Source organism: Ixodes scapularis, unplaced genomic scaffold, assembly GCF_016920785.2.
Source record: "Ixodes scapularis isolate PalLabHiFi unplaced genomic scaffold, ASM1692078v2 PGA_scaffold13__105_contigs__length_92229423, whole genome shotgun sequence".
NCBI lineage: Eukaryota > Metazoa > Arthropoda > Arachnida > Ixodida > Ixodidae > Ixodes > Ixodes scapularis.
Genome location: NW_024609839.1, coordinates 65,350,887 through 65,422,975, shown reverse-complemented (window position 1 = coordinate 65,422,975; position 72,089 = coordinate 65,350,887). Strand labels below are relative to the sequence as shown.

Here is a 72,089-nt window from a genome sequence, read left to right as displayed (position 1 = left end):
CATGCAGCGAGCTGCTTTGAGGCTATTTGTAAAGATCCAAGATGGAGGTTGAACGAAAGAGACGTTTGGCCGCGTTGGCTTTGGCGTTGAATATTGAGGACGAGGACGACTTAAATGAACCGAAAAAGGCATGGGGATATCTTTAGATGATTATTTGGGTAGTCGTCGCGACTATTGTCCCACGGAGCGGGGAATTGCTCCATCAGCGCGATGAAGTAAAGAGTTGCATCGTCGCACAACAAAAGGTTCGTCTTCTTCGTCTTCCACAGTTGGCGCCAAAAGAAAACGACTTTGGATTTGGATTCCAATCCAAACAACAAAAGTCAGCTTGTTGCCAGACTTAGCGCTTCAATTATACTAAAAACGCCGCGGTCCGCCGCCAAGGTCCGGACGAGAAAAGTCGCTTGGCATTTCTCACATCGCGGGCCGCGGACCGCCGGCGGACCTCAAAAACCGGTGACGTAAGATCACGTGATGCGCGGCCCGCGGACCAAAAGAGCAATTTGGTCCGTCGTGTGGATACACCTTTATCAGACAATGTCAGCCCTGGAAGGCAGATATCTCCAAAGACGAAGAAGCGCGGGAGTGCCATGGCTGTGGGTGGCCTAGGTGTCCTAGGCCACTACAAGCAGCGACTACGGCCATGATCCTCGAAGACGCCTCGGACCTGGACTGCTTCGTGGAGATCGAGCTGCAGACGTCGTGGGAAGCTGACCAGGTCCGGCCCAGGTCCCCGCCGGAGAGCCCCTGGGTCAGCAAGGTCCGGGGCGCCCTGCGCACCTTCATCGCCTCCTTGGGAACCATCTGGAGGCGACTGGCCGTTACCAGGAAGGTGCGCTTGCTTATATACTAGAGTGCCTAGATCGGAGAGCGTTTCCAACTGTTAGATCGGAGAGCGTTTCCAACTGTTAGATCGGGTTCACGTGGTTAACGGGCCGCGTTCGTGATACAAGCTACGAGGAGGCTACAGCGTGGACAGCGTCGATGTTCTTCTGCAAGTGTCTCCAGCGTTTGTCCAACTTCCCTGTCCGCCATCCTCCACGCCATGCGGCAATGCAGCATGCGCATGAGCAACTGATCTGCGCAGTAGGTGCCCGCCATTAAAAAGAAATTACTCCGCCGAAGAGCTGGAGTCGTTCCTTTGACAGCAGCACAACAAGGCTATCAAGGCGAATTTTTTTTTTCGTGCCCGAAAATGAACATTCGTCGTTGCAAACTCAAAGAATGCGGTTTTCTGTGAATTTCTTCCTTTTTTTATTCTTTCTATTTTCAACTATGCTACGAGGATAATCCTGTGCTTTTCGCCGACACCCCTGACAGACGGTCCCTTTCTAGATGCGTCGATCCCGATGTCCCCGCTGTGGCCCGCCCGTCCCAGAGCACTGCCAGGTGGACATGAAGGCCTGGAACTCGCACCTGGAGAGGATCGGCTCCAGAGGAGTTGTCCGCATGGACCTCTTCTCCAGCCCCAGCAGAGACTTGGTACGCGCGTTCTAAGAGGTCTGGCTAAATATCTCAGAGACGACAAGGCCCCATGGGCGTACCAACCGGAAGGACAAGCGCTTGCCCCCCCCCCCCAGTTCTCAGAGTGGGGGGGGGGGGCAGTTTTGCCCCCCCCCCCCCCCCCCCCCCCCGAAACAGCCACCACTGGGCGGGGCAAACACTGGCCGGCGGCGCCCAAGGGATGCCAAGGGCTCCGCCCCCCCGGCTCGGGGGGAGAGGGGTCTGGTTTGCCCCCGCCCCCACTCAAAAACAAGCTGGTACGCCACCGCAAGGCCCGTGCATGAAGTCATCGCTAATGGATCTCCGACCAGCACAACTCAAATATTAGGCAACGTCGCAAGAGCTTGCAGCCATATAGGCGAGTCTGAACCGGGTAATATATAGGTCAGGACGTGTATACCCCGCTCTCTACAGTTAGAATGTCGATCGAATGAGTCCTTTAAATGATGTCGAAATTTATAGTTTGAATTCATGATGATTGACATATTAAACGAACCTGAAGAAGGACATGGAAATCAACATTATGCGCGAGAGATTTCCTTCACATGTTCCGCCATTAAGTGACCGGTTCGTCCGCTCAGAGCCCTTTAGGTTAATGTTTTTAAACGAGTAAACTTTGCTGACATACACGATAAATATGGCCTGACACACCCGATCAGGCCTTCACCTGCGTCTGCGGTCGCCACAAGTTCTCTATTTGGCACAGTCCGAAATATCGGACCTCAGCTTCGTATTCCAATCATTGTTAGCATCACAGCCCTCTCAAGAAACCGACAGGTACGCCGAAGAAGCGTAAAAAAATGTTCGAGTCCATAATCAACGCAATAAATGTTTTCCTTCATAAAAAAAAAAAGACACGGAACGGTTATTAACATGGTACGGTGACGTCACTTGTAAGCCACGTATAGATTCTGGTATCTGTCACTAGCGCCGTATATGACGGAACTTGGGCAAGTTGCCTTCCAGTCTTGTGTTCCACAAACCGCTACAAACTAGCCAGTGCTTGTCTTTTTTTTTTCTTCCTTTTTTATATTGCTTGTCCGCAGGAACCCGCACAGGAGCATTCATGTGCACTGGAAAGTCCACCTGGCATTGCAGCGACACAGCACCGGATTCTTCAAGACCTGTACATGACATCACAGGCCAGCTCCAAATTGTCTCGTACGCCAACTAACTCCTGAAACCGCAAAAAAAAAAAAAGAAAAGAAAAAAAAAAAACGAATTTTCAACGGCGTGAATAGCCTTATCCATTGCAGCACAAGGCGCAAGAACATTCGCCGAGATGGTATGCTCCGCGGCGCTGTGAATTCCCTCTTCACTACGTACCTGGATATAAACTCGACATCCTGGGTAAATTTCCAGAAAGTAAAAAACATGGACTGTTGACGATGCCTTGCGATATACGCTAATGTTCAGATTATAATATATTTATTAGTTAATATATTCTTATGTTGGTTCTGTCGAAAATCAAGTGTGAATAAAGCCGTTCGTTTGTGGTGTGATACCATGTGGTCACGGACAGCCTAAGACCCGCTTCAGACGGGGCAATTTCTCCTAGTACCTTCATTTGGGATCTAGAGAAAGCTAGGGAGCGACTGGCCAGCAACAAGGACCGCTTCAGATGGGGCAATTCCTCGCAGCAACTTTATTTAGAACCTAAAAAAAGCTAGGGGAGAAAAACACGTCCTAGTTACCACACGTGCGTAGGACTTTTGTTTTTTTGTGAACATTATACGTTCTTGCCATACGGTCATATTTGACGATATATGGCTATACAATAACTGGGAAAGTAAGGCTATATATAACCTAATTATATCTACGGCCATTTATGGCCTTATGTATACCCAATTTTTTATATGGCCAGGCATTTCTTTAAGGACAGTTTCTGTGTATCTTGCACTGGAGACGTCTCTAAACTATAACGTTTACACCATAAAAAAAGCAATTTTTTTTTTGGTTAAGAACTACGCTTTGCTCAGCAGTCTCTGCCGATATGTAGCGCTACCGGTCCGGACCACATGGCAAAGTTTCAGACCAAACCGTTATCTTCTACACAAGCTAGTGATTTTCTGAAATTTTCATAGGGAAAATGGAGCTCGTGTTTTGGCAGTTGATGCTTTTCATCCCCGTGTATTTGCAGGCCCTTCCTCAGCTACCATTTTCCCAAAGAATCTCTGAAAATCGCTCATAATTTTGGATAAAATAATTAGCTCTGAAACTTTGGCATATGGTTTGGACCCGCTAGTAGTGCTAGATTTGGGCCGAGACTGAGCTGCGAGAAGCGTAACTTAATTAATATAAAAAGTAGGAAAAAGGAGCTGGATTTGGGGGGGGGGGGGGGGGAGGGGTCTCCCGCAGTAGAGGCTTAACGCCTCGATCGACTGGTTCGGCTTTGTCCTCTGCAACGCACATGCTTCATCAAACATTGCTTCCTTGGAAGCGTTTTTTCGCTCGGAAGTATCAATTTAATTAGCATAAATAATTTAAGAAAAATTCTGAGGACACCTAAGCGCCTCTTATGAGTTGTGAATGCGAAAGCATGAATGTCGTTCTTCCATTCCCTTAGTTCGTCTGCGGTGTGGTGGCGTGGACGGCCACGTTTCTCTACTGCCGAGGTTGCGGCCGCCAACGATACAGATGCCCCAGGCGCCGCAATGTTCCTCGGCGTCGAAGAGTAGAAGCGGCCGCAGCACACCCCCCCCCCCCCCCCCCCCCCCCCCCTCTTACCTCTAGCAACGCCTGCCACGAGGGGCGGCGGCCGAGCGCGCACTCTCGTGAGGCGGCCGCCAATAGCTATCTAGGAGCCGTTTTACTCAGCCAGTGGGGAATGGGCATTTCTTTCTCGTTTTTGCGGTTACAGACGCCGCCAGCTGCGCTCCATGGGATAGTTAATGCTTCCGCAGTATTAAGGTGTTTACGGCCTTGGCACAATAGACTACTTCCATAAATCTGTCACCGCGCGCGTTGCGTTCTGGGAACCTGTGGGCCAGGAGTGGAGCGCGTATGGATATTTTGCTTCCCACCGATTCCCGCAATGCACAACGTGGCATTACGCCGCGATGAGGCGCTTCGAGTTTTGGAATAAGTCTATCACCGATTTTAGCGAACGCAGAACAGACGAAGACCAGCCTGTTAATGCAATTAATACAAAGGTGCAGTGCGAGATTAATCTTCGGGGAAGGGGAACAAGGGGAACAAAGGACAAACAGAAGTTGTGTTCCCCTTCTCCAGGGATTATTATCATCAAGACCAGCAACCTGTTTACAAAACAGGTTCGTGTTTGCCCTTCTCTCCTCTCCTCTCCCCCTCCCCCCCCCCCCCTCCCCTAGGTGTGGGCACTGCATTTGCCCAGAAACTGGATTGGCAGAAGTGCGTCTGATGTGCCGTGCAGACAGCAGTGCCACCACAGCGGTGCGTGCCGTCGCAGTCGCGTGTTGACGTCCATTGAAACAAACACCAGTTTCGCTTTTTTAGGTGTGCATTTATCCAGGAAACAAATGTGTTTTGGATGCTTTTTAACTTCATGGTTTCATCGCCTATCACCTCACCTCACGATGCTGTCCAGACTGATAACTGTTGTGTAGATAAGCGCCCGTGCGTGCGCTTCCAGACCAGAAAAAGTCAAGCTTGTATCTCTTTTCCGTCGTTCACACTTCGACGGGCAAAGCGCTGACAATGGGCGGATTAGAGCTCGCGCGAGTACTCGTTTCCTGTTGCTAGAGCCGGCGGCGGAGCACGGAAACCTTATTTCTTTCTACAACCACCACACCCGTTAAAGTTGCGTATATAATCGTGCATTTGCATTATTAAGACTCCGGTCCCAGGGCGGCCATCTAAAACTGTTTTCACTTTATCGGGGAAAAAAAAGTAAGAGCGATTACTTGAAAGGAACATTTATTTGGTTCGTATTTAAAACATTAAAATAAAAAATCTCAACTTTTCTTGCGAAGAAGTGGGACAACATATGTTCAGAAGTCGAATTTTGCCTAAACTTGGAAGATTCGACGAACCAGTCGGTGCACAAGTCGGCAGTCACGTACTGTTTTTACCTCGCACACAAGATGCAGTTCTCGTCGCAGGCATATGATGACAAAAGTATAGACACGTGCCTCCAGCATAATCGAAGCACGTTTTGCATCTCACATTTATACGTGTGCTTCGAACACGTGGACAGCTTTTCCACGCCCAGTGCGACACGACTGCTATACAAGCAAGACACGCACCTCAGACAATAGGGAGTTTTACGGAACCGTTTCTGCACATCCGATAAGGTACGGCATGGGCCCTTAGGTACGAACTGGGCATGCGCTACCACAGAAGACCCGCGCATGCGCAGTGCATACCGGAGGGCCCATCCTACCATATCGGATGTGCTAAAACGGTTCCCTAAAACTCCCTAATGTCTGTAGACTGCTTCCTTTTAACGGTGGGATCGCGGATTCAGGTTTTGCAAAGACGCGATACCTCTATAGGGAGTATTCACTGGACGCAATAGTTGTGGGTGCTATTTAAAGCGCATGCTCAGAACGAGCCCACATTAATAGGCTGCTAAGACCGGCAATCTTGATGGTGTGGAATGCACGCTGAAAAAGAACTGTGGAAGCTCGCCGTCAGCACGCGCTCAGCAGTCGCGCACACAGCTATGGCCGCCAGTGAACACTCCCCATAGTTATACGTATCGGTCTTTCACCTTGTTAGTGGGTTGCGTCGAGGTTACGGCGCTGACGGCGTCTGTATGGGGGCCGCCAGTAAACAATAAACAAGGCACTCGTAAACCCCGGCCGGTATCGCGAATGCTCGTAAAGCGTCCCGCACTCGTTTCCTATAGACGCGCCAGTAAACCTTCCCGGAGCGGCTTCTCCGCAGACATCTCCGAGACAGAATCGCTAGACTGCCGATGAAGAGTAGAGGAAGATCCCCTACCCGGTACGAGCGTGTTGTCGTCGTGCGAGGGTGAATACCGCGCTTCTCGCTGTCAAGGTCCTGCGATAAGCTGCTTGGATACTGAATAGTCACAGAGACAACACTGGGCCTGGTAATTCCGGAGCAACTTATCATCGTTCCAGACTCAACGAAATCGAGGTTTTAGCCCATAAGAAGGCCGAAGAACGTTCTTAAAGGGACCATGAAATGATTTTTCAACTCCTTCCTCCTTAGCTTTCCTCTTCGACTCAAAAACGAAATGAGAAATCACGTGGTCGTTACGGGCTCGGGCACCGGTGCGATGACTCCAGGGATTCCAACGTGTTTTAGACCACCGCGGAACTTGTCATTCACGAGTGATGACAAGTGCCGTCGTGGCACTCATTGGCCACGTACGCGAATCAAAATATTCATTGACGGATTGATTGTTGACGCGCGCGCGTATACGTCCGAGTGACGCGGTGCTCCGTGTCCCACGCATCAGCTGGGTTCGGCTGACGCGCTTTGTGTACCGTGGCTGTATCGTGAAAAGGCGGAGAGCTTTTGAAGGAATGGAAGTTTCACAATTTCGCAACGAAAAGCAGGCTTTCGAATTTCCAACTTATTTCTTTTAGAGTCGCTGGATCCAGAGCCGTATAGCATCTGCGCAGTATCGCGTGACCTGCTTTCGTGACGCCACGACAGCACGTCACGCGATACTGAGCAAGCCAGAAGGTCTGCGGTCCCGCCACAATCTGCCCCAAAGCGCACCAAATATTAGGTAAATAAAACACAACGAAAAAACAGCATGTTTTTGGGTTTGCAGAGAGCAGGTGTCGTACAATGGCGCGGCAGAAACATTTACAGACGGAATGATCAGTTGGTGGACTGGCCGTCAGTTCAAAGGGTAAGGAGCGCCATAGTTCAACTGCCCGCACCAGGAAAGAGCCTCAGTGCCGTAACGCGCGGGCCAACAGGGGCTGTAGGGCTCCTGTACGGCTATGCGCACTGCCCGCAAAAGGCAGAGAGTTACCCTCAAACTGGAGGATGAGGGCCAGCAGACACAGCGAGGCTACCTTGTAACGGATGGAGCGCGGGCTTTAGTTGACCGCACGGAGCAGTTGAGTGGTGTCAATCTCCAGAAAAGAAGGGATCGGCGACGACGGCGAGCACTGGCGAGCAGCATATACCATGTGCTGCTTGTCGCTGAGCACACCCAAGAGAAGCTGCTGACTGTACTTGAGCAGGTGAGGGAGCACTAACGCAGTGAAAAGGTGCTGCAGAGTTTGTGGGCCCATTCCCCTGGACACCCGGAGTACAAATCCGAGCATCTTTCGAGATTTAGAAAGAACAGTACTGATGTGGGATGTAAAGCGCAGCTGGCTGTCCAGGAAGGATCACGCCAAGCAGTTTAGTTGCTACAACCCGGCTAAGGGGAGCTCCCGCAAGGACGACAGCAACTGGAGTAGGTGAGGGCCGAGAGTGGTGAGCAAGCATTGAGGTACACTTGGCTGCAGTCGGAGGCAGGCGGCTTCAGTGCGAACACATGAGGACATGGTTGAGGTCCTCCTGCAGCTGAGAGTAGTCAACGCTGAAACGGGAGGCGGATCTAATCAAGGCATAGTCATCGGCGTATAGCAGAGGCGCCGCCGCAAGGTTGGCTGTTATGTCGTTGATAAAGATGTTAAGTAAGGTTGACCCTAACACACTGCCTTGCGGTATGTCCGAGGAAACATCCGGCCAGGTGGAGCAAGCCTTGTGGTAGATAACTCGTTGGAGGCGGCCGCTTAAGAGGGCGGACATTCAGTCGAAACAGCTTCCTGTAATCTTGAAAAGGTGGACCTTCCAAAGCCATGGTATGGTCCACCTTATTCAAGGCCTGCTTGAAAACCAACTCAACAACCTTACATGGTATTCGAGCATCCAGAGTATTCGAGCTCAGTGTATAGGGACAGCAGTTGCGAAGGCCAGCTCACAACTGCGGTTTTTGCGAACCGTAACTCCTCAGAGTCCAAATGATCAAGAATTTTGTTATTGAGTATGTGTTCTATTGTGTGACAGATGATCGATGTGGATAATATAGGTCTGCATGAGGACAGTGCAGACGGTGATGCACCATTGCCCTTGTGGATGGGAGCGACGTGTCTCATTCTCCATTGGAGTGGGACCGAGCCAGAGGAAAGGAAACTTCCGAAAGTCCTCGTAAGGACAGGACAAATCCGCATGGAGTAGGCACTTATGAGTGTCGGTTGAAGCCCATGAAGTCCAGAACTCTGTGCGGGCTTGATTCGGTGCAATGCCTCCATGGTGTCATCTTCCATTATGGTCGGTGTGGCCGATTTCGCGTAAAATTCGGAATACATTTGAAGTCTAACGTTTCCAAGAGATATACATATGTGAAATCAGCCATATTATGCGACAAAAAACAATGTAAAGGTGACCATGGTTCAGGGCTAAAAGCTAGTAAGATAAGCACACATTCCTGTTTACCTCAGTTTCGCTTCACATGAATTTAGATAATTTCGAAAAAGAACACACACACACACACAAAATACTTCTTCATTTTAAGCTTCGTCGTACGTCGAGCTCCCCCTACAGATTGCAACGACTGGCTTTCCAAGTGATTTGCGGGAAAGTGGACGCTTCAGGTTTCTTAGAGTGATCGGGACAATACAACAATTTCGGTGATGACAATCGAGGCATGTCGATAAAAAATAATCGATTTCTTTCATCGTGAGCGAAGTGAATTGGGCAAAGTCTGCAGAAGGTGTTCGGACCCGAAGACGTCAGCGTCCTCGCCTTATCGAGATACGGCGGTCTCGTGTCGGAGGGGAGGGACGCGCCGATAGCCATCTTTCGCCACGCCGAGGGCAAACAAACGATAGCCGCCGAACAACGACAAGTAGCGTCGCGATGGCCAATCGGTCACGTCACGTCCCCCGGCTTTCGCTTCGAGAAATTCGTTCGGAACTGGCGACGTGCCCGCCGCGCCGTATATGGCCATCGCGGGTCCGTGCGTTGAAGGCGTCGGTTGGTCGCTCACTGCCTGAGAAAAACCTAAGTATGGTTTATTATGGTCACAGTACTCGCTTCATGGTTCTTCGGTGTTCTTAGCGGCTACCAGCAGTACCACCTACAAGAAAAGGCCAGCGAATCACGACATCAATAGTGGATCTACGCAGGGGCGCCTAGCTTGCGTGAGCATCGCCGCCAGCGCGTCGTGCAGTGTCACACCACGCGCGCTCAACGCAAGCTTCAGCGTCCTTGCCACTTGGGGCGTGTTGGGAATCCACGATGACGTAATGCGCTGGAAGCCAAAGCTATGAGGGTACGTGCGCTCGCACACCTCGAGCACCAATGAAAGCGGTGCACGCGCATTTTTCACTTCTAAAATGACGCAGAAAGTTGACCCCGAGCATATACTCTGCTTCATACTTAGTGAACAGGGTTCAAAAGTCAAAGGTCAAATTTGTCGTTAGTTGTTTATACAGCAGGAGGTTAGTCTGCCAGAACATGGCGATATTGTTACCCAGTGTAGATAAGCAATTTAGCCAGTGCAGTACGACTGCTAGCCTGGGGTCTTTAACGTACACCACGCAGTAGTGATACACGACCGCACGCCGGTACGATGCTCATCCAGATCGAAACGGGCAAGGGTGGAGATTAGTGTACAAGGTTGTCAAATCTGCTGGATCATTTCCACGCGTTCTCGCGCAAACAGAACCATATATATGAAGTCACGCGCTCGCGCCAGTAGCTTGATAGGCGGGCCGCTTTTGTTTTCCTCACTATCTATGGGTAGTGTACGTGCTACCCACGCGCTTATGCTTTAAGTTTCTTAGTGCATACAAGCTTGGCATTGCACGTGCAAGCAACAGCAGAAGTTGAAATATCCTCACTTTGGGCTGTGAAAAAAAAAAAAAAAACAATTACCAGGCGGCTATACCCAAACTTCTCGCCGCAAATACTATAATGTGTTTCACCTTATGATGTACCGCAGGGAAGGCTACAAGCGCGATCTCCTTGCTTTGGGGAACATCTCGGCGGCTCAAGCTTTCGTGCATTAAGTGCAGCAGCCAAACCTACGAGCTCGCGCTTCTAGCCTTCGCTGCGGTACAACATAAGGTGAAACGGAGTATAAGTATGAACCGGAATATAGAGGGTATTATAGATGGTATTGCTGCTGTACACCTTTCCATACAAGCGTATGAGGGTGTGCTGATTTCTGTGCTTGTGTGTTATGCACGCGCACCTTCTGGCTGGTCGCAAATATGCCTTTTGCCGAATTACCGAAGCATCAAAAAGAATGCCGGGAACGTAGGTATGCGCTTGCGCGTGCTGGCGTCTTCAGTTCCAACTGTTCGAACGGCAAAAATCTAAAACAAATGGCACTTCGCACGCGTTCCACGGACGCTTTATTTTGGTTATTTACTTCGAATCTTTTCTATAGGGAAGGCAAGCACGTGCAGCGCAAGTACCTACGTTCCCAACATCCCCTTTGATGCTTGGGTAATTTAGCGAAAGGTCTATTGCGAGCGAACGCTGGCTGGACTGCGATTTAGCACGTGTAAACTGTGACTTTTGTAAACAGTGGAAACATGCATACTTGGGGACAACTTGGCTTGACAAATGAGGCCAAAGCTATGGGTATACCCACGCGCTCGTGCACATTGATCGCCGATCACAGCTGTGCTCGAAGGGTCCTCACTCCTTCGGAAAAGCCAAAAAAAAAAAAAAAAAAAGTTGTCCTCGAGTTTAGCGGCATTTGGTAGATCGCTCGCAAGAGACAAGCGCTTTGCGTTGCTAGCGGGAGCTCGTGCCGTCACATTGAGCACAGATTAAAGGGACACTGACAGCGTATTTATGCTCGCCGAGGTTTTTAGTTGTACGTGACATATGAGAGCTCAACTACCCATAACAGAATTTGCGGCTCGAAATTCGGTTTCTTTCCGCCCGAAAACCGCCGATCAAGAACTGGCCGGTTCGAGTCTCGCTCACTCTCTTTTTCACGGTCACGGGCCGTTTTCTAAGGTGTCGATGCGACCACCAAATTTAATCAAAGTCGTGGGTCACTGAAGGCACACACTCAATATTAAAAATAGAAAAAAAAATATGAAACCCATTTTTTGTGGCTTCTAAAAAGCTGTAAATACGTTGATTGAAAAAAAAAAGTTCCACAGACAACCGGAAGCATTCTGTGCGTTCGTCGTTTCGCGTATCGTGGGACTCGCGGGGACGGCGACAGCAGCGGACGACGGGCGTGGGACCTCTATTTCAGAACTGTCGTTCGCGGTACCGGCGAATTCTGTCTACCGTTAAAAAAGAAATTTGGGACTGATCAAAAGAATTGGTATTCATCCCGTACGACACGCCCGGCCACCAAGCCGATTTGCACGAAGACGTCGCCGAGCCGTCGCTCCCTTCTCGTGGCTGAAGACATCGCTCGCGCAAACGTCAAGCACGACGTGTCTACTTCGAGTTGAATATGCACGCGTACGATTTCTTTACTAGGTGCGAATGTCCCCAAAGCGTGGTGCTTCCCGACTTCGACCCGGGAGTGCTTTTGTTAGAGAAAAATCGGCAGCAAACTTTCCAACTTACAGTTTGCCGGCTGAATTATTACTAGGGAAAGAGATTCACCAGAAACGAGATGCTCCAGTGGCTCAGTGGGAAAGACGTCCGGTACACACGCGGAAGGACCAAGTTATCCCCCGTGAAACTCTATTTTTTTTTTTTCAAACATTTTTTGATGTTTACATATCTTTTTCTTTTTTTTTGCAATCATCACTGAAGAAACAAACAAATGTTGTGGACGATACTTCGCTGAATTAAATGGTATGGGATTTCCGTTTTGACACCTGCGAACTAAATGTAATCAATTTCCACAAAATGCAAGGAGCATATAAATCAGGTAGCGTCCGCTTTCCGAGGTGTCCGTATATGTTCTACAGGAACTGCAGCCAGCCATTGGTCCCGATCCCGTTGATCTTTCGGAAACTCTGTCGCACAATGCCACTTTTTTTCGGATGCAGGACATGTGAGCCAGCTCTTCCCGCAACATCTTGAATGTATTCTTTTCGGAGCCGATCATGGAAATTCACCATGGGCACTCACTACTCATCTCCAACTCCTCAATGTACAAAACAACTCATCTTGGAGTACAGAACAACGAGCGGAACAAACATAACTGCAAAAGAATCGCACGGCGAGCATTTCCCGCACGCCGCATCGCACGCCGCATGTCGTGTCGTCTGCTACGGAGAGGAGAAAAAAAAAAAAACGCGCGGTCGGGTGTAGTTACGTGACTTCCGCCACTCCACTCTCTTCTCTCCACTTCTCCGACCTCCGTCGGGTTTGGGTTTCGGTTTCGAGCAGTTGCGTCTTTTGGCTTTATTAAAAAAATACGCTACTCTGTTGCAAAATATTAATTGCGTAGTCCTCCGACACCATAATAAAGCGCGTGGCAAAAAATAAAAAAAAGTTTTGAGGGGGGTCCGCAGGGCCCCCCCAAAATTTTTCCGCAGGGCCCCCGATCCGCAGGGCCCCCGATCCGCAGCGTACGATCAATGAAAAGTTTCAAATGTCGACATCCCGTGGTCTGCGCAGTGATCAGAAGAGACGATTAAGAAGCACTCTGCGTTTATTGCAATGCGCTAACTATAGCTGTACCTTTTCTTTTCTTTTCTTTTTTTTTTTTGGGGGGGGGGGGGGTAAAATTTAAGATAACGCAAATATTTCGAATGTTGAGAGGCATGCTCTTTTCCAGTCAAACATGATCCTTGGTAGCACAGAAATTTCACAAGGCTTGTTTTTTCATGCGTTGTAATGTTATCGGAGTTTCAAGAAAGGAACATTTTTAGACAGTGGCAGGAAGATCGAGCTACGACGGCCTCAAGTAACATATTTGCTAAAGGTGTTATGTTATTACCCTTACTTTGAGCTGCTTAACGTTACTTTATGAAATTCGTAACGCTTGCAAAAGGAACGCAGAAATATCACAATAATGAATTCTTGGGTGTTCCATCAGGCAATGTCTAAAAACGCCTTAAAAGTCCAGACGAAAATCGGTCGTGAAACGTGATATCCACTGAAACATCTTTTATGTGTTTTAGGTACCTTAGACCACTAGAGTGTCAAAATGTAGTAATCAGCAGTGATACCTAATATGCGGAATATGGGTATATTAAGAAGTTGTTTTAGAATGAAGATCAAGAACTTTCAGTTAAATTTGAGACGTCAGTTAAACTGTCTGCACCTGGATTAATTTCCTTGCAACATGAATTAAATATGTGTACACAAAGAGAGAAATAAAGAGAGGAAAAGAGATAGAGAGAGAAAGGGAGAAAGAGAGAGAGAGGGATAACTAATAGACGTTGCATTTGGAGAGACTAGCTAAACGGGTGTACACTTGATTAAATTCGATGACACTTCGATTAAAAAGATAGCACTTGAATTATTATCAGCTCAAACTCCCCCCCCCCCCCCTCCTCACGCGTGTGCCCACACACACAAATACACACACGCACACACACTGCAGGAAAGGCAGTGCTTCTCAGTGCTTTTTTAGTCAATAACTTAGTGAGTCTACTTATTTATGTCTTGAGACGTGAATATATATGATTTATCCGCCTTTCATTTTCTGTGAAGTTCTTTCTGAATTCGTAATATTAACTTTCACCTGCAATGACCTCTGAGGTTTAATCAACAAATAGCTGACACACACACACACACACACTCTCTTTCTATCAGTATAGGGCTGGGCGTCGGTTAAACATTTTAACCCAATTAATCGCCACTCTTTGATCGATTAATTATTCGATTAATCGGTCACGTTCATTTCCACGCATATTTTAGGAAGCCAAAATTAATAATATTTATTTTTCATTCAATTTTTTTTTGTGCTTTTGTTGAATATGTGAAAAACGGCGGAACCTACAATTTTGATTAAGAACCAACCTGGAGGTATAGTTGAGAACTGTTCAAAGACGCTTCAGCCGCATTAGGCAAACAGGTTCGCTATGTTCTCTGGCAAGAGGGACCTCCTTTTGTTGTTTGCAATAATCTCTGCTGCGCTAAACAGTCACTCGCACGACGTTTAAGTGGCCGATATGCGTGTAACCTTCTGCACTTGTCTGGAGTTACATATGTTGCCCCGAAAGAATACTTTGGGCTAAAATCCCCTTCTTACCCTTCATACAGGTGTTGTCGTGAGGTCTGCGTGCTGAAAGCGTTTATTAGTTTCTTTTGGTTCGCCAACATTGTGCCGATTAACTGGTTAAAAATTAATTCCATAAAGCATTAATCGATTCATCGGTAGGTTAATCGGCCAATGGCCCAGCCCTACAAATCAACAAAACATCACCAAACCTTTTTTTAATGTATAAATGCATGAGAGGACGTAGTCAGCATTAGAAAGCGGTCACGAAAGCCCTACGCGCACAAGTCTGCGCGACAATCAGCGGGGGTACACTTGAAAACAATACGTCCGAAGCAGCAGCAGGAGCAGAGTGCCGATCGCCGCTCCAAAACGAGGGGATAAAAACCATCACGATATCGTCACGTGCCGTCCAGCGCTCGCGCCTCCTCCCATCCCCCAATCTTCCCCCCTCCTCCCCTCTTTCCCCCTTTTACCCTCCCCCACACCGCTTCGTCGCATGCTAGGCTGTCTTGCGGGATCTTTAGATTGGACGCGGATATCTGACGAACAGCGTCGTGCGTGCCCCGGCAACCGCTTTCGTTCCTTTTTTTCATCGAGGACGTGTCTTCAGCATCAATGTCCTCAAGGCTTCGAGTACCAGGACGGGATGTGTCTTCGCCGTAATAGTTGAAAGAGGTGTCTTTTTTTTTATTGGTGTGAAACATGTTGCGGGACAGGATGGCTGGCGGGGACCGTGTGTGCCAGGCGAATACCGAATTGGTTCCTCTGAAGATTGTGCTGTTCTTATGGTACGGAGGTGAGTCATCCGGTTGTCCATGTGGTGGCACAGCCCGCTTTGAGCGATGCCCGAGTTGTGAGATTTTTTTTTTTTCGCTCGTAAAATATTTGGCGCATCGAGTATTAAACTTGGTTTAATGAAGTTTTAGTAATGTGATTCCATCAAAAAGCAGCATGCTCATACATTATACTCGTAACGATGTCGCCTTAGCAATAGTTCACCTTACCTTATTGCTCGACAGGTTGTGCGATTCCTTTTTTTTTCTTTTACTCTTTTAATTTGGTATAGACCATATCCCCGGTGTGCCTCACAGTTTGTTTTATGCAATCATGCTATTGCACAAAGCAAAAAAAAAAAAAAAAAAAAAAAAAGAATAAACCTTACTTATAAGGTTACCTCAGTATTTCACTGTAACGGGGCATTTTTGTTTAACATACTTTCAGAGGGACACAATTGTATGCTTCATTGCCTCTATTTAAAAAAAAAATATATATATATTTTTTGCAGAGTTTTTTGTGACATAGCCATATATAATTTTATTGTGTTTGTAGAGTTCCTTTTTTGCATCATCATATTATTTTCAACGATTCATTTGCATAGAGCCATCATCTGTAGCTACTGTTTTTCCCAAAAGCTAGAAAACTTGGAACAAACTATGATGCGTCCTCTTGTTCGGTCAAATTTGTTGTTAGGTGTTCAGACAGCGAGAAGTTAATATTTCAGAGTTTTGGCGACACTGTTACGAGCTGTACATTAAAAACAATTGCCAATGCAGTACGATGATCACCCAGGGATCTGTAATGCAGTAGTGATGAATAACCTCACTCCAGAATGACGCTCATCCAGACAGAAAGGACAGGAGTGGGGATTGAACCCAAGATGCCAAAATTCGCTCTCCCGAAAGTTAAACAAAAAATTAAGTTTAGAATAGGATTCGTAAGAGTCCTTGTGCCCACACAATACTGTATTTGTGTTTTCTTAAAATGCCGACAATAGATGATCGGTACTGCTTGACGCGATTTGAGGCGAGTGATGGCGATGCTTCGTTTCCAGGAAGCCATCGCCTTTTCCAAGGCCCATAAACATGCCCCCTCCTTCGCTTTCCTTAACTCAAAGATATTAAACGAACCTTAGAGTAATTCGTTTTTCACACAGCGCGTGCCTTCACCGGCGTAAAAGGGGTCGACGTTTTCTTTGGCATTGCCCCCCCCAGAAGACCCCTGTAGCTTTTGAAACTCGATGCGCCACACCTTTCCCACATTCCCATCTATTTCTGGTTTAAACTAGGATTTTGAATGCGTTCGGCGACACCCTCCTTCTCCCCCCTCCCTTCTCTTAAAATTTAACAGCGCGTAATTATGAAGACTGCATAGACTGTGTGCCTAATGCAAATGAAGCTGTCTACAGTCGGTGACAGATTAACAACCCGGCAGTGGCTCCGCCTCCAGCTTGCGTTCGTTGCCTTCCTCTGGGCTTTGACTGCGGGCGCGACGAAGTGTTATCAAAGGCAGAACGCTCGCGCTCGAGGAGGAGCATCTAATCGACTACAGTCGTTGGGGGGCGATCGGTGACCGAGTGAGTTACCGCACCGCAGCTCGGAGCACGGTGAGTGATAGCTCGCGCTGCAGAACCCATGGGACCCTGGGTTCAATCCCCAAGCCTGCCCATTTTGATGTGGACGAGCGCCGTGCCAGCGTGCGGTCAAGTATAACCACCGACGCGTGATGCACGTTAAAGACTCCAGGATAGCGGTCGTACAGCACTGGCAAAATTCCTCATCTATAGAGCAGTGATTAACTCCCCGTTGTCTGAACATGCACACAACAGAATTCCTTTTTGTCTGGTCGTTGTTGCCGTCGTCGCGAATCAGTGATTGGGACCCACCTCGAGCAGAAATAATGAAGTGCGCAGTTCGGTTATTTTTGGACGCACAAACTGCGTAATTGTCCATCAAATATTCGGCGCCATCATCGAAACGACGACACGCTCAAATGGTTCCATTCCCGTGACATATGCCAAGACAGTATAGGAGCAGGGTTCGGTTTATGGATATAAACCATTAGCACCGACATCTCGGAATTCCAGTTTGTTGAATTTGTCGGTCGCTAAGGGCCGCGCGACATGTGGTCCATTAAAATCGCCCAGAGGATTGCGCGTCGCGTGTTCCTGAAGTTCTTTGACCAGATCCGGTAAAGCCTTCTTTAAAACAGAGACAACCGTGTCGTATTTGTTCCGTGTGCCGTTTGGTGAGAGCATTGAGGGTGAGTGTTATGGAGCGATTTGAAGATGAACCAATCAAGTGAACTTCGTTATTGATTTGAAATGATCAGCGAAAGGACGACCGACCAATTAAAAAGAAAGCAGAAAATTCCTCGGGGAATTTTCTGCTCATCAATCCAGTTCAGATCGTGTTAACGTTTTGATTACACCATCTAGACTGAATCGGGAAACTGAGATGTTTAATGTTACAGTTTTACGATCGATCTGCCGTTAGCAATTGCCCGTAAAAGTGTCAATATTTGCATCTCTATAGAAGACGCAGCTTTTTATTTTTTAAATATTACCTGAATTTTACGGGTGGAGTTATTATTAAAGGTAAACATACTTGACCAGGCCTTATAAGTTTATGGCACCGTCTAAAAGTACCGCATATGACTTGTTTTGTTTACCTGAGCTGCTATCACGCGTGGCTGCTGACGCCAGTGTGAATGAACGAAAGCCCAGTGTTTGTGTCTCCACAAACCGGGTTTCGCAATAGCTTGAATGAAAGCGGAAATGGATACGCCAATAAAAAAAAAAAAAAAAATCATCTAGCGGCGGTCATATAAAATGTAGATAAAAGTAAAACAGCTCCTCTGATAATGGGAACAGGAGCAGCTGGGGGTAGGGACTGTATAGATTGCGAAAAGCACGATGGCGGAACAGGCGTGGGAATGAACGAAAAGAAAATAACGTCCACAAAATGTCTTTCTAACAAAGTGATTACCACCGCAGTTTATTGCCCGATGACCCCTTGGAGTCGATATTTGCTAATGAACTCTTATTGGTTCCTTTATACAAGAAAGGAGACCACAGTAAGGACGAGGGACCTCCAATTAGGGTTACCCTGATTTGTTAGTTTAGGGTTGAGACTATGTGTGGCGCAAGTTCGTCTGCATCCCGCGTAGGGGGTTTCGGTGACGTCATAGCACCGAGCTCTGGTGGGCTCTGATTGAAAGTTTGTGAGCAGACCACAATGATGGTTGTCTTCAGGTCTACCCACTGTTCTTCCCATCGAGCCAATCAGAGCCCGCGTCGTTCTGACGTCACCTTGAGCCCCGAGCAAGAAGCAGACGAACTCGCGCTCCGCACATGTCAACAAGTGGTTAGGAAACGCGGGGTGTGGCGAATTTCGTATCCCTCTGCAGCGAATCAGATTGCGGCGTCTTCCAATAAGATCGCCGAATGACCAATGACAAAGCAGGGGGCTCGAATTATATTAAGCCACGCCCATCATTTCTTAAAATGTCGGTAACTATGCGCGTCAAACGGTTTCTCAAGAAAAAAAAAAGCGACCTTTTTGCACAGTTTACTGAGCAACAAACGGACTTTTTAAATAAATAAAAAAAAAAAATTAAAAAAAAGAACCAGCGTCTTATACACTGTTTTGGGATCAACGCCTAGAACATTGGGAAAGCCGCCAGACGCTCATTTCCTGAATGAAGCCGCTGACTTCCGGTGGTTTCACGCACGCGTGCTCGATGCGCCGTTCAGCCTCCTCCTAGTGGAGATGAGTGGCCTAACGCTAACCATTTTTTGATGAAAGCGTTGAACCTCTCGTATTCTCTCGTCTTCTCGCTAATCGCTCGCTATCACTATCCGCTCTTAATGATATTCGTTATTTCACACACGTTAAATATCGTCTTTATCGCTGGTATTAACGAGTTGTTGTCGTCCTTCTAAAATTATGAATGAGAGGATAATCATAACCCATAAAACGTTTCATTTTTGATTGGCTAATCAAAGAAGTGTATACCATATAGCAAACAACAACCAGATTGATCAAAGGCTGTGAGCAACCTTCTTTCACGTGAAGTCATCGTGCTATAGGATGGCGTCAACTCAGCAATTGGACCCGAGCCCGACTGCAAGTATTCTTCGACGCGTTGATTGGACGCGAGGCCCAGCCGAAAACTTACGCAGTGTTCGTGACCAATCTGCGTCTTCACTACGATCTTTTTGTGATAACGTTTAGATGTATACTGCGCGGGTTTTGATTATTCTAGGAGGTGTTGACATAACACGCAATGCATGATATCAGAAGTTTCTAAGATCATCTTAGGATATACTTACGCCGTGAGAATCAGTCGAAGTCTGACCTCCCCACCGTCGAAGATGCATCGATTTGTGAGCCCCTTCATTGGGAATGTTTAACGTGAGACAGAGACATCGAGGCACTCTTATAGTAATCACAATGGGGTGCCTCGATGCCTGCCTGTCTCACGTGAGTCGATCTTCTTGAAGCGAAGGGAATACCCGAACGTCTTCCTTACTCAATAATAAAGAAAATAATCCTTTATTCTCAAGGCTTGATAACGGAGATTCCCAAGCGTCATCTTGAGTAGTGGAGAAAGGTGAGGCTTTATTTGACTTTAAGACTTGAGATCTGCGTGCAGTACGTTTTCTTTTTTACATTTTCATTCGCACATCTATTTACTAATTAAATATATTTTTTCACTTGTTAATGATCCTTTCAAATTACTTTGAAACGGAACCTCGTGGGGTGGTGACGGCCGACGTTTCGTTTTACCTACGTCAGGGTTTTGACAAAGCACTAAGCTACCTCAAAGTAGAAGACGCCGCTTCACTAAGATAAATAACTTCTCTAAAAAGTAAAATAAATAAATAAATAAAGCTGTTTTAAGTCTTTTAATATTCTCAAGAAGCTAACTGGCTTCTTTAGAAATACGAACTTAAAATTCTTAGCGAAACGTCGGCTGCAAAAATTAGGTTCTTCGAAGCACTAAGTTCTTCCTCGAGAAACCCAAGACTTTGCTGCCAAGCTTGACTGTACTGCATGACCCTAAAAACACCGTTTCTTGGCGGAACGTCGGTTGCCACTCTGACAAAGATAGGTCATTCAAAGGAAGAGTTGGTAGCCACTCTAACAAATTTACGTTCTTCCTACCGATTTCATCAATCTTCGTCAATTGCTTCTTGTCTGCTTTGCTCCTTCCGCATCCTAGGAAGTTCGAATCGCCGCCGTCTTCGCATCAACAAAGCTTCCCCGACAGACGGTCTGGCGTCAAGAAAAAAAAAAAAAAAAAAAAAAAACAACAAAAAAAGTACAATGATTATCGTGCAAACTTACTTTGTTTTCGTGTTTTTTTCCCCTACATTTTCCTTTCGGAACGCCGCCGCCCTTTATCAAGGAGAAGGCGGCATTTGGGACTCTCGGTTGAGAGCGAGCTCGAAGTCCAGACACTCGCAGATAGGACCGTCCAGGAAGTCCCTACCACGCGCGCGCGAGCCCCAGTCGAATGACACCCATCAAGCTGTAAAAATGGACACCTGGACACCTCCGTGCATGCATACACTAATCCTTATAACTAGGATAGTGTCCCGGCTGAAAGCGAAGTCCCGTAACAAAAAAAGGTGAACGAGTATTTAGGGTCGCCAGAATGTCGTGGCAACAAACGGCACTCACACCGGGCGCACGGTGTGAATCGGATTTTTAGACTTACTATCTCGGATACCTTACCCAGGATGCCGCATATTTGAGATACCTTTGTTGCGCGTGCTCAGGGTCTGAAGGTAGGAATAACAGAGGAGGAAGACAGAGAGGTTAACGTGGACGATTGTCCCGCGGTTGCCTACGCTGTGCTGGGGGAGAGGGACAAACACCATGGTTACCTGTCGTGCTTGTCCACCTCCTTTCACCGTGAAGCCGCATTGCTTTGTCCTTTGAATTGTTTGTCGATGTTGGGCGAGCTACACGCCGTCGATATGTAGTCTAACGTTTTACCGCGCGTTTCTTTCACGTACCGTTGGCAGGCGCCGGGGCTCAAGAGCACGAAGCATCGCAGGGTGTGATGACCTAATTATCATGAGGTTACCATACGTGATTGGGTTTTCGCCATTTTTTGTCGGCTTATTTCGCAATCTCATTGGTTGAGGAGCGATAAGAGGGTGCCCGGGGTTACGTTACGCTCCGCGATTCATAAAGGGGCAGCGAAAGTGCTCTCACCAGAAACCATGACGCTTTTTGCTTTGTTGCGTGAATCACTGCCATGACGATCGCTTTGTGAAAATTATTATTATTACTTTTTTGGGGGGTGGGGGGGGGGGGGGGGGAAGGTTCTTGAGCAGCACCTGTACTTTTTTTTTCTTATTTTCTTTCCCGTGTGCGTGACTGAGATATGCCTGTCTGCGTCACCATCAGCCGTGTCATTCTTCGTTATGTTTAGCGTGATTCTGTGTCCCTTTTTATATTTTTTTTTCTTGCAACATTATGCGACTATGTAAAGTTACATGGTATCGCCTCTCTATGTAATGCCACCTCTCGGGTTTAAAATAAATAAATAAAAAGGTGGATTTTGAGATCGCTTTTTTATGGCGAGAACTCAATCTACGCATCCTATAAGCAATCTATCAAACCCAAATTTAAAATCACGCGTGGCCTTTTTTCGTCCCCAAAAGCGCGACCAAAAACCTTTTAAAAAAAAATTGGGGTTTCTAGGATGGTTATGGTGCGAAGATTGAATTCGCGCCATTAAAAGACGATATCGAAATCAACCTTACAACCCCGTCACACTGGCAATTGAATGTCAGTTCAATGACATTTATGTGATCGGCAAACCAGCTCTGCGATCTGTCGCGCGATGCGCTACGCCTAGAGTGTCGCGCGCTTATTGACCGTTAACTCGAATGTCATTCGAGGGAACTGACATTTAACTGCCAGTCTGACATGGGTATTAGTGCCCCTTTAAAAATATTGTCCGGTCAAATTTTGTAGTCACGAAAACATGTAGACCTCATCATGGGCGTACCAACCGGGGGGCAAGGGAAGCGCTTGCCCCCCCCCCCCCAGTTCTCAGAGCGGGGGGGCAAGGCATGTATTTTGCCCCCCTGAAACAGCCGCCACTGGGCAGGGCAAACACTGCATGGCCGGCGACGCTCAAGGGATACCAAGGGCACCGACCCCCGGCCCAGGGGGGGGGGGGGGGGGGGGTCTGGTTTGCCCCCGCACTCAAAAGCAAGTTGGTACGCCACTGGACCTCATTGTCAATGGCTGTACAAGCATCTTCCACGACAAATCTGAATTTAGTGCGCTTTCCTGGTCAAGTTCTTGTGCATTTTAAACCGAGCGCGTGAATAAACGGCGTTTTCCTTTTCCACCTTCAGAGCAGCGGAGACTCTGACGTCACATAACGCAGAGATCGCGCCGAACTGAAGCGCCCTTCGAATTTTGTCCTCCGCGTGAGCGCTACGACGCGGTTCACCCACGTTGGTATACGCTAGCAAATTCTTTGCGAATGAAAGTTGTCCGGTTGTCACGCTCCCCACTTCTCCGCAAGGTTTACGCTGGCGAGTAAAATGGAACGCTGCGGTGGCGTCGGAAGCACCGTGTTCTTCCGGAGGAATGAGGCATAAGATCTGGCCATTGCGAGCCTGGTGTGACGTCACATCAGGCATGGGAGCGCAGCCATTCATACTTGCACGATTTGGCATGGAGTTTCGTATAATTATACGCCGTTGACTACACTAAATTGAGGTGTCATTCAATAGAATAAAAATGACCTATGTTAACCATCAAACTCCCACTAGGTAACCATCCCAAACTCTAAAGAACTTCCGGTTTTCAAAGGACAATCAGTGGTCGTGCTTATGGCGCGTGAGTTGCTTGATTTCCCAAGCGACGGGCACGCGCGTGCTGGGCTGGGGAGATCTCACGCTCGGCTGAGTACTTGTAAATGTTGGAATGGTATATAGTCGTCTACACCGGTTTTCCCCTGAAAACAAAAAGGAAATTTCGCGGATTGTTCATACGCCGCCAGAAGTAGTTCTTACAAGATTTGGTTGTACGAGTAAGAAGCGACGCTTTTGGCGTTTGAAAGGTTTTGACACGTTAACAAATATCTAATCCCAAATGCACCTACATATATCTTAATTCTCTACATTACGGTTCTTTACGTTAAAACGAGTGTAGAGGAATCAAATTTCTCGCCAAGCAACCATTATAAACTATCTGAACTTTAATTTTTCCCAATTTAACCTCCTTTTAACCTGACGAACGGAGCGTTGCTGATCACCGGTTGATGAATGCCCGTTTTTGAATGCGTAGACCCACTTGCAGCCTTCTTTTTTTTTTTTGTCGCTAATACATACATTATTACACTGCTGTAGCAGTTTTACACGAACTTCACAAGGTTTCACGCCGTCTGACCACAAAAATCTGACGACTGCTCGCCGCTCCTTACCGGTGAAAACAGCTAAGGGCGCCGCCATTTTGTATTTGCTGCCCTTCCCATTAAGCGCGCCACGCCACCTAGTGAGAAATGCCAACATCCTCCCTAGGAATGCATCTTCTTGGCGCAAACATTTTAAATGCTTTCGATGTTGTTTTTTTTACAAGAAGCTATTTATGGCTAGGGTTTCGTGGATTTTTCGTGTGCGTCAGCAAAAACTCAGGTCTCGAATTTGATGCAAAATCGCTTCATTTTATGCAAAAGCTAATACGGTTTATCACTTGGATGTGCATTTTCAGTAGATTAGTTATCAATGGGCACCATTTTCAACATCAGTAGATTCTCACGTAGGTAATGAAGGCTTCTCTCTCCAAAGGTTTGCCGCTGCGCGACCCGCGTCGGCCATGTCTACGCTCGCACCGCCCTTTCTTTGTCGTCGCTCCAAGCGCTTGCGCGCCTAGTTCCCTTTCCTTCCGCTCTCCCGACCAAGACAATAAGTGTGTTCGTACCTTTGTTCAAACTTCTGTGTCACGTCTGCGTCGTGTGCTCAACAGATTAGCTGGTCATCCACCGTCATTTTTCATAAAATAGTGCCAATTTGTACTTTTGTGAAGACCCTCGTACACTGCGCGACACTGTTAGCCCGAACGAGCGAACGCTGGTTTTTCTTGTTTTTCTCCTGTCCGCTGTCATCAAAACTAGTATGGTTGCGGAAAAGCCGGGGTCCACACCTCTCATTCATACCAAAGACAGTCTGCAAACATGATCGAGACACCGCAGTATGGTCCGAATGCCGCGTGCTGAGTTTCTGACGTGAACTCATTGCCACGCGGCATTGGAAGCACGGATCGCGCTATGACTCGCGTTCGAATCTCTATGCAGACTTTCTTTTATACGATGTACAAGCAGTGTAAACCCCGGCTTTAGTGTACCAACCTAAACAAGTAAAGCTCGATGACTGACAAACTAAAATAATTAAAAAAAATCAAATCGCTGATGTTGTGTTTGCGCTAGCAGTGTCGCGCAAATATACGCCAACGTGATACCTCTTTCTTGAATTTTGAAACCGACCAAGTGGTTCTGCTCTGCCCTGCAAAAAAGGAAAGAAAACAATTTCGAGATGTTTACAGGAAAAAAAAAAAAGAATTGCCAAACGTTTTAGCTAATATCTTCCGACATTTAATTCGGCCCCAAAGGCTTCAGATCGAGACCGCAGCCACCACGTGGGCATTACGGCTGCGCCGCTTGTTTTCCGTCCATCTCTTGAGTGGTTCCGGCTCATTTGGCGAGAGCGCACTGATCGACGCAATATCGGCCAGGATCCGCTCCTTACGCCTCATTGTTCGCCCCCGAGTAGTCCTCATTCAAGAAGACCGGACGAGATAGGAAGTGTTGCGCGTCCACAAACACGGATGTCCGGCCTAGTGTCACTAAATATAGCTACGCTTCAGAGTAACGTCACTTGGCCATATTGTGTCTTAAAATCATGGTTGCCAGTTATCTGAAGCTTTATCTGAAATCACAGGAAGCGCTTTTCCGCCCTCCACAAATGTTCAAACAGTTCGCGGCAGAGCAAAGCAATGTTACATAACCTTTCTAACACCGAACCGAATGCCGAGGAAGTCGCACTTTTGAATCATGACGATCGGCAGTTGCGTCTGCTCTCCATACGAGCCAAAATGGCGGCGCCCACAACAATGTCGGGGAACGGAGTGCCGATACTCTAAGCGTAGCTCATTTAGTGGCTCTAGTCCGGCCCATCGAATGGTCCAGTGGTGTGTGTTCGTTGTCACGCGTTTGAGGGTACGCTCGTTCTGAGAGCTTTGTGCTTGCTTGAAAGATGGGAGGGAACGAAATGGGAAGGTCAGAAGGTCGCTAGGATCAACCAAATACAGCAAGCTGTTAAAAAAATGGTTCTTTCAGACACGCATAAGCATGTTCGTACACCTTATTAGATGTTCAGGCAGACGTCGAACACACGTGTACAAGAACACCCGCAAGGGCAATGCACTGTAACAAGCGGAGGCGTATAATACAGGCGTGACAGACGCATGCGGATGAAACTGTATTCACGCATACATGGATGCATGCTTGTGTGCCCATGTGCATGCGTTGTAGTATATACATTCATTGTACGTATATCTGAAACACGCATGTATGACAGAGATTATGACATACACATGCGCGTGCAAGTGTATGCCGATATAATGAATGCATGCGCGCGTGTAGACACATAATACATGCATACATATATACATAGGTGCGTGTACGTACCTACAACACGTATGCGTAATACAGACTGACACTTATGCGCATATAAGTGCAGGCGCGCATAATGAATAGATACAGGTGCACATACACGCATAGATAAACAAAGGCGCACATAAATATATAACGTGTACACCCCTCCCCCCAAATGTAGCGCTAGCGGTTGGAACCAGGTGCCAAAGTTTCGGCACTAAGCGCTGTTGTCTCCTTCAAAAGTTCTAAGTAATTGTTTTCTGAAAATTTCAAGGGGAAAATGAAGTCCGTTTTCGCTTGTTTTCGGTAACTTGCGCCAGAGCCGTATATGTAGAAAATTTGGGCATTCGTTGGGAAGTATAGGAGACAAATGAGGAGGCGCCATTGGCCGAAAGCGGGCTGGGCGTATTCCAGGGTGTCTTCAGAAATTCGAATGTGGCCAACCAGAAGCCGGAAATAATACCCTGGCGGTGGTCGCGAGAAAAAAACCTGATAAGTGCATCAGAGTAACTCTCGGTGACTGAAATTATGGCGCACGTGATGTTCCAAGTACGGTCAACCAAAATCATGGTGGAAGAGTGCGACCAGCGGAACGATCGACATAATCCTCACGCTAAGCGCCGAGGGCCGGGAATCTGCCGTCCGAGTCGTCACACTCTGTGCGAGCAAAACAGAGTTGAGCGGCGCATTCGTTTCTTACATCTTTATGCATGATCCTGATCGAAACTTCACGTGCACCCTATTTTCAATCATCAAGGGTTACTACACTTATCTCTTACGCGCTTATTAAAACAATATACCAACAAATACCTTTGATTAGAACTGTTTCTCGCTACCACTGCTAGGGTATTCTTTTCGTCTTTTAGTAGCCCTGGCTCGCCCGCGCCTAGCTCTGCCCGCGCCTCCCATTGATTAAACTCTCTGTATACAAGGCTCTGACTTGCGCCATTCAGCTTCATATACTGTTACTAGTTTCCGATTAAAATTTTCGGGAAATCAGTCATAACTTTTGAATAAGTAACCAATTTCTTCTGAAACTTTGGAATCTGCTTCGGACACCTAGAGCTACATTTGGGCGGAGAATGAGCGTCCGGCGATGCCTAGTGTATTTGTTTTTTCCGATTAAAATTTTCGGGAAATCAGTCATAACTTTTGAATAAGTAACCAATTTCTTCTGAAACTTTGGAATCTGCTTCGGACACCTAGAGCTACATTTGGGCGGAGAATGAGCGTCCGGCGATGCCTAGTGTATTTGTTTTTTTTGCGATGAAAATAACAGTACATTTTTTGGGACGCCCTGTGCGTACATACGTACATGAACGTACCCACAACACGCGAAGCGATTTCCAAACTCAGGAAGCACAAACGTCAAAAACTATTTCTTTTCTTCGCCTCTTAAACTTTATACATACCTCTATTTTTGCCTTATAAATGTCGCTGGCTTGTTCTCCCTGCAAAACGCACAGACAACCAGTTACTAAGCTAAGCGACACATATAGCTATATATGCTGCAAATCTCAACCATTGGAGCTCTTTATAGCCCAACATGCGATTAGCCGCGAAACAACATCCAAGTGCTTTATAAAAAAAAAAAAAAAAAGACTGAGATTTTATTGAAATAATCTCGCTCTACCATATACTTCCAGAAACTCCTCAACTCCTAAAAAGTATTCATTTCCTCACAGTAAAGGATCGTTGACGCACTTGCGTTTACCACTACCGACTGCGACACAACAGGTTCACAAGTCTGTGAACGGGCCTTAACAAACCATTTGTAACCCTCTTATAACGGCTTACGATATCCCGTTCACACACCTGCAACTGACAACGGCCAGCTCTGACACGATCGGTGTTTAGGCTGCTTGCGACTCCTCACGACGGGCTGAGCAGCAGCGCGAACAGCGCTCGTAAGACACTTAAACGGGTCGGTCGCTGTCGGTCTCAAGCGTGTGAACGGGCCTCTATATCTCTCCGTCCTTAATAAGCAGTCGCAAGTGCAGTGTGAACCAGCCTTAACAAGTGCAGTCGCAAGTGCACTGTGAAGCAGCCTTATCGATTGATCAAACCCCTCGAGCACTTCAGACGGCCAATGAAACAGGCGTCTCTGCTTCTGCCTTCCTCGACAGGCTGCTTGCGCACGACGCATGCATTCCTGAAGACGTCGTTCGCTGGATCCAAATGGCGCGTACGGTTCTCAATGAGGAAGTTGTTGGGCTCGAGTAGGTTCAACGTATTCGTGCGGCCTTCATTGTCAATACGCCCCAGTGGCGACCGGACCGATACGCGTCCACGACAACAATATGTCGTCTCCCTCCTGGTCCAGTGTCTCAAGCCCCACGCGCAGACACCTTGCGCAAGATTTTTTTTTTTTTTTGTGTGTGTGTTGCGCGCTATTGGAGTTGTGTCATGTTTTCGACACTTCCCGCTTTGTTGGCTGATTGGTAGTATATGTGTAACTGGATCACTTCCTGTCTTCTGAGGTGAACTCTCCAGGCAGGTGCTCCGGCGTTTCACGGCTTACGGCGGTGCATGAGACCGTCATCCTTGTGGAACTTGCTGACTTATAAACATCATGCTTAAAAAAAAAAGCTGTTATAAATGTTATTTGTGCGACTTTGCTGCGAAGATGTGTTTAGACATTACAGCAAATAAGTTGAAGATCATTTTAAAAAAGTAATAAGGATAGAGGTAGCCGTTTTCAGAAAGCTCTTTTTGTGCGTATCACTCCAAAAAATAAATATGTGCCATGAGGCTAGTTATTTTCTTGGAGGGCAGTTCTACGTTACAAAACGAAACCATTTTATGGTTAAAACAAGAAAATAGGAAGTAAAACTATTATTAAGTTCCACTTTTTAGCGACCTTAGCGATCTTCGTCAGTATAACTCATTTCCTAACATGAGGTTGCCAACGAAATGTATTTGACATGTCTGAGCAGTATACGTCTGTTAAACATTCGTCTAGTGAAACGAGAGCATAATAACTCCAAAGCCGCAGTTATACTACCCATACATCATATAAAAAGAGACACGGTGTTCCCTGCATACATTAGGGAGTTTTGGGGAACAGATTTTGGCACCATGTTCCCTAAAACTCCCTATTAGAGAGTTTTAGGGAACCGTTCTTGCACATTTCATTAGCCACGATGGGGCTCCGGTACGCACTGCGCATGCGCGACCACAGAAGACTCACATGCGCAAATCGCACCGGACTGCTCATCGTACCGTATTGAATGTGCAAACACGTTTCCCTATAACTCTTTATTATCGACGTGACCCCGGCTTAAGGCATATATAGGCCCGTCTACAGACGCATTGACTGCCGCATGATAGGCTTTCTAATGCTCGTCACTATAGTAGCATGATGTTGACGATAAATTCGGGACCAGGAAGCTTGACTGTAAAATCTCCGGGTCTACAGCTTTCCAAACAAACGGCAAGGTGGACTGATAGCAGGCTGATAAATAGACTTCGTCGGCGCATACGTCCTTGCCCTCTTCGCCTCTCGGAACTGTGCGAAGAGTAAGGACACGACGGTTCCGGACAGCAAATATTGCACTCGGTGGATAAAGCTACGTTTACGTTGTTGCATATTGAACAAATAATAAAGAAGGTATAACTTTTCCCAAATGAGTCCAGGCAAAAATATACACAAACAGGGTCGAAGATGGTAAGAAGAACTTGACGAGGGGCTTCCTGGAAGCGTCAGTCAACGAGTTGAACGCAAGATCTCCCCAGAACTGCCAACACGGAAAGTCAGAATTTTCCTAGCGAACGCCTGAAATTTCTCTATTTCTGCCAACATTTTTTCTCGCTTGCCCTAATAATTACATAATACTAAATATTCTTTTTATTTTTTCGCATCACTTCCATTTTTACTATGAGACTCATTATGTAGCTTTTATGCCTCGCGTACGTTTCGCAAAAATGAGTTCATCGGCCCAAAATCGCGGCCAAAGCAAATCTGGAGAGGGGAAGTGTTACCGGGAGATTCAAAGTGACGAATAAAACCCTGTCTTCGCCTTAGATGTTATGCAAGCCACCAGAACACGGTACAGCCTAATAACTTCAATAGCGCGTTTTACAATAGTCAGTCGAAAACAAAAGATGTAACTCAAGTGAGAGTTCTCGAGCTCGAACACAGAGAACACGACTCACAGTAACTAGCATTTCGTGCCCCCCCCCCCCCCCCCCCCAAGGCACTTCATAAGATATTACTAATCATAGCAAGCCTAGAGTCTCCAGACATCGCAGTATTACTTGTTGTACTCAGGCTTTCTTTTTCGAGAAGGCAGCGGCGCTCTCAGAAGCTTTCACTGGCCTGATCCCTTCCTTCATAGCTTTCACGGGGGCGATGAAAACAAGTGAGATTTGATTTTGCCGAAAAAAGTGGTTCGAGTGCTCCTCTGTGTTTGCAGATGGTCCCACAAGAAACCGTCAAACTGCTAGAGGGAATAGCCTAAATGTGGCCAAAGCCGCTGAAATTTGATATTATCTCGAAATAAAATAATTATTGACCTATACAATTCCAGATATATGCGTTGCCCAAGCTTTTCCTCAAACTAGCAAGATTTCCTTTATTACCACATAGACCTGAATGTTGCCTTAATCTGTGAAATTTCCCTCGGGTTGGCCCCAGCCCTGGCTCTCCCTCTCGCTTTAAAGTCTACCAGCGAGAAGAGCAATGCGTATAGCGTTCGTGACATCAAGAGTTCCTGCACGGTCAAGGTTACTGTATAGTTGCGAGCGTCGCCTCTTGGTGGCGTCAACGCGTGACAATCTCGCCTAGTCGTAATATCCGAGGACTTTAAGCCCTATGGCCTATACATAGCTTACCCGTAACCGTCCATGCCTGTAGTTTTAAGTGCCAAGAGTGTTCGGTTCACCGTGCTAGTTTCACACAGCGAAAGTAGTAGCTCAAAGGAACCGACAAGTAGAAATAACCGACAGTACGCAGCAATGGCGAACGCTGCAAGCTATATATACACCTTTGCAAGTGGGATCCCGGCTTAACCTCGAACCGCGCGCCAAGGTGAGGCGGACCTACTCTCCAGCCAGGACGTTCACTGGTTCGCGTACAATGTTGCCAAGCGTCTCTCGCTGAAGTGCACACCACTGAGCGCAGAAAGAAATTTAAAAAATAACTATAAAACGTACACGTGTCGTCTTCGACCGCGAAAGAGCACGGATAATTAAATAAAATGCATAAACCGGTAACAAATCGAAAAATTTCAAAAAGATCTCAAGTCTTAAGGCGCTCTTCAGAATCCGCCACAAGTCGCATGGCCTTTGCATCAACGATGGCTGCGCTCGAGGCAGCTCTGGCTTCCACAACATGCAGGAACAGAGGCTGCGATCGTTATAGAGTCAGCTCCAACCCTTAAAGATGCCCCGTCCTACAATATGTGATGCTACGATTCTGTGTGGACACCTCCTCCTGCGTTCCGAGACAGTAAGTGTGCCGCTAACGTTAGCCATCGCCGATGCAGCAAACGGCACCATCTTGTCATCGCGCACCCCACTGACGTGCCCCTGGCGCACCCCAGCATGGCGGAAACGGTACGGGGCGCCAGCATCGCTCAAAATGGCAGCGCACAGGAGCCCTTCTTGCAAACGTGTATATAAGGTATTCGCTGGCTGCCATAATTGAGCGAGATATTCACAACGGTTGGTTTGGGGTCCCCGTATCCTCAGATCAAGCTCGTATACCTACCTATCACCTGCGATGAATGGCGATCTTGATGGTGTGGAATGCAGGCTGCGGAAGTACTGTGGAAGCTTTAACATGCACAACGTAGTAAACTCGTTTGTGTTCTCCGCCCAGAAGCACTAGTCTAGACTACTGTCCCTGGCCTGCAGGCACAACATAGACCACCATCTAAAAAAAAAAAAAAAAAGATACAAGAATTTCGTTACCGTACCTTTTTAAGGCCGGTTCAATATACACTGCAGCGATAAATGAGCACTAGGAACAGCGCTGACGAGAACATATATCTTTATACTAATGCAGTGCTCTGTCAGCGCTGTGTCACTTCGCATATAGCGCTAAATCAGCACTCAGCAAGATCGCTTCTTACAGCGCTGACTAGAGCTGAAGCAGCGCTGTAGTGTGTGTGCGAATAGGTATTTAGAGCAACGAGGTTCTGTCACGCACAGTGTAGAGCGCAAGCGCAGAGGTTTTAAATCCCTCCACACAAACAAAAAATAATAGAACATTAACAATTTTTAGGAATCCCTGATTGCAATCTCTCATTTGCTGTTGACACAATCGGATGGATAAATAAATGGAAGAGATCTTTGTAAGAACATCGTTATGTGCTGCAGGGAGTGCGAAGATTGAAGGAGAGCTCACTTGATAATCAAGGCTAAGAACGTATAAACGGTCGCTTCAGAGACTCAGAATAACCTCCGGTGATGAGGTGCAGAATTGAATGACGTCCAGTGTTGAATGACAACGGGAAGGAGAAGCAACCTCATAATTAACATTCTCGTCATTACAGGTACGGCGTGCTTGCTCCCCTTTCTGACGGTCCACATGCGCCAGCTGGGCCTAAGCGTCGAAGAAACCGCCATCATCTACAGCATCATCCCGTTCGCCCAGCTCTTCGGACCTCACGCAGCCAGTTTCCTGGGGAACAAGTACGGCAGCTACAAAGGCGCCCTCCTCGGCTGTCTTATGCTGACCGCACTGTCCGGTAGCAGCCTGCTCCTGGTGCCCCAAGCCGTCGGACCGCCAGTGCCAGCACCAGCCATCCACCTTCACTGCGGTCCTTCTCTGGAACTAGAGGTCGTGGTGGACCACTGCGGGGACGAGCATGGAGCCTGCCCGGAGCCTTCGTCCGGACAAGCGTTACCGGTGCAACTGTCCGACTGCAGCCTCGAGTGTCCGTACGGCGACTGGCCCCACGGCATCGAAGACGCCGGTATCTGTTTCACAGACGACTACGACAACAAGGAATGCCACGTCATGGACGAAAACGACCCTCTTGCTAGAAGCACGTCACTCGGCCTCTACCTGCAGCCGGCCAGAGACCCCGATGCTCTTTGCAACCATCCTGTGACGGCCATCACGTGGGAAAGTCATATATTCCACAACGTGTCCTGCTTGAAGCATCTTCCGGACCACGACCATACGAACTGTTCTCTCAAGTGCACCGTTGAAGACCTGCCTGATGTGAATGCAACGTCGGCGGCGGCTTTCTGGCACGCTGAATGCACCCCACCAGAAGGCAGCGACCGAAGGATTACGATCAGCATCTACTTTGTGCTCAGGATCATCTTTCAGGTTCTTGTGTCCATCTGCTTTACGCTTCTGGATGCCACCACGGTGTCCATGGTGCACGTGCACGACGGGCGTTTCGCGTGGCAGCGTTTTTGGGCCATTGTAGGATCAGTGTTTTGCTCGCCCATCTCCGGTTTCTTCATCGACCTCAACAGCGAGCACGTCATTTCTGGCTTTGACTACTCTCCCGCCTTCTACATGTTCAACGTGTTCACGGTGCTCACGGCCATCTTCACCTACGTGCTTGAGATTCAGGTGGCCACTCCCGGCAAGAACGGACTGTACCGCGTTCGGGAACTTCTGCATGTTCCGCGGATCCTCAGTCTCTTCCTGGTAGTCCTCGGTCTTGGGAGCGTCTACGGGTTCCTGGAGTACTTCCTCTTCTGGTACCTCTTGGACCTCGGCGCTCCGAACTACATGCTAGGCCTCACAATCTCTATCGGCGGACTCGCCGGATTCGTCTTCCTCTACGAGTCAAAGTGGTTCCTCGACAAACTGGGAGCCGTCAACGTCATCGTGCTCTCGGGGCTTGTCTATTGCGGCAGGCTGGTGGGCTACTCGTACATCGGCAAGCATCCGCTGTGGTGTATCCCTCTGGAGGGACTAGAAGCCATGACGTTCCATCTCCTATGGGTCGCCATTGGAACGTACGCGGCACAGTATGCACCCAGGGGATTGAAACCCACCGTTCAAGCCTGCGTAGGAGGCATCTACTTCGGAATAGGTGGGTAACGATTCTTTTTACCCGCGACTTGAACTATGACATGTGTTTTAATGTACACACAATTTCAACACCAAAAAGCTCTGTGGGAAGAACTGTTTCTGTTTCTGGAGCTTTGCTGCCTGGAACGCGTCTCCGACTGGCGTGTTTAGCGTCCTGTTCCACCCATGCACCGAAAAGTGTCCCGAAGTGGCAACAAATGACGCCACAAAACCCGGAGCATCTTGTTGTCGGATGTCGCGATGCTGGCGGTTGGTCGTAGAAATGCTGGCGAAAAGGACGAGCGAACGTGAGTGTCGCTGTCGTCGTGGCGTCCCAACCCCTGACTGCCGAAGCTTCCGTGGACTGTCAAGCTGGAGAGCGACCTGCAGCAGAGCAGGCATCTGCCACGTCCACCACCACTGCTGTGACGCCGCCAAAATCGCTGCGGGCGACAGCATGACACTTCTATGACGTCATCAGGACGGAAATCGAGGTACCACTTTTTTGGACGCGGTAATTCGCACCAGTCGGAGATCCGTTCCAGGCACCATACTGGAGCTGCCTTGGAAGCTTACATCCATTGCTTGGCACGAAAGCCTGCTTTATTCATTCGTCTCCTCAGTATGACAGTTCTTGGAAACGTGCCTCGCTCTGACTTTCTGATTGCCTCATGGGGGCGCAGCTTTTTCCTTTAGCTAACTTATTCTGAAACTGTGTAGTCAAAGCTGAAAGTACACTTGACGTTTCATATTAAAAAGAAAAAAAAAGTTTCAGATATTAAATTATTTGTGGCGTTTCCATGCCGTATACGGCATGGAAACGAAACGAAAGCCGTAAAATGTGTCACTGCAGCTACCGAATTACTATAGTAATTCGGTAGCTGCAGTGACACATTTTACGGATTTCGTTAACTTTGACTGTTGTTATTGGACAAAACTATTGCGGTTATTTTTACTTTTTTTTTTGTCTGCTCTCGTCTGTTCAAATTACGTGAAGTTTATTTTGATTCTGTCAGTGCATACGTTATCCATGGAATATCTGTGGCATTCAGCCGAAAAATAGTGATTTTTTTGGTAATGAATCTTAGAATACAAGGAAGATTTTACACAATAACGAGAAGCGTATAAAACGAAAAATGAAAAGTTGTGGTGTACGTGCGGTTACACGTACACCACAACAGTCAGTCGACAGCTTTCTTATTGTCACAAACGACCACGGGAAAGGAACAGTAAAGTCTGAGATCGAGAGCAAGCGCCGAGACGACGTGGCAGGATGGATACGTTATCTCGGAGTTGTTGATGCCAAAGGTTGAAGCCTTATCTTGGTGGGTCATCGCTTAAACTTATCCACAGAAAGTTATCAAGATGCGCGTTCGTTGCTCCCTGTTCTCCGTGGCGACTGCCGTGTCAAACCAGACGAAAATTCAGACACTGCGTGTTGTTCCCAAACATGTCAGGTACGCCTTGTCAGTAACCTTCTGAAGATAACTCGCATTGTCAAAAAATAAATAAAAGAAGGTGTTTTGTTTTACCGTCGAATTACATGAGTTGTTGACTCGCCTATGCGGAGCGCAAGTTCGTCTGCTTCTTGCATATGGGTTCTGGTGACGTCAAAAAGCTGAGCTCTGATTGGCTCTGATTGGAAGGATAGTGGGTAGACCTCAATGTTAGCTGCCTTGAGGTCTACGCACTATCCTTCCAAATGGAGCCAATCGGAGCTCGGCGTTCTGACGTCTCCGGAACCCCTGCGCAAGAAGCCGACGAACTTGCCCTCCGCATAGTCGCTGAGAACTTAAGAAACGCAGGGCGTAACTTTCGATGAATTCACGCTTATCGCTTCGTAATTGGTTTTGTGGTATACTTATCGACCCAATGCCAGATTCTCATTGGCTGCGAAGCGACAATAAGATTCTCGGGACTTACCACGCCCGGCATTTCTTAAACTGTGACTATATTGACAATTCGCCTTGTTGCTCAACTTGTAGCTATACCAATTAGAGTAACTTAACTAAAACTATTCGTCGTTAGTTTTTTTTTATATGCTTTTTTTATATAGCGCGTACTCATCAGGAGCGGTAGGATGAAGCATGTCGCATGAAGCATGGGCTTGAAAAGATATTGCACCGAAGTAATCAGTCGGGAGAATCCGAAGAGCGCTGATGCCACGAGCCCAGATAAGATGGTAGCGGAGGCTGACTGAGATAATCGTGTTTGAGGAGATGGCCCAGAAAGTCTCGTCCTTATACTAAAGGGACAAACAACAAACACAGCCGGCGCGGGCACGTCAAGCACACGCCGCTCGTCTGGTTCCCCGATCTGACAAACTTCGAGTGTTGGCGACCACAAACATTTCTCCCGCAGCCGTCACACCGCTCGTGCTTCGTACAAAAGACACGGTGATCAGAAGGTTACATTTGAACAGCTCGTGCTGACGGCGAACTTCCACAACCGTGCCTGTAACACGTCTTCGACTGGTGTATTTATCGTCTCATCTCACCCATGCGTCGAAAGTGGTCCTAAAATGGCGACAAATGACGTCGTAGAAGCCGGGGCATGTCACGCTGTCGGATGTCGCGATCCTGGCGGTTGGTCGTGAAAGGCTGTCAAGAAGGGTGAGCCGACGCAAGGGTCGCTGTCGTTACGGCGTTTCGTCTCGTACCTGCTTCAGTTTCCGTTCACTATCTGTAACTGCGCGGCGACCTACAACAGGACAGGCGTCCACCACATGCACCTCTGCTGCTCTGCCGCCGCCAGGATCGCGGTAAGCGGCAGCACGACGCAAGTGTGACGTCATCAGGCGGAAATCAAGTGTCCACTTTTGAGGACCTAGTAAATAACCCAGTTCGAAAACGTGCTGCAGGCACCATAATACAGTGTTCTAGGGAGGACACCGTCACCATACTCACCATCGAGATTGTCGTTTTTGGCAGACGATAAGCGGAAGTTCATTCTGAGCATGCGCCTTGAACAAAGCGCTCAAATATGGCGTCCTGTGAATACAACCACTTCCGTCTAAGGCAACACTAAAAACGGGATATAACGCTTTCTTCGGCGTATATAAAGCCCGATATCTGGCTTAAACGACGTCGTCTGTCAGGCGGCATCGGTCCAGTTGAAGCTCTGGGGCGGACGTGACCGATAACCGTTGGCCCTCTGGACCCTGGCGTCTGGACGAGTCAGAGCACAGAAGGCGATGGAGGGTTATTTTTGCCTCGCGCGCGCGGCGCGGTCACCAAAGCCTCACTGTTGTTTGCTCACCGCGGCTATCGCCAGGCAGGGATCGAGAAACTCTCTCTCCCCCACCCCCCCCTTCCAATCTGCCCCATTTGTTTTTTACGGACAGATGAATGGAAGGATGAATTGATACGGCCGAACCCTTTGAATTGGGTGGCGGTTAGCGCCACCTGATCAGTGTTCAATTTTGATCGTTAGGAGAAACACCCCTGGGAGGGTATGGTGCACGATACATTTAACAAAAAAAAGTTTCTAGAAGAGTCAGTGTTGAAGCGATGAGGCACAATAAATTTGCATGTTTCGTTCTAGTTGCGTTATTGAAGTTTGCATGTGTAACATATTTCTGAATATCAATAAAGTAATCACAATGTAGAAATAAAATAAAAAATAATTTGAGTCAACATCATCCTGGTACTTCTGGGCAGAAGGTTCGCATCGGACTTCAATTAGGAGACGGAGTCTGTAGCTCGATGGCGATTAAAAATAAATCGGACAGTTTGACTTTGCATGCGTTCTATTTTGTGAATGTTTTGCTGTGTGAGGGGTTCCCAAACTGGGGCTCGCCTATTCGATCGTTGGTAATAGCAGTGACTAATTATATGCTGTTAATTTGAGCTCTGGACCGGCAAATTCTAACTTCCGCCTTAACGCCTGTTCACACATGCAGCGGAGCGCTACAAGCATAGCGCTAACCTCGCGCTAAGCGCGTGTTGACGGCAGCGTTCACCAGCTTTGTATCGCACCGTCAAAACTGTTGCTCATGGCAGACGATACGTAGCTGACGACGCGTGAGGAGCGCTACATCAGCGCTTCGCTGCATGTGAGAACCGGCCTTAAGTGTGCAAAAGTTCCTTGGCGCTTTATTGGAGACATTATTCTATGTGTGAATTCGAGTTCAGATGTTGTTTCAAAATAACACCCGAGTTAATTGTACTCCTGTACACATTTTAAAGGCATCGCCCCACTATAGACGCTTTCAGGAATATGTGCATAATCGCCGCTATAACCGACCTTCAGTTTTTGCCTTCCTCTTTTTCCGTTCGCTTCACTTCATGATTGCCACAGTAGGACAGGTTATTGCCACTTTAGGTGCTACTGTGTCCTTCTCCTCAGCATAGGCCTTTGTGGAAACTCGACAACGCCCGCTTCAGCGGCTCGGCACATCGGTAAGACAGGAGAAGGTCGGCAATGGCGGCTCAACCTGGCGCGTGTTTTAAAGCGTCTATAGGTGAACTGTGCTGATATTTCTTTTCCGCTTTGTGTTATGTATACAGTTTAATTTTTGTTTATTTCTATTTGCAATTCGACACATCAGCTTGTCAATTTTTGTAGATGATAATAGACCGATCTCACCAAGCGTTCGGCGGATGCGTGGCGCCGCCATAAATTTAGTTCACAGGAGGTAAACGGCAATGCACGAGAGGGCTCGTGATGTCTGGTGCTCCACACGCGCAGAGCTCCAGCGGGGTTGTCGCACGTGCAGAAAGACTAAAGTTCCCTCGATGCATTGTGGCAGCGGTGGCGTAGGCAAACTGGCTGGTGAGATCGGTCTATTCAATGCCTTCTCATCATGGGATGTTTGTGATTCTTAATATATAATTGCATCATAGGAAAAAAAGTTTAAATTTAACACCAGCTTGAAATCCGCGGCTCATGTCGCTGACATATAGGATGAATAGTAGAGTCCCAAGAACAGACCCCCTGAGGCCGTTCACACACTTGCAACGGAGCAGGACCGGGAGAGACAAGACACAGCGTAGGAGCTGCTCCGCAGCAGTGCATCCGGTCCTCCGCCGTCGCAAGAGGCTTAAAAATCGGCCTTGTCTCTCTCGGTCCTACTCGTTTGCAAATGTGTGAACGGCGCTTAAGTTGTCTGACATTGTACCACTCAACTGCTCGAAATGTTCTCTACCAACCAGGTAAAGCTTAAAGTCAGGTCAGAATTTTAATACCGTTAAGAATATGTTTGATTAAATGAAGTATAGCTTTGGATGAGAAACGCAATCAGATGCCTTTGCAAAATCCGAGAATATCACATCTATCTTTTGGCCCTTGTCGAGGCATGAACTTACGTGGTGCATTTTTTATATTATTTTAGTGATTATTGAGCGACCTCGACTAAAGCCATACAGATAATTCAATAGGTTATTTTCGTCAACAAAAGTTATGTTTTTAGCGATAACGTGTTCAATGATTTTACAACTTGTACCTGTCGGTGAGTTTGGACGATAGTTTTTATATTTGTTCTTTCTCTGGATTTTGGTGTTGGACCTATCTTTCCTGACTTCAGTCATGTAGAAGACTAAAGAGGAAACCACTGCGCATTGTTTTAAAGAATGTTTAACATTTAAATAAAAGATGTCCTTTTGATCAATACGACTATCAACAGTACCTGCAATCGGTGATGTGTGCATTTTATAGTGTGGAATGATCCCATTATAACACGTCAAAACAGACTGGAAGTAACTATCAAACAATGTGCCGACTTTGCCTAAATCGCTAACGATTTCATCATCAACAACAAGGCTAGAAACACCCACACGCCGTTTACAAACAAGCTCGCGTGTGAGCAGAAATGTGCACACGCGAGCTTCTACGCATGTGCGCATGTATAATTTGAAAAGTGTGTAGCCCAAGTACGAATGATTTTGGCCAGAACCCCATGAGTTTATTATGTTTTAATGTATTGACTTGTGGAGCTTACAGACGTTTTGCAGCATAGGTTGAAATGCATTACTTCACACTCAAACAATTCTAGAAAGTCTGCGTTTTTTTTTCTTCTCTCCATTATAGTGAAATGTTCGTCGGCAAGCCGTTTTTATGTTCAAGGCTGAGTGAAGGTGGAGATCGAACGGAGCTATAGATCTGGTGGATGTTCGGTGATTTCAAATCAATATAAGTGAAAATTTGCCACAACGCAGCGGGCACTAGTATCATTGCATTTCGGAGGTGACAAAGGGAGCCTTCATGGTAGGGACTTTCAGCAAACCGTTACCATGTTCTGCGTACCGCACTACCGGAGCCTCTGAAGCATACTTTTAAGCGCGCGCCCCGCTGTCACGGTATCACCCGGGGGCGCGCTTAAAAGCATTCTTCAAAGGCTCCGGTACAGTGCGGTACGCGGAACATGGTAACGGTTTGAAAAAAGTCCCTATTGTCAGCATGGTTCTTCAGAATCGGTACCGGGGTACATAGAGATGATGTTGCCAAGCTGTGGCGTGCATGCGTGAACACTACGCAGGAATATAGGCGATCCCGTATTCTGAAGCGAAACGAGAATTCTGGTAGCCATGACAGTTCTTAAACTGTCCATCTTCGTTTCCTCTTGGCTCTTGGAGTGCGACTCAACCATGGAGGTCTTGGCCGGCACGTATATATAAGCGTATGTCGGAGCTGCGTATCTGCCGTGTTCACCCTTGGAGCCGCAGAAACTAGGCATCTAAAAATATCGCCGCTTCGGCCTGATATCCGGATGACACGAGATTGGCTTGACAACAGCGAGTTTGGCCTAGAGCCTTTTTTGTATGTGTGTTTGGATTGGGGGATGTTCACTTTTGACAACAAAGATGTCTGCTTTGGTCACTTGCGTCTGTTTATCGCGTCAGACGCGCGCACGTGCAATCACATCAAAGGCTTCTATCTGCGTGTCCACACTGTTCTGCCCCCCCCCCCCCCCCGCCCCCCCCCTTCCCTTTTTGATATACCTCAAGGCGGCCTTTTGCGCGGCGAGTAGTCCTACGTGTAGGCTTTCGGCGGACATTTTGTTGTGGATAGTGAAAGACGTGATAACGGGTCAAGTAATAATTGTGTTGCGTGTTTCTTTGAATAGCAAGAGTTAGCCAACCCCAACAGGCGTCTGGTGTCTTTACTGAAGATGAGAAACTTTGCCGGTGCAATACCGCAGGCTGGTACAACGCTCATCTAGAACGGGCATGTGTGGGGATTAAACGCGTCAACAATTTTCTGCAATATCACCAGAACCTCATTCTGGCAATTAACCTGCATGTTCGGGCCCTGGGTGAATTTGATTAATATCTCTTGAAGTTAGGGTTCTTAGTCCAAATCACACGAGATGATTTCGACAAAGGGGCATCTGCATGGCGCTTTGGCTTCGAGTTAATTTGCTCTATCGATGTTCATTTTCTGTAAAGGAATACGTACCTGCACGCCCTCAAAACACGTTGCCAGCATTCACGCAGAAGGACGCAAGGACTATAAAATAAACGCCATTAAATCTGCAAGACCATTTATTCGTTACGCTATTACATCAGGGCATAAATTGTGCTACGATTTAGTAACAACGCCATTATAAATAGAAGCTTCTTTTTGCTTTTAAATATAATGTCTGAGAGGTCTTAGAGCAGCTCTTTAATTTTCCTCAAAATAATTGTATTTGTCTGTGGTTACTTGACACTGAAATACACTTGAACGAATCCAGAGTAGTTCGACAACGTTCTACATGCCAACACGGGAAGTTAAACTGTGCCTCATCATGGCCGACATGTTCCAACGCTGTATACCCTTGCCACGTACAAGGTTCTGCTACGCTATTGATTAATTTCTTCATTATTTTAAGAACGATGACCAAGTTACTCTTTCGTTACTTTTCAGGTCGGAGCACGGGCAGCTTGGTCGGCGGCACCGCCATGTACTTCCTGGGAGCCGAGACGGCCTTCCGGATCATGGGAGGCGTGGCCGCCATAGCATCCCTTTCCTACGGGGTCATCTTCTTCTGCTTCATCCAGGGGGTCTGTCGAAAACCCGAAGAAGAGCCTGCCGCCGAACTCGTTCTCAAAAGCATAGGTGAGTTTTTCAAAATGTTCTTAATGAATATGACTCTATTACGATCCCATGTCTCTGCCAGATTTCCATGTTAGGATACAATTGTCTTTATTAAACGACTGTGCTGTGATCCAGATATATTTACTGAATGACAATCGGTGTTAAGATCAATATGTTTTGGTTAAATGTCATGATTCACATGTTTTTATTAGATGACTATGTTACGATCCAAATGTCCTTCTGAGATGATGATGTTAAGATACAAATATTTTTAGATATAACTATGTAACGATCCCAACGTCTTTACAAGATGACGATGTTAAGATCCAAATGTCTTTATTAGATAACCATATGTTATGATAGAAATGTAGTTATTATATGACTATGTTATGATCCGGAGAAATGTAGGGAGGAGAGGATTAAACAAAAGTGAGTTTCTCACGGCCGTAATGTGGCGCCTGAAGTCAGTGTATAGGGTGTCAGAAATCCCGAGGCTGGATCTATAATCGTCCGGAAAAATCGAAACCTGCTTATAGCAATCTAAAATTTTCGTCGAAGATGCGTTCTAGTGGTGGATTTTATCTTGTGAAATTTCAAGGCATGACTCTCTCTCTCTCTCTCTGTGAACAATGAGGCCATCAGACTTGCCAGTGTCAACAACGGGCGTCGACGAGGGCGACCGAGTTATGTATAACTCGGTCGCCCTTCACCCCTGAGCTGAGACTGCGGTGGGAGCTACGTGCCCGCCGGACCAACCAGTTGCCTCCCTTTGATTACCTGGCCGGGAGCGTTAGCACAAGGCATTAATAGAGAGGTATGCTTGGTCCAACGAGGACGTAGCTTCAACCGCAGTCTCAGCTTAGGGGTGAACGGAGTATTGGCGGCGTGTGCGAACTGCATACAGGGGGCAAATCTCTAGCTATCATCATCATCGTTCGTGACGTCACGGGTAGGACAGACTGGGACAGACCGCGCAAATGCTGGATCCCTCGGCTCGTCAGCTCGCTTCATGCGCTGTTTGGGTAACGCGCGGCAAGGCCTGTTTCACGCGTCGTGTTTAGTTGGTGAAGTGATATTTGTAGTAGGACATTTTATCAACGTTTGAAACGGCACGTGGCACGCGTAGTCATGCCAATAAACCCTTTTGGAGCTGAGGTGTCGAAGCGCTTGGATGATGGTGTGCTGTTCTCTGCCCCAGTACAAAAAAAAAAAAAAACTGGATGATGAAAATAGAATTTCCAGCGCTTTATCCCACTACAACATCTACCACAGCGAATAGGGTGCGTTTTTTTTATTATGAATCGAACAAAATAAAACTTAGAAAGGAATGCCTCATCACATTGAGTATAGGAAAGCGAAATTTGAGAGCCTCTCGCGTGTGTAGTACACACTTCAGTGAAAGTGACTCCGTGTATCCTGCTGGTTTCAATTTGTTCTGTGAGTGCTGATCTCTTATTAGTTCCGAGTTTATTCCTTCTTGAAATTTTTGAACCAGTAAACGAACATTTCCTTACAATAATTGGCAGGAACAAACTGTGACTGGTTTCCAGAGTCTTTTCAACTAAATCCCTGTTTATTCACCCGGTCGACGCGAAACGCGCGAGACACCCTCGCGATCGAAGTCTTAAATCTAGTAAGTCGGTAACACTTCAGCGTTAAAAAAATGAGGAATACACCTGCTACGAATTACTACCGTTTGTCTGTTTAATTTTTGCGGATCCAAACGCACATAATACGTTATGTGTTTCTCAGCCAACGATTTTAAATTAGTAAACAAATATTAGTAAAAATGGTATAGATACATCAATCGCCTGAATTTGCCGGCCAATGACCAACAATTTAAGAATTTATGAAAATTTCTGCTTTTCTTTCGAGCAGAACTCGCGATGTGACAAACTTCTTTGCCATGTATTCGATTCGGGAGGAATTAAGCTTCAGCTGCTGACAAGTATTTGCTCGGCAGCATCCTATATATTGACTCTTCCAGCTGGTTATCACGTGATGTACTATCAGCCGCCCCGCGCTCATCCGCGCTAGGTGGAACACACAACAGGAGAGGGGTTGTGGGTAAAGAAACAAAAACGACGGAATATTTTGATAGCTCGGGACGGTTTCATTTTACGCTGTGTTATCTTCGATGTCTGAAATGGATGCATATTTTTTTCCCAGCCAAGCCGGCGTCTACACCGGCACCTGCACCGGTAGCGACGTCTAACGGCAACCCACATCGGGAGATGGTTGTCAGTGTCGATGTCCTCAACTCAAGGGACAGTGACCACGAAGAGGATGAAGAGGATCAGGCGAATACGAGGACAGAGCCCGAAGGTTCTTAGCCGGACGGAGTGTGTTCTGATTCTTCTCGCAGCCCGTAACAAGAACCGTGCTGCGACAGCACATCATCTATGAAAGGACATACTCACCAAATGTCCCTTGAGTAGGGACCGGGGACAAGTGCCACGAGTTCACGTCTTCTGGCACCAGGATCACCGCGGTACCACAGTGAGGTATTCTCCCCCTCTTCGAGAAAAAAAAACAACAGCAAGGAAACCTCCCCGTCTCACCAGGTGCCGAGATGGGCGTTGTGGTGTCTGATGCGTGGACCTTCTATAGTCGGCCTTCAATGGTCGTGATGTCGAAACTGCTGGTCAAACGTTGAGTGGTTTAGTGTGCGTAGCTCTCCGGTCAGGGCCAGCTAGATATGAAAACGTTCTGTGCCTCACCCCGAAGCGTATACTATTCACCGCAAGTGCCAGTGTGGTTCTCCGGGACTTGCGGTCTGGAGCCTACTAGTTATATACGTTCCAGAAGCTAGAGACGTTTAGCACAAAATGCGGCATTGGACCATGATAAGGTGCTGCGTTCCGTGGTCTGGAAGTACCCAAAACGTACTGATTACGTGCGTTTCAGGGGTCAGATGTATTTAGTGCTACGCTCTACAATGGACAATGGACCATGACAAGATGTCGCGTCCTGTGGTCTGAGGATGTCATCTGGAACCTACTGACGACATACATACCATAGGCTAATATGCATTTAGCACTATGCTCTGCATGGGAACGTGACAAGATGCTGGGTTCTGTTTTGTTTCACGAGTGCAGCGTGCACCTTACTGTGTGCAATAAGAACCGTTACATATTTTTTAAATGATAGGCCACGTGCTTGCGTCGTAAACATTGCCCTGGACAGACTGGATTAAATGCTGGTGCGACAAAGTGACTGCGGGACTACGAGTGGAAGTTATTCACCAATCGCCGCCAGTGTTTCTATTATGTAACGGTGACGGGGCTGTTCATCACCAATCAGGAAGCGTTTTCGAGGTTCAGGCCAAGTGAAAAGGTTGGGGCCTCTGGGTCTCGGAGCACATTGGTGACGCCCGTGTACAATTTTGTAGATCATGACAAACACGCATGTTCATCGTTGTGGATTCATAATTTGCTGAAAAGAACATTATTTTAAAAAAGTACTCATTCACACTCTGAATTTTTTTGCCAAATTATTAATATTATTATTTTCTGTGTACAAGGATCCGTGTTTATATTGCTAAAATATACCCTTCTGTGAAACACCAGGGGGGGGGGGGGGGTATAAACCGATAAACACATGCTGTTTCTGGAGTTTATGTTTTTTAGATGCATGCCTTAATTGCACGTTTGTATACCTCATTCAATTGGTTCAAGTGGAAGATAGGGTTTCGTAACATTTTGTATAGAGCATATCCATCGCCTCTTCGGAACATTGGTCATGACGTGAGCAGATCGTGCCAGTAGGTCAGCTGACAATCAGGACTGCATACAACCTCTCAACATGAAGCGACAGGCAATATTTGCTTTAGTCGAAGGATATCTCGTTAATCACCCCAGCGTAGGAGCTATACAGTTAATGGTGTTCGACTGATGTGTCCACCGTCCAATCCTGCCCATGCCCCAAAAGTTGTACCGAAGTGCCAACAAATAACGTCACACGAACCGGCGTGTCTTGCTGTGGGATGTCGCGATCCTGGCGGCTGGTTGTAGACATATATGCTGACGAAAAAGGTGAGTGGACGCAAGGGTCGCTGTTGTCGCGGCGTCTCATCGATCGTGTCCGCTTTGGTTCTCATCGACCGTCTAGCTACAGAACAACCTTCAGGAGGACAGGCCTACGCCACATCCACCTCCGCCGCACCGTGACACCGCCAGGATCGCGGCAGCCAAAAGCGTGACGTTTATATGACGTCATCAGGCGGAAATCGAGGAACCAGGACGCGGCAAACTCGCGTCTCCAGCTTGTTGCTCGCCCTCCCGCGGCGGACACGGGAAACGCTCTAGCCAGGGTCACCCAGTTCTCCTGCTCAGCGGGCACGGCGAAACTGCTCGAGATCATGGCTCGCGAAATGTCACTTCCGAACGCAAACAACACTCTTGACTGCCCCAATGCAGTGCTGCAGCCGGTATGGGATTGCACCTTATTAGAGAGTTTTAGTACTTTCTACAGAAGCAAGCGCAAGCGCTGTGCGTTTGCGTTAAAGTTGCGTGCTCCGCGCTGCGCATGCGCATCGTCGCCATGCGTCAATTCAAGACATCAATTTTGGACTTCGCGCACGCGCAGTGTGGAACATGCAATGCTAACGCAAACACACCGTGCTTGCGTTCGCTCGTATACGCAATACCAAAACGCGCTACTCTTGTACCGGTTTCTAATGCCAACGAAACGTACTGCAGTGGGCAGACTGGCAAGCGGGTAGGCGTTCTTTCGAACTCAAAAGGCTGAGATTGGCGAAACGAAGGCGCGTAAAATTTAAAGAAAAAAAAAATATGGGGCATTTGGTCCAGAAGGATTGGCGCCGACATTGGAAGTCGCAATTTTGATAGCACCATATGCTTAACCCACAATTAATGTAATTTTACATAGATCTCTCGGCCTAGATAGAATGTTTTCATTGATTTTAGATCATTTTTCATAACTTGTTAATTAAAAATGCGGCGATTGGCCACCAGTGATGATAATTTGACAACTTTTGATTGCCATACTTGTTCGCGCGTTTGAAATTAGATTATAAGCAGCAAATTATATTAGAGCTTGAAAAATTACGTAATAATATATTTTAATTGTATTATTATTAATACAAATTGCGGTAATGTAGGCCCCCTATAAACGCCAAGATCACAAAATACGATATATAACCATAATAGTCTTTCCAGAAATGTGTCATTTCGTTTTCTTCTTGGCCTATGAAAAGCTCTGACATAGTTATCAAGACAGACAAACAGTCAACAGTCTATGTAATTAATATAAAGTCTATGCGTGACGCGCTGCTTTAACAAAACACACATTCTTCTGTTGTATGATTCGGATTCCGTCTTTGGGCTTCTGTAGTGAGAACAGCGTTTCTTAATTTATACGTTTTGTGAACATATTCTAAACTCATCGCCCGTGGCGATATATTGTAAAATTTTGAATTGATTCTGTTATTCTTGTGCTGGGAATAAAATAATAATGAATAATAATAATGGGAACAATTAATATCTAAATACCCCAAAACCCATTAAAAGGCCCGCAGTGGATTATTTCACATGGCAATCATCTAAGCTAGAAAAGACAGCAAAAACACACACATATCGGCACTGATTTTTCAACAAATAGAATATTCTTACCTCTAAGGCGTACGAAAGACCCTAAGGACACTGAAGTCTCCAAAACATTTTGAAGTGTCTAGATCGGACACGTATGTCATAAAATAACAATTCCGCGAACAACTTCTTTAGCTCAATGATTATGGTGAGACACATCTTGAGTTATGAAAGAATCCGAAATTCACACATTTACCTAGAAATTAAATCCAAAATAGAGGTTAGCTTCGGTTTCGTTCTCGAATGAAAACGTGCCTCTTAGCGTAAATATTACGCTAAACACCGTTTTTGTTTTTAGGATAGAGAGCTGACATGCGCTCATAACACCCTAGCTTCCTCGTATAAGCAGGAATTATTTGTGTCGCTCAGTGAAGCCGGCACACTAGACAGGCTCAGCAACAGGTATACCCACCTTTAGTGAATTGGAGCCGAACGACGGATGGATGGATGGATGAGAGTGGACCCTTTGAATCGAGCGGCGGCTTGCGCCACCTAGCCAGTGTCTTTTCCCCTAACATTTTATCCCTCCAACGATGATGATGATGATGATGGTGCGGCTGTTCCCTTTAGATCGGGCGGGCTCGAACAATATTCATGCGTGTTGTTGCCCCCTAAGGTAGATATTTTTCCACCAGTCCTCTAATTGTCTCTTTGTTGCCTGGACAGACGGCCTGTGGGGGTCGCTTGAGGCCGTAGTCTCGTTCGAGGCAGGCCTGGCGCTGGTGCGGATGGCCTAACCTCAATGGTTTGGTGTCCATCTCTAGTAACAGTGAAGCCCAATGCTTCGGCAAGCTCCAGAGGGCTTTGAAGGTCTCGGTCGTTGTCTCGTGACCGGGATGACCGGAGTCCTGCTCATTCCCGTACAATTCTGTTTCGTCGTCGGCCCCGCGCACGCGGCACACGCTCGTGGTCAAGGTAGAATCGAAGTGTCGTCTGTAAGACAGAGTCCTTAGTGCCCCGGCTAGTGCCTCAAATAGCAAACGACTACCAAGGCTATTATCGTATAGCCTAGCCTCCGAACCGATGGTCCTCTCGTTTGCAACATACACATCGAGCGTAGTCTTCGATGGGGCATCTTTGAGCCGTTGCTGTGTTTTCTGATCGCGAAACTTTTTCCGGAGCTCTCTTTCCCATTCCGTGGCCGACGACGCTTGGACAGGGACGGCAAAATAACCGTACTTGCTTTCGAGCTGGTATAGGCGTTTCTGCCAGCCGGTCTGCAGCCCAGTCAGTTGAGTGTACCCGAACAGGCTTTTAGCCCACCGGCAGGTGTCCATATGTCGGAGACGTCCGTCGTAGGCGAATTTGCTGGTAGCTTCGTTAGCTTCAAAAGAGGACCATCCCAAATCACCCTGGACAGCCTCATTTGCTAGTGTACCATAACAGCCTAGCGCTTGGCGCCCGACCTCCCTCTGCCTACGTTCTATGTGAGCTCGGATATCTCCAGGGACGCACGCCACAGCGTTAGCAAAAGTCAGTCCTGGTACCACCACCGCCTTCCACAGCACCCAGGTCACAACGAATCTATTGCAACTCCAGAGATTCCGTCTGCGGAGAATGCCGGTTCCTCTGATGGCTGCTTGGCGGAGATGGGCATGGTGCTCTTGCAAGTAGTCCTCTGTATTTGTCAGTGTAATTCCCAAGTACCTGTACGAGTTCACTACAGGTACACAGTCCACCCCGAGTCGAAGACTGCCAAATGTTGGATCTTGTGGACCTGCAAACAGCACCGCTGCTGACTTGTTGGCGTTGAATTTCAATCCAAGTCCTGTTGCTACCTCGGTGCAGATATCTAGGAGTTTCTGCATGTCGCAGACTGATGCCGCGGTCAGTACTACATCGTCTGCGTAGGTAAGACCGGGTAAAACCCATTCGACAGTCAGACCATCTTCTAAGTGAGCCAACGAGTAGCCCAGTCCAGATCGGATCAGTTGCGTTTCGAGCCCAGTTACGTAAAGCATGTACAATAGTGGAGAGAGCGGGCACCCCTGGTGTAAGCCTCTTGTCACCAGCACTTCCTCAAAGTTAGCCTTACCTAAGTTTGTCCTAACCGTGTTGCCACTGTATAGGCGGTGGATGTGGGTGACCCACTCTGGTCGCATGTCAAGATGTTGTAGTCGACATATCAACTGGGCATGTGGCACACTATTGTAGGCCTTGGCGATGCCCAGAAAACAGCATATTAGGGTCCTCTGCTCCCTGCCAGCCACCTCAATACATTGTGTTAGCGTGAACAGATGATCATCCAACCGGCGACCTCATCGAAAACCTCCCTGAAGTTCTGTAAGCAAGCCTTCTTCCTCTGCCCATGCAGGCATGTGCTCCTTCAGAACATGTACGAAAGTTCTATATATCGTGCTGGTCACAGTCAGTAGTCTGTAGTTGCAGAGATAACACTGGTCACAACCTTTTTTTTGGAACGAGGACGACTTTGCCTTTCCTCCAGTCTCCAGGAACTTTTATTCCAGAGGCAATGTTGTTAAAAATTCTTGCCAGCTGATTCCTTGAACGTTTTCCTAGTGCTTTGAGGACGCTTGCCGGAATTTCGTCCAGTCTTTGGGCGGTGTTACTTTTTAGGTGAGTCAAAGCGCGTATAATTGACACCCTGCCGATTTCTCCACCGTTGACATCAACCGAAGTACCATCCGGACTTTGATTTGGAAAGATGCCCCGGGGGCGAAAATATTTTCACTAGGTGGTCTCTAAGGCTATGCCCAAGTTTATCTGCGGTCAAGCCTTGTGTTCTCGTTAGCCGGCCTCTGATATCTCCCATCCAGGGTTCCAAGGTATCTCCAGAACCTCCTAGGCGCATCTCTCCCGCTTGAGCTAATGTCTCCCATTGTGCGCAAGTCACCCTGAGACATTTTCTCCTGGACGAGTTGCTTTGCGGCTTGCTTTTGCGCCTGGTATATCTGCCATTTTACTTCGACTTTGTCTCTGGTCCCCACATGAAGGGCAATGCGGTATTCTCTGATCAGTTCTTTCCGTACTCGGATGGCAGCTTGAACCTCCGCGCCCACCAGCGCTCTTTCCGCCTTCGCCAATTTCGAGCCTTCGTGGAGTGTTGTTGGATGATTTGCTTCAGTTCTTCTACGTATCCCATGTAGTCAGCAGCACTTTTCCTCATGGTGCTGTTTTCAAATTCCTTCACAACTCTTTCAACTGCCCTTGAGGATAGCGTGAGGCATTTTGTCGGATGTGGCTTTCGTCTTGTTGTTATCCACGCTGCTTTCAAGGATATTAGCTTAATTCGGTTATGGTCGCTTCCGATGTTGTTTTCACCAGCTTCGTCTATGTGGACTTAAACAAGATAACGAGCAAGCTTACGTGACACTACTGCGTAATCAATACATGTTTTGCTTGCGCAAGCATTCCAAGTAAATTGACCCTCACATGAACCTCTTGGATTAACTACTTACAAGGCGAGATATTCACTAATCTGCAGAAGCAGCCGTCAATTTTTATCTTCCCAGCCATCCAGATCGTACAGATGTCCATTAAAGTCCCCCACGATGAGTATTTCTTTCGTATCAGCCAGGGCCCTAGCATCATTCATCACGCAATGTTATTAGTACTTGGTTCTCCTCTGTGCTGGCAGCTCCCACCGACAGGTACAGAACGCAGACGGTGACCGGAATACCGAGTATCGCTCCTGTTACCCAGATGTGATCCCAGCACTCTCCTGGCTCCTTGTGCCATAAGGATGAGCTATGCCACACCACTCCCACCCCTCCGTCTCGACGCGTCCCCTCCAGTCGGTTGCGTCCAGACCAGTACCAGCTTTCCGAAGTCGGGGGTTCTTCGAGATCACGAAGGTGCGTCTCAGCTACTCCAAAGACGGTCATATCTTCTCCCTCCAACTCGCCGTAGAGCTGTTCCCATTTCTGCTCGTGTCGCGCTCCATGGAGGTTGAGAAATCCCACCGCTTCCGTGATTTTCTTACTGCATCTACGTCGCCTCCGTCTTTTGTTACCCCGTTGGCCACTTGTCTCCCCCCCACCCCCTTTGCCTGTGAGCATGATCCAGGTAGCTCAGTTGTTGCCTTACAATATCTGCCACCATAGTGCGCAGGTCTTGTGGATGAGGCAGAAGAGGCTGGCACAATTGAGCAACACGCGCAGGTGTCGGGAACGACGGAGATTGCAAGCAATGGGCCGGGGGCCCTTCATTTGATAGCATTTTGTGCTGGTGGGGTGGCTTCGTTTCGGGAGGCCACTCCGGTGATGCATGGTCGTATGGTGGTGCACGTGCGGTTATCCACTTCTGCAACCCTGGAGCTTCTGTCGCCGAACGCAGTTGCATCTCCGGGTCTACGGTGTGCGATTGCTGTGCGAGCCCACACACCGGGGATCGGTTCACTGGAACAGAGTAGTGCAGCGGTTGTCCCAGCTGCGCCGGTTCCAGATATGATACCGAAGCATTCATTTCTTTTGTCCTGGAGGGCAGCATGACTGGGAGGAACGCTGGATTGTCCTTGGTGGGTGGCTGTTCGTCGGAGCCTCTGTGATATAAATGGCGTGACGGCTTGATCAGGCGAGAAGCAGTGATCCGGTGTCCCTCTGGGAGATGATCGCTGAAGCCTGAAGGAGGTTTCTTTCACTTCTGACCGGTTATCCAATGATAGTCGCGCATGTCCCAAAGCTCTCTTTTCTGTCTTCCTTTTCCGACAGCGCCCTTTTTTCCGGTTCCTCTTTCTAAAAAACGACTTGCGACTGAGGCTAGTTGCTGGGCCACTAGTTGGGCTTCCGTCCTCCCGTAGTGTACGCCATCTGTGTCCATGGTGTTTTGATCATCTACATTTCGTTCTAAATCCTCCTATCGTGCGCGCATCTTCTTACATAGACTTTTGAGTTTGGCGTTGAGTAGCATCGTCACCGCATGCACTTCCTTTCCTTTGGTCACGACTTTCGGGACCGACCAAATAGTGAGTGCCGATTTACGTGAACTCCATCTTTTTTTAAGACATTCCACCACATACCCTGGTTTGTCTCCCCTGAGCAGATCGTTAATCCCCCACATGTAAGATGCACATGCGAGGTATCTTACGGGCATGTTCCTCGTATTCGTCGATCATTGCATGGACTCGTTCAACTGTTGCCTTTCTGTAGAGCAGTGTCTCCAAACAGCTCCTGTTGTTTACCTCAGACTGGAAGAGGTCAGCAATCCGCGCCACATTACTGTCTCCAGCGACCAGGGCTTCCCGTGTCACACCTTGGGGAGGTCTCTGGGGAGGGCTCTTCGGTCGCGGCGTTCCCTGAGTAGTCTCGAAACATCCTGCTGGTCGAAACCGCTTGGATACGCCTCCACTTGCGTCCCTATTTCCGATAGCACCTGGGTCTTTTGCGTCGTGAGGTTTATCCGCGTCTTTGTCAGTCCCTATGTCGCTGCTACCATCTAGTCTTTCGGCGAGTGGATTTAAAGAAGTATCCGACGCTTGCGGTTCGTTGACACCTTCATGGCTATCAAGATACTCCTGGGATGTCCTATTAAATGTAATCCTGTTGTCCAGCTGGCCATGGACATCTTGGACATCCAGACACACACGTGATTCGCACGACTGCTCCTTCGACATCGATGGCAGTGTCTCGTTGCTAGTGGAAGGTATTGCTTCTTGTGATTCAGCCTCCATGACTCAGAAGGCATGGAGGCTGACAATCAACGCCTGCCAATCAACGTCTGCTGCGCCATCTGGCGACGTAGACATGAAGCAGATGAACGGGACCAGAGCGCCTGTCAAACAGCGCAGCAGAAACTACCGCGCCCTAGCGGCGAAAGTACAGAACAGAGAGAAGAGTACGCGGGAGCACGCCGGGATTAGGGCAAGCGAACCATAATAAACGCGAGGCAGGCGTCTTAGAAAGTAACACATAAACTTTTATTTACGTGGCACATAGTAATCTTATTTACAGAAAGTTCTTGGGCGTAACTTCGCGAATGCAGCACAAAGTACACTTGTCGTTGGCGACCACAGCATCGTTTTTACATCAATCTAGAAACGCTGGGGATCCGGTCATCGAGGTCGCCGGCATTATGAATTCTGGTTTTAATCAGACTCGGTAATACACAAAAAAATTCGCTTTGAAAGACTACACCTTTCAAAACTCAAAAAAAAACTGTGAGAAAAAAAAAACAAAAAAAAAAACTCGAAGCTTGCAGTGGATTCTCGTATCACTGTAGGACGCGGTGCAAACGTTAAACAGCTAAATTTCAGTAATTAATGTATGGAACGCAAAAGAACTGTATGGCGTCATTTCTGAACGTCCGGCCTCAGTAGGCGCTCCACGACCTTTACTGTGATTTGACTGGACGCATGCACTCCATGCGCACGAGCGTAGCCTCCTCTATAGTCACAAAGTCTGGCAGTTCGACAACGGTGCCATAGAGCGCCCGGTCGCAGATTTGGAGCGCGAACATCTGGTAGCACAGAGCATCAAAGAGCCACTTCTCGGGGAACCTGGACGTCAGTGCACAGGGTTTGCAGCAACGAGGACCCGAAACACACTTGTTCGCTCGGGAGAGGTGTGTTTCGGCGTCTCGCCGCAGCGGGGCGCCAGTCACGTGGCTCTTCTCTCATCCGTTGTCTGTCGCTCCACCTTTTCCATTTCAGCGGCCGCTTCCCGTAGTGATCTGTCAGGCTTTGTCAGTATATAAGAAGCTATGCTCGTGCACATGGAACTCGGTAACTTTAGCTGCTACGTTTTTCTTTTTCCGAGGCTATAGTTACTATATATGGCGTCATTATAATAAGCCAAAAACTTCGGCGATCAAGACTTACACTTTAATTTTATTTCATTTTTGAATCTATAATGGTTGATCATTTCTAATGTAGAATGTCTGTTTTTAAAAGTGCTATTTAGAGGTAAATAGTTACACAAATTTAAATTTCACCAGAGGAATACGGAAAATTTGGTTATTAATCACGGACTACGTTAGACATATTGGCTGACAAAAATTTAACCGAAAAGTCCTGGTAACGAGTAAAGCGACGAAGCAGAAAACAGGTCCCTCTCACAAATTAACTTTTGTGCAGAGGGTTGGCTGAGGTGTAAGGCAATATTATATTAAAACGATCGTGTAGCTCCCTAAAAAAAAGGCTACGGGCGACAGCGGGTTTTAGGATCGAAAGACGTATATCAAATTAAAACCCTCGACATAACGTTTTTGTGTCAGAAAACCATCCGAATGGTGAAGTTTATTTAATGAGCGATGAACGTGAATACATGGTGAGCGTGTTTTACGATGAAGTCACACGTTGATATCATACTGTCCTAAAAGTGACGAAATGAACACAGATCTGGAATATTTGGTTGGTTTAATAGTTACGCCCTTTCCTAGCATCGACTTTTGCAACTCTCTTTTCTCCTTTTCTCTTCATCTTTGTCTCCCTATGCGACAGTACTTTACAAGATAATTCATGATATAATTTTCAGGTAATTCTCGTTCACCTACGAGTGATGAGTTTGAAAGACGGACAGCATATGTGCTCCTATGTGCAACGGTCAAAGCAGTACCTAAAATTGTCAAGACGCCGATATGTATTGTGCATACGCGATTCAAGTGCCACACTCTTCTCATTGCCCGTAGATGTCTCGCTGTTGTTCAATCAGGTATCAACGTTTTAAAATGGGCACCGAAAAGGCGATGTTCGATTATACGACGGGTAAGTCGGTCGCCGCTTTTCTGGAGGCAAATAAAACAGACCGCATAGATGTTCTGTCGATAAACTTATGGTCCCGACAATTCGCACTTCTTGCATTGTGATTGTTTTTTGGCGTTCTTATCGGAAGATGCCGCAAACTCAATCGCTGTGGAGAGATGCGAAGATGCTCATGACACACCACGTCCTGCGTTCCTTAAAGGCCGACACGGATAGTCGTCTTCTGCGTGGCAGAAAATCATTTCCTTCTCTCCATTCCCTCTCGCTTCCTTCGTTCCCCGTCTCGCCATGAGCGGTTCGCTGAGCTACTCCGCGCAGAATGGATGGGGATCTCCCTTTCTCGAATGAAAAAGATAAGTTAGGGGAAAGTTTCCTCCTTTCTGGCTGCTCGTCGGCCTTTAAGCTGGCAGTGACCAAGATGGGTGGCCCTTATAGCTGGAAAAGTGCACCGTCTGCGAAGTGACAGGGCGAGATTTTAAACGGAGATACGTGCAAAGGCGATTTGGGGGTGCATATTGTATCTCATCGCAACCGTCCAACTGCGGAACACACTTGAGTGCCTGGAGTCGACGAGAACGCATGACAAGGGAACGTCGACTAAGTTGGGACACTTTACAATGAAAACAACGAACGTAGCACTTGAAGTGATAAGGCTATATATACGTACATAAACACGGAACCAGACACCAGTGATGAACTGCGCCGGCTGCCCAGCTGACCAGCGGTATATGCTCTTCGGTCCTGGACGACGTTGCACGAGACCCAGTCTCTCCAACAGTCTATGTATCCAGACTTCGGCCAGATGCTTTACTAGGGAAGATCTATTCCGGTGCGCTCGCTCATTTGGATTAGGCAAAATGCCTGCAGCGCCAAGTACTTTCCTGGCGGTTTGGTCATCTCGTGTCGGAGAGAACGCATGAGCATCGCGCTGTACGCGCTCAGAGTCGTTTTTTCCAAGTCCGACGATAGATGGCGCCACTCACCCCTCCTAATTCTAAAGGGAAACCTCAGAGGCTGCGGCGCATCCGGCCGTTTCAAATACGCAAAACTTGCCCACGCCAAGGTCATTGGATTTTCTCTGAGGGAAATGTAATCCTCTAGTAAAGTATCTGTTTCAACCGTGACAAGACAACACCCACTCTTCTCCATCAGCCATCTCCACCACGCACAGAAATGTCTGTTCCTTCTGGATGTCCCACTGTATCATGAGTCTTACGTGTCCACTGGCAAACTGCCTAGAGTGAAAGTACTTACTCACCACAAAGAGTACACAGTTGTTCAGCCACAAACGAACATCCATTTGTCTCCCAATAAAGCATCTTCTATGTCTATTGGAAAGGGACACAGTATCGCCTTGACATATACCTTGTCACAAAACCAGTTACTCAGGATGGTGGTCACTGATGCGCTGCGGTGGTTCGGATTAACCGAGTTAAAAAAAAAAAAGAGAAAAAGAAAAGAATCAAGCAGCCTTTTTCGTCCTCGAACAGTTCATAAAAGTTGACTTTCGCGCAGTGACTATCGTCACAAATATCTTTAACAGCGATGGCACCCGGACCCCGGGTTGGTACAGGCAATACTGATCTTACCTCGTGAATAGCAAATGGGAGTCCGGGCTGAAGTCACCGTATTCCCGGACTGCATTTGACAGTACGTGTTTCGCACGGTGAGCTATGCTCGGTTCCCACGGGCCAGCGCTACAGTCCTGATACTGACGCCGCAGTTGGGCACTAGCAATAAGATGACCGCAAACTCATCATATGTGTAAGGCCGTCATCTTACTGGTATACGATGAAGCCATCGCGGCTTCGTCTCAGCGTCAGGATTGGCCGCTCCGGGCGTCGTGCCGCGGATACAACGGCGGTCGGTGTTCTCCACACGGAGCTCTTGTCCGCGGACAACTTATGACGACGCCGAGATCTCGGTGGACAACGCTGCTACGACGCACGCGTGCATGACGCCTATACCGCCACGTCGTGCCGGGTACATCCCAGCAATGATCTGTCCGTACACACCGCGTCCGGCTGTCGAAGCGGCGCATGCGCAAAAGCGTCACCTCACGCGAATCCGGTTTCCGCGCACGCGCACTGTCAACAGCTGGTGCGGACGAGCCCGCTTGTTTGGTAAACAGTGCCCGCTGGCCTGTATATATACACACCGAGTCGTTTTCTGCAAACACAATGAAGATGGCGCAGCGTACGCGGGCGCCCGAGACGCTGCGCAGAGTCAAGAGGAGGCTGAAACCGCGGCTCGGACCGCTCGGTCAGTTTCTGTTCCTCTTTGACCAGTTGTCCCGATCCTCGAAGCCCCCGGTGTCCGAGTCGTCCTGGTCTCCCATCATGGGTCTGTGGGCCGGGGTGTCCCCGTTGGCGCGGGGGTTCTGCATCGGGTACCAGCCGCCGTTGATGGTCGCTGCACACGGGAGGGAGAGCATAGGTAATGATAAGGTTGGCGGACCATATCCACCAAATTAAAACGTTCTACAATGGACCTTGGCGGTCGCCATTGTTTGGACGCGAAGCGAGTGATTGGATCCGAGCCGTCGCCGAACGATGACGTTACACTCGCTTTCAACACGAACTGCGCCGAGGTCGCGCCGAACGCTGACCAATACATGCTCAGGGTGCGTCATTGAGCACGGCGGGGAGGCGTTGGCCCGGTCTTTTGAAAAGGGTCCACTTCAAGGATAAAAGCGAGCCTTTTTCTTTAGATCTCTCTTTCACAAAACTTGATGGCGTTATCTTGGAGGCCGCAGTGTTGGCATCTCCGAAGTGACGACATTCGAATGCGGCTCATAGATTGGATCCGAACATTGCTTGAGCTGCCGATTTGGGCTCGTGATAACCAATAGCTCGAGAAAGCGTTCTGGTAGTGAGTGGCTCGTGTCCAATCGCTCCAAAGCCGACAATAGCCGAACCTTAATAATGTCCAGAATTCTGCGCGTGTATTGTGCTTTGCCGACCCCAGCGCGTGGTTATAATAAGCATTGGGGGTACATATTCGGCACTAGATCACGTGGCAGCTTGTTCTGGCTGCTTTGTTGAAGGGGTGAACGCTAATTAGGGGCGAGATGTTTCGGTGGCGCCCTCGTTCGGTTACCTTTCCTGACGTCATTACCTTGTGAACAACAAGTTCGATGGTGTTTGTAATGGGTATGGTGGAAGCCTGAAATCATAGCGCTCTCAAAGTAACACTGCCAACACCATTCTTACATTCCTCTTATTTCCGTCGATGAGGCATCCTTTCTGTCGTCATAGTTAGCATTCGGCCAATTGGGATGGGCCGACCACAGCGACGCTTTCGATCGCTCACGTCGCCAATAGTCCTTTCTTATTATTTTTTTTTTTCGACTACCATTGCGTGGGGAGAAAAGCTAACGCGTGCTTCATAGATTATACTGGTCAGGGATTCATTCAAAGTCGTATTTGCGCAAAGTACAAAAACATAGTCGCACCGCCCCTTTAAAGGAGCGGTGCAACGATATTCAATTGTAATGTTTTTCACTCTACACGAGCTTACTGGCACACCTGGGACTCAAGGATACTCACACGCAACGCCACTGGCCAAGAAACTCATTTGTTGCGGTGTAACTTCAAGGACAAACGCGATCATTTTCATTCAATCTCTCCTTTGCAAAATTTGATGACGTAACGTGGGGATCGCAGTACACCCAAGTGACGATATTTGAATGCGGTTCATAGATTGGACCCGAGCATTGCGTGGGCACTCGACTTGGGCTCGTGATAATTGCTAGCTCGAGAAGCATTCGGGTAGTGACCCGGGTCCAATCGCTGCAACGACGACAACAGCCGAGCCATAACAATGTCTGGAACTCAGCGCGTGTCCTGCTCTTTGCCAACCCCATCGCGTGGCTATGATCAACACTGGCGGCATATAATCGGCTCAAGATCACGTGACCGCTTGTTCTGGCTGCGAGTTGAGGGGGTGAACGCTGCTCGTTTTTCTTTATTTTTTTTTTTTTTTTTTTTATGACTTCTATTGCGTGGGGCTAAAAACGAACGCGTGTTTCATAGGTCTTTAACGTCAGGGATCCGTTTTAAGGGGTATTTGCGCCAAGTACTAAAATTGTTGCATAGCTCCTTTAATGTATAGTCACAATCGAAGTGACCGATTCGAGACCATAGAGACGCTCGTTGCCCATGGGTTTCTATGGACCTTTTTAGTGCTTGCGCACCGCGCAAGAATGCGCATGGTCACTAGGCGAAGGAGAGTTACTGCGCGCGTTCGACGCGCGATTCGCAGACCATCGGACGGAATATTTTTGGAATGATCTACTAATAATCACTGACAGCCAATCTACCGGTTCTAACCATGCATCCTAAAAACCCGAAATTACACTCATGGGTGGCCGATTTCACTATTAAAGTTCTAATCGAAAGGTCGTGACACGCACACGCCCCTCTTTCTGCGCCTTGGAGCAGACACCAGGGGCGCCGTCAGACGGCGTTTTCAAACAACACTTTCTGTATTACGTCTCGTATACATCAACGACTACATTTATTTTTGATAGATCGTGCACAACGAGACTAAGTAGAGCAATACTAGTAGTGTTCGGAGTCTCGACGCAATTAACTATTTTCATTGGTCAAATTTTACGGAGGTAATGAAGAACCGAAGCTGTCGCCCCCCCCCCCCCCCCCCCCCTCTCCCGGCTTACCCCCTCCTCCTCCTCCTCCTCCGAGAAAATAGTGCCCGCGTATTTCTATCGCTGTGAGTTTATTAGGATGTATTACCATTTATAATTAATCATTTTTAAATGACTAAAGCCAAACAAGCAGTATGCCATCAAAAACAATCTTCTACAAAGTAGAGTAGCCCGTTAAGAAACGCGGAAAAGGCATATCTTAGGTTCACGCTTCTTATTTTGGGACGTGTTCTTCGACGTTCCTATTGGCTGATGCCACAGTCGGATTGGCCCGCCACGCAGCAATGATAAAGATGCCCGGGACCGCCACTACGGTGGCGCTGCTGTCAGTACTGCGCATGCGCAGTTGCTTCTCCTTTCGCCTCACGCGAGTCTGGTGTTGTCTGCGCACGTCCAGTACGCCCACACCCTGTGTGGGCAAAAACGGGCTTGCTTGCAGACATGATGCAGTGAGCACGAGAGACCTGGCATATGCGCGCAATTTTCACAATAATCGTCGCAGCATACAGCTGGAAAAAATACAGCCCAACTGGGAAAGTTCACTTTGCAGGTGGTGAGGTGTGACGTTTATGTTGTCAAGTAATGTTTTGTATTTTTTTTTTTTTTTTTTTTTTTAGGCAGCGGAGTAGTTTGCAGTAAACAGCAGTTAATGTGACTGGGAGACTGGGAAGAGCTGAAACGGCCACCGAGGTATGTTATCGCCATGATAGCACATACTAAAGATACGTACCCCACTTTATACATCCAGTAAATCACGCAATCGCGTACTGATAACCGGGGTACGCGGCAACAACTATTTATGTTTCTTTTTTTTTGTGTGTGTAGCGTTTAAATATGTCCTGCTGGTGCGAACACATACCAGCTTAGAACTTTTCGGTGCACACGGCCCGTGGAAAACCTTCACACATGAATAACAATTCTCCACACTATGCTATAAATATATATAGAAAATGCTCTTGCATGTGTACAAATACTTCTTTCTTGTGTTGTTTTTAATTTTGTTCTGTTTTTTGTTAGGGCCTCGCGTTGTTTTGCAAAGCACCCTCACGGCTTCTCCAAGCTCCCAAACTTCATCGATCGTAACAGCTCCTTAGCGTTTTTGTTTTTCAGTGAAAGATTTTAAAGCAGGCTTGAAACACCTATTGATACATAACTATGAGCCAGACATCTCATACAGTAAGCGCATTATTCTTTTCGAGGTATGTAGCGTTCCACATTGCTTCCTCGCATCAATGCGACACCCAGGGAGGGGTTGCAAAGTCTAAGAACACTCGATGTAACCCTCGCCTCCGAGTGTACCTGGCATCACGGACTGGTGCCTCCGGTGCCTCCTGCGAACCCTCCGCAGGCAGGTGTGGTAGAGGAACAGGTAGAGCAGGCCCACGCTGGCCGACACCACCGCGATGCCGCGGAAGGTGTTGCGCTGGCCGAAGGCGTCGTTCAAGAAGAAGCCGGCGATGCTGCCTGTGCCCCGTCCTGCGCAGTGTGAGATGGAGTGTGGAAGGCGGCGGCGGACAGATCCGGACTTGAAACGCCCTGGAGGAAACTGCGCGATTGAGCTGCACGCTGGCGGAGTTACCGCTTCATTTCTTACGTTACGAGAGCTGTCGGAATGTCACAACGGAAGCGGTGACTCCGCCACGCAAGCACTACACAGCGCTTCGTTCGATGCAAAATGCACCAACGTAACCAGTCATGAAAAACAAAATTCCAGATTGTGTTGCGAATGAGCTGGACACATGCTTTGTGTGTGTATGTGTGTGTGTGCGTATGTGCATGTTTGTGTGCGTGTGTGTGTGTGACATCACATGACGCCATGAGGTCACGCGACTTCAGATGTCACGGCCTTTGTGGTGTCACGAGGAGTCATGCCACGTGACTGACGTGAGTCACGAGAAGTCACGCAACATCATGGTGTTACGTGGCTTTACGGAAGCACACCGTGTCACATGTTTTTTTTTTTGTGTAACGCTCGAACGAAACGCTCTAATATGACGATTTTCTCATGAAATTCGGTTGATAAAACACATTCTGTGTAAAAAAAAAACAATACTGCTGGAAAAGCCGGATCTTCCTTCCAGTTCCGTCAGAAAAGCACCCTAATGCCTAAAAACAAGTCATAAAAAAAAGAATACATGTATATTTCCTGTTCCTCACCTATGCAGAAATGTAGGATGATGAGAACACACTGGATGGTCAGCCGCTGCTGAACGGAAACCAGCTTCTGCGCGTAGGCGACCAGCGCCACCCAGAGCACGGGCAGAGTGAACGTTTCCATCGCTTCGAACGGCGTGGTCCACCACCGGGCAGTGACGAAGGACAGTCCAGCCGCCCTCGTCGCGTAGAAGAGAAACCCGAACACAACCAGGTTGGCTCTCCCGATGTTCCTAACCAGGTTCTTGGCGATGGCCAAGAATGGCAAGGCACAGCCCATGGGCAACGCCAGCGACAGACCGACCAGCAGGTGACTGGAGCCCATCTCGGAGTACATCCAGTGCAGATAGGTCTCAAGATAACCCCATATGATTCCCAGCAAGAGGACAAGGAACAGCAAAAAGGTCATGTCAAGGGAGCAGAACCGAGGCTCTTGTCCCAGGCCGTAGTGGAGGACCTGGTTTACCTTCTTGTCCTCGACCGCCGGAAGAACAGCTACGAGGGCGCAAGCTACCAGGGCGAGGCCGTCGAAGACAAAGAAAGCGGGCGAGAAGTCAGGTCCGCCGCCGGTTACCTCCGTGTAGTAGTCGATGAGGACGCCCGTGACTGCCGAAAAGATGGTCATGCCCAATGCGCCCCAAAACTTGATTCGACCGTAGAGTCCGTTGAAGTCGTTAATGGACAAGATGGTGACGGCTTCGATGAGGTAGAAGGACGTCACCAACCACAGGTCCGCGAAGACTCTCAAAGCTAGCGTCGCCCAGAAGGTGGTTTGTGGGTCGCCCTTGATCTCGACGCAAGGCGCCGAGTGCATGCGACGTCCCAGGTTGTCGGCGACCGCCACCGAGCAGCGGATGATGCAGCCGTCGGGATGTGGCCGGCACTCGTAGTCTGCGAACTGCTTCTGGTTCACCACAATGGGCGCCAAGAGGTCGAAGCTGCACACGTCGATGAGGTCGTCGCTCCTCTTGCTGCCGTGGTCCAGGAACTTGCCGGCACTCACGTCGTACAGCGTTCTGGCCGTACTCGCCAAGAAGCTGGCCCCGAACTCCGTGGTCGAGTTGTCCCGGGTCCCGGCCTCGTGGATGATGCAAAGGTTGCCCTCGTTACTCAGGAAGCAGAAATGGATGGGCTGCTTGACAGCCGTCTGGTTCTCGCCGCACTGGTAGTGACAGTTGGAGACCCGGAATGTTGCGAGGCCGAGGGGGTTGAGTTCGGAGCCGACGCAAGAGTCCCATTCGGGACATCGTTCCAGGAAGAGTCCAGAAGGACAATCGAATTCCACCAGCGGATTCCGAGGACTCCTGACGACCTTGGGTACACCAAGCAGCGCCGTGTAGCCGGCTCCGGAGAACACCAGGGAAAGAACCAGGAGCGACTTGTAGGCAGAATGTCTTTCGGATACGAGGCCGACGACAACGGGACCCAGAAGGCTGCTGAACGCTGCCGCTGTATTGATGATTACAGCCTCTTCGTCGGAGAGACCGAGAGATCTTAAGTGCAGACTTAAGAAAGGTGTCAGGCATCCAATTGCTGAAAGACAGAGAGAGAAAGGGAGAGAGAGAGAGGTGTCTTGGTCTTAGGATCTTAACAGAAACAAAACATGCAATCAGAATGCAAAAGTTATAAAGCTTCTAAATTCTGTGCTTAACTTTTCACTTTTTTCAACGGCAGCTCTGAAAGACTTCGTATGTGTCGATTACAGCACAGACAAACCGTTTCTTTCCAGTTTTTTTACGTAATGGTTGATTCTCTTGTATTGACAGACTATACTGTCCATGGCTTGCACGTAACATCGTCGCACCATGCAGATGATGGTGGTTAACTTTTTATTGAACGATCAAATGCTGGGCGGTTACTATTTACTATTTAGTATGGCCCAGTGGTCACGATGGTGGAAAGAAATGACGATGACAATTCCTGATTGTTCTTGCCAAAAAAAAAATTGATGCTGCGAAATGTGTGTTGCAAAAGGAATACGATAGTAGCAAGGCCACAACAATTACCACTAATGTGACGTTAATGCAGGTCAAGTACAGAAGCTGAGGGGTATTCAATCGGCATTTCACCGCTAGCGAGCTGCCTTCCATGGTGCTTTTGGTGCCCATGAGGTCCGGTAACAAACTAGGGATCTCAAGCGTGATGAAGCAGCCAGGGCGTTTACATTGAAGGCGGAAAGACGGTAACAGACGCTCCGCTCCTTCTGACCTATTAGCAATTGGCGATATACCCAACATAAAGGTTTTTGCGAAGCCGAAGACGAGTATTGATTAGCCAGTCTGCTCTAGAGCATGTAGGCTTGACTTACACTCCGGAAGACGCAACAGGTAAACAGCACGACTGGATCGCACGCGGGTTCGCAGCACTATCGATGGTCAATAATGGAATAAAAATGATGGAGTAAACACGGAGAATAGAGGAGAAGTGACTTACCTGAAAAGAAGAAGAAAGTAATGGCCATAAGCGGAAGTAACTTCCGCAGGCGGGGACTGACTGTCATGATGGAGGCTTTTGGTCTTCGTTGCACCTGCATATGTCAGAAGAGACGGGTTCTTCGATCAAATTTTCATGCGTGAATCTTTCACACCGCGTCCAGTTTTACGTTGACAAAAATGTACATCACGTCCCTCCCATCTGTTATTTCACACGAGATATTCAACGACACACCGCACAACACAAAACAGCTAGGACTGCGAATTGCGGAAGTTTGCCATATACGTAAAAAGAAGTTTCGGGTGTGCATAAATCCCAAACACCGCAAAGGACTTTCTTTTCGGGGGCTCGATATTTCGCGAACTTTTCCCCGAAATGTTGGTTTCGGGAATATTTCGCGGGTATGACATTTCACGACTGGGAGTGGTTTGGTATGTATTCATTGCACAGGGCAGTATATTCGCGGGATTCATTTTTCTTGTTATCATCCGAGTCATGAAATTCGCGAGAATTAGGCCCTCGCTAAAATGAAGTCGTATATGGTATTTAGAAGTTTTCTTTCCTGTTCTATTTGAATACAAACTGAGTTTGTATTCAAGTTCTGCTCTGGGAATGTCGCTTCTCCGCAGCGCATCGGTGTCGCGGGGGAAGCGTACTTAACGGCGCTTTCCCTAAACGTTTTTTACACCGAGTTCGATGTTCGAACTTACGATTATAGAAAGTTCGAAAAAAAAGCTTTACGTAGCATCTGTCGATACGATGCTCGAATAAGATCGTTCGTCATTAGAATAGATAGTTTCGAACTGCGATAACTGACGATAACTGCAGCGCGCTCACCGTCATATAAACCCAGTAGTGTAGCGCGGCTCGAGTTCTTTCGGCGGGGAAAAAAGACAAGTAAATCTTGCAAAACATTAGAACACACAGATATAGTGTATGATTGAAAAAATAAATAAATAAATGAATTAATATTTTAGCGTGAATCCCGTCGGGGATGTAAACCGTCATTTTGCTTGCTCGAACAATAAGGCGTTGTGGAAAACATCGATCCTATCATATTTTTACGATTTACCCTCCTTGAATTTCTATTTATCCCTACCTTTGGACACTACCATTACACTACACTACTATTATTATTATTATTATTATTATAATTCTTACTAATATTATAATAACCGATCGATTATTATAATAGCCGACCGACGAAAAATCCGACCGACAGTTTCCTCTTTGACGATCGGCATTGTTCCATTTTCAATACGCAAACGATACCGCACTTATCTCTCGCCACCTTAATTATGACAGTGCAGTACAGCCACTGAATAATGAATCGGTACAGGTAATGAACTGGATCGATTAAAATCTAATTAAAATTAACATGTCCAAAACACAACTGATCTGCGAACCCACTAAAACATGTAGATGCTCACTCGTACGTCATTTTACACAAATCAAATGCCCCTACTGTAAATGTCTCCCGCTGTAATGCATTGATAGCGTGAAGTACTTGGGTGTATCTTTATACTCAGATACGTCATAAACTACGGATCTGTCATACGCATATAAAAAAAATCAAAGCGTTAGTTATTAACCTTTTGATCGAAAAATTTTCGAGGCCTTCACCGTTAGAAAATCGATGTCGCATGCCATTGGCTACAGTGTACTCAGGTACGGGATTACTTTGTTCGTTGACTGTACAGAGTTATGGCAAAGCAAAACTGATCCTATTCCGAAAGGCCTTTTGAAAGTCGTTGAATACCAAATGGATTTTTCACCTGACTCGAACATTTTCGAAACGCTACAACTGCCCGATTTCCATTCACTAACTGCGCAAAGTGTCCTACTTCGTAATTTTTTGCCCGATGGCTACAAAATTTCCTCTGCTAAGTTCTAAAAGAACTCTTGTCAGACATCTCGTTATGTAACGCATCGATGTTTCACGCGTCATGGTAAACGAGTCCGTGCCTATTATGTACCTTTCATTTTCAATAAGCTTCCGGAAAACATTCTCACAAATACAAAAAAAAAGTAAAAAAAAAAAAAAGTTATCTAATATTAGGATATAATGTACCCTGGATTTGTTTATTTTTGGCGTTCTTAACACCATTTTGGATATGTCTATTTATTTTGCTTTGTGTGACCGCGCGAACTAACAAACGGACTCAACGTACGAATAGACGTGTTATTTCGTTTCTTTTATGATAAACGATTCAGTGCTAGTGCGGCCTTTCTTCGCCAATCGGCACGCACACCGATTTTGACAACCCGTCCCTTTCCGATCCAACTATAGCAAAATTTTGTACTGCGTAGTTTATTTAGTTCCCTTCAAGCTGCAACAACTCTCGCAGCAACTACTTCAGCTTCTCGGCTGCACTCTGGCGAGACACGCGGTCATCTGCGTGTGTTCGTGCGTGCGTGCGTGTGTCTATGTGTGTCCGTACGTGCGTGTTCTCCGCACGCACGTGCTTCTGTGCTACCGTCTTCTCTGCTACCTTTGAATGTTAGGTCTGGTCCTACAAGTCCTTGCTGGCTTGGACCAGTCCCGAAAACTAAACTTGCTGCATCTACGCTTGCCATTAAAGAATTTTTTTTTATTATTATTCTTATTATTATCTCGCATCAGAGGCAGGTGATGTCATGCCTCAGTCATTTCATTTTTATTTTATTTTTTATTTAAGTAAAAAAAAAATTACAAGTCCCCTAGAGGCCGGCTATTGGAACGATGAATTACGTGAGTATTCAAAATGGCAGCTAAGCCAACAATCACCTCCTCCATCCAAGGTATTTCTATTAAAAAGAAATGGGAGAATTCGTGCATTTTATAGCAGGACAACAAGCAACTCGGGTAAAGCCATACGCATTCCATTACCTGGCGATGTTACGTAACATAAATATTAAATAGATTGTCTAAAAAAAAAAAGAAAAAGCGGAACTGGAAGTCATTAATCTTCCGTGGGGTGGCACCCACGACACCTAGTACGAAGAACTCACGCACTACAAAAGATGGACTTCACATTAAAGTGAGCTAGATGGGAGGATTTGGACAATGTGAAGCCGGAAAATAATCCGGAGAGAATAAATTGTTCTTAACCCCCCCTCCCTCCCCCTTTCACCCCTCCCCTCCCCCGTCGTGTGGTATACAAAGACAATTTAATACCGTGCGGGTATGTCTAAACGAAGATGGATTTCCCGCAACATACTGGGTACCCGGATATGCACGTCTTGAATGAATAGCGGGGAAGCTCCCGTTTGCCGACTGATGATCCCGCCTAAAACATTAAAAACCAACTTGAAAATAAAAATAAACGAACGAAAATAGGGTTGTGTTTCTGCCGTGCTTCGATACAGACAACCGTATCTTCCCGATCATAGTCCGCGAACTAGAGACGCTTAAAGGTCGGCATTTTCTATGTCACCCTACATGAAGCTGACGTTATCGCCACGGCGAAACTTTTTTTAGCGGGTATTGGTCGAGGGGACCGACTACTTGGGAGGGGAGGCGCGAATGAGGAAGAGGGAACACGAGAGGGGAAAGTTCGCCCGACAACGTCGGCCGGTCGACCACACTCGTCGGATTCTAACTCTACACGTTAAATGACCCGCAGGCCCGCGATCGTTGCGTCAGAATCATCTCCGTGCGTGCGACAGAACGGGCTGCCTAAACCCCACACCGCCGAAAAAAGACCGCAGTAAAGTCGCCCGCGACCTCTAAATGGCTCGCAGGTCAGACGGCGACCGTCGACAAGTCTGTGACGACGACACCGAGAGTCATCGCGGGCACACACACACACACGCACGCGACAAGTTGTGACACCAACTTCAGGATGCAAAATGTCCCGGATTACCTCGGGGGTTACGACACCCGTCCGAAATAAGAAATGTCGACGGGGGGCGTAAGGACCGGCCGTCGCCACTGCGTCGTCTGGACAGCGACTCGAGCGCTCGTTTCTCGGGCCTGGTCCCTCGGGCGCGACAAACACAGAAGCTTGTCAAGTGACGTAACGCAAATGGGGGCAATTTTCACCGCTATACAGTTACAGAGAGCTGAAGAAACGTAGGGCTTATAATATGCACGATTTTTTTTTGCTACGTCATTCCTTCGGTGTTCTCATCGACTAATGCAGAAACGCCGCCTTGCCTTTCTTTAAGCTCAGTGACCGCAGTTCGTTTTCGCAACCATGTTCTAGGGCGCTCGTTAGTGACACTCCAGTGAGCAATAACGATGCATTTGACACGTTTATACGATCAGTGTGTTTGTCGCTTGTTCGCTTACTGTGACAGATGATGACAGCAGTGGACGCGGACACCTCTCAAGCATATTCGGAACCTATGATTGTTTCGTCGTGACTGCAGCGCGAACACCGCATGCATTTTGTAAGATCTGTAATACGAACAGTGAGACTGTGGGTTTACACATCGCCGACATGATGTATAACGCCGGGACACGGAGCGCTGTGGTCCCGGTGACCTCCTCAGAAAGATTGCACAAACAGAACATTGTTTTCTTTTTGTTGTTGTTTTTTTTCGCGAGGGAAAAGAGCAAGAAAAACAAAATGCAGAGTCGACACCTTCGACTCCATCCCACACACATAATATGTCGTGCCGGGTGACCATCTTGGTCGATTTGGCGCGCACTGCGCATGCTCCCCAGGTGTTGGCGAAGATGGGTGCGTGTAAACATCTTCGGAACGCGCTGGAAAGGGGGGGGGGGGGGGGGGGGGAGGTAGGTAGGAGGGAAAGGCTTGCCCCTAAAACCGCTCCGAGCGGGAAGCGACCGACCTTGCTGCATAATTAAGTGGCGAACGCGGCCAAAGGTCAGCATGCCCCGACGCGTCGCCCCGTGGGGATGTTGTCCCACGTCGCGCTGAGGCGTCGACGGCGTTATATTGGCGTGTTCGCGCGGTCAGCAAGTCTGCGTCGGCGGCAACTCCCCAATGGCAGAAAGAAATACACCAAAGCACACTCTTTTCGCACTCCTATATATAAAGTATATATACAAGCTCGATCGTGCTGACAAACACTGGGGAGCAGAAAATGCTTCGAGCGCAAACTACCACCTGGCAGAAATTGACACGTCCCATAAAGGTCACACCGACGCGGTCACGACAATGACGTCAGGTTGCACGCTAAATTTTCCTGGGAAATTGACATCACGTTTTAAGGTCACATCACGTGGTCACGTGATGTCAAGCTTCACGCTAAATTTAGCGGGTAAATTGACGTAACGGTCCTTCGTGACGCTCCTTTGTGACTGCTCTTCGGAACGGTTCTTGCTAACGTTTTTCTCATAAAGATCGACTAATAAAGCAGTTAAAAAAAATAGGTTAGGGCGTCTAAAACGTATGACAAAGCCGAGGTGCACAAAAATGTGAGGTGGACTTTTTATATTTGCTTAGTGGGAGGTATTTCCTTCGCTAAATTTAAATGAAAAACTTGAATTGATGTATTTTTTTATTTCCGTATAACTTTATACGAATTTAATTTCCCCGCTAATTTCGCGGAGAGGCCACGTGTTACACTTTTACGTTACAGTTAAAAAAAAGAAAAATCTTTAGTCCTAAGCACCATTCTGTGAAAGAAACTATATATAGATATATTTTGATGCACTGTGCGTGCACATTAGTTGCCAGATTAGGACTGCGGCAAAAACAGAATTCATATGCGCGCGCAGACACCGGCCGACTATTAAGTTAAAAGTGCACTAAACGTACGTTAAAACCACGCCCGATATATTAAAATCATATTTCAGTATACTCTAAATGTGTTACAGGTGTACTTTTTCGTTTCGCACAAAGTTGATAGGTTTTTAAGTTTCAGTGCTATCGCATCGTGCAAAAGAACTACTTCGCACAACGTATCAACTATACGCACACAACACCTGCTCCTCTCATGTTGCGGTAACAAAGAGCTCTGCTTGCAGTTCTCATTCCAACCTTCCAGTCATCACTCACGAAAACAACAACAACAACAACAAAAAGTTCCTCGTCCATTACGAAAAACCACATTACTCCGCATTCGACAGGCCTAACGAGACCGCCCAGACACACAATATATATGGTGTCACCCCGGAGGACACGAACTACACATTCCCCTACAATAGTGTATAAAAGAAAAAGAAAGAAAAAAAAAAAAAACGTGACAAAAGACACGGTCTGCCAGACACAACAATTCAGCCGAGCCGTCAGCACCGGCAGGTCGGGGCGGCCGAGATTGTTCTCAAAAGAGTATGCCGTCTTGTTATGCAGTAGCACGCCTCCCTATAGAAGACATGCCGCTTCACCTTATGATGGACTACAGCGGGCGCTATGAGCCGCTCCGGCCAATCCGGCGGAGTTAGGGTACCACGTGACTAGACGACCCGCACGTCGCTCCGCATCCATCCCCAATGTCACGAGGCATTCGATTGGTTGGCTCTGATGTCTCGTGCGTTCGCTGGAATCCTTTGTGAAACGAACCGTAGGAATCTGAGCACGGCCATTTGCGCAGACACAACGGATGCCGCTCGGGGGGTGGAATGTTTCGTGTTGCGTTCGTTATGTCGTCGCTGCGTGGCAGTTGTTCCCATCGGCTCCTGTTGGTGGGAGCGGCAGCGCTTATCGGAGGGATAAAAGAGCCGCGGAGGGAAGGTGTTATTAGAGTATAGGTGTTATGGGCTCGTGCTGCATGCGGCAGCCATTGGTGGTGCTTCGTGGGGGACACTGGATGGCGAACGATTAATGATCTCGGATTCCATCGTGTGCCGTATTATTATGCTATAGGCCGCTCTGAAAATGCGTTTCTAGACAGCCTTTTTGTTAGGCTGCTTATTTTATTATGGTGCTACATCAGTTGGTGCCACTTTGAGCGTCCATGAACGGTTCCACTTTTGACAGCCCAACGTATACATACGCCAACACCGCGCTGTAGAAGTTGTACGTAGCGCTTCAGTAGTTGTAACGGGCTGGGCGTCGATTAAAAGAAATAACGCAATGAATCGCCACCCTTTAATTGAAGAATGAATCGATTACTCGGTCTCGTTCATGTCCAGGCGTAATATTTTTGTTTGTTTATTTATTTATTTATTTATTTATTTTACCCTCAGGGCGTGAGCATTACAAAGGGGGAAGTGGTTGCATGTTTTAAAATAAAAAGACTTTTTTTTTTTTTTTTGCTTTTGCTGGTAATGTGATAAACGGCGCAACATAGAATTTGGATTATGTATAAAGTTCCATGTGTTGTTGAAAACAGCTCAAATACACTGGCACTCATTAATTAGTACTTTAGCTGCATCAGACAAAGAAGTTCGTTTATATTCTCCGCCAAGAGAACCTCCTTTGATTGTTCAGAATAGTTTCTGCTGAACTAAACGGACATTCGCAAGGCATCGAAGTGGCCAGGACACGAGTAATCTTCTGCACCCTTGTCTGGAGTTACAACTCTCGCCCCTACAGTTTACTTTAGGTTAAAATCGCACCTAAAGTTTGCCCTTCATACAAGTGCAGGTCCACGTCTGCGTGGCGAAAGCGTTTAATTTTTACTTTCTCTTGGTTCGTCAAAATGTTAAA

The 72,089-nt window shown here is 47.5% G+C and overlaps 2 protein-coding genes across 3 annotated transcripts in view; one reads left to right on the top strand and one right to left on the bottom strand.

Moving 5' to 3' along the window:
* Nucleotides 1-15,069: 15,069 nt before the first annotated feature.
* Nucleotides 15,070-45,243, top strand: LOC8026335 (major facilitator superfamily domain-containing protein 6-like protein B). 2 transcript variants are annotated; one of them, XM_029966547.4, is made up of 4 exons: nt 15,070-15,359; nt 32,527-34,032; nt 41,856-42,047; nt 44,196-45,243. In XM_029966547.4, the coding sequence occupies exons 1-4, from the start codon at nt 15,266-15,268 to the stop codon at nt 44,357-44,359; spliced, it is 1,956 nt and encodes a 651-aa protein (XP_029822407.2). In that variant the 5' UTR covers nt 15,070-15,265; the 3' UTR covers nt 44,360-45,243. The 2 variants fall into 2 exon arrangements, with proteins under 2 accessions (XP_029822407.2, XP_040063676.1); XM_040207742.2 differs by having other exon boundaries at nt 15,089-15,351.
* An 11,865-nt stretch (nt 45,244-57,108) lies between these two features.
* LOC8026336 overlaps nt 57,109-72,089 on the bottom strand; it is a 73,528-nt gene continuing 58,547 nt past the window's right edge. The window contains exons 2-5 of the mRNA XM_042289931.1: nt 64,546-64,639; nt 62,116-63,645; nt 61,258-61,434; nt 57,109-57,704 (exon numbers count right to left, since the gene is read on the bottom strand). Of these exons, the coding sequence (XP_042145865.1) occupies nt 57,556-57,704; nt 61,258-61,434; nt 62,116-63,645; nt 64,546-64,612 (1,923 nt within the window). The 5' untranslated portion in view covers nt 64,613-64,639 and the 3' untranslated portion in view covers nt 57,109-57,555. The remainder of the gene's footprint in view (nt 57,705-61,257; nt 61,435-62,115; nt 63,646-64,545; nt 64,640-72,089) is intronic.

Bases quoted from the DNA above. Each gene is read 5' to 3' on its own strand.
- LOC8026335 (XM_029966547.4), top strand. From the start codon at position 15,266: ATGTTGCGGGACAGGATGGCTGGCGGGGACCGTGTGTGCCAGGCGAAT. The intron at 15,360-32,526 runs GTGAGTCATCCG...TCGTCATTACAG, and splicing joins GCTGTTCTTATGGTACGGAG to GTACGGCGTGCTTGCTCCCC. The intron at 34,033-41,855 runs GTGGGTAACGAT...GTTACTTTTCAG, and splicing joins AGGCATCTACTTCGGAATAG to GTCGGAGCACGGGCAGCTTG.